Raw genomic sequence first — 71,678 nt, 5'->3', positions numbered from 1 at the left:
CCACCATCGTGGTGTGAGCTGGCCTGGCACTTCATTGAGGGCAGGGTTTCTTACAGCTGCAAGACGGTGTAGGAAAGCTTGTGTTGCCCTTTTTCTGTTGATAAAATGTAGGACTTCAGATCCAGGGTTATCAAACTAGAGTTTTTTATGGGCACCTAATTCACTTTATGAATTGCTGTAAATCTCTAAAATGTTAAGTCTCATTAGGGTGTAAATACCCCTCCTCCTCTCTCTCTCTCCTCCTTCCCTCCCCATCCTCCTATTCCCAAACCAAGTAGCAGGGCTGAATGCTGGGGAGGAATCTTAGTCCCAAGACATGGAACTTCTCCGAAGAGGTCTTAGCAGACACCCTCCAATGGAGGGAGGGTCCAATATCAGCACCCCTGTTCTTTCCCTGCACCCCACTAAAGCTGCATGCTAGGCCGGAAGTGTATATCCCCTTGCATGACCAGCCCTGATTCCATCCATTCCCCTTACACAGTAGAACAGCACTGTTTATGTTGTCCAGGACCCTCTGTACCCTCAAAGGCATGGAAGAGGCCTAGCTATACAAAGCTATGCTGTACCTAGATGTAGTTTCAGAAGTTAGCTTTGGCTCCCTGAGATAAAATATCCAAATAAAATACCCTGCAGCAATCGGGGCAAGTGATATAACTAGCTGCAATACTTGGAAAAGCAGCTTTGATCACCCATCCAAAAAAAACATATAGAAATGGTGACCTCTAGCAGCATGATCAACTCACAGTAGAAGTTATGAGGATTTTTCTTTTTGGTAAACTGTTATCTCCTAATACAGATGCAAGAGCATGTAGTGGATGAAATTGACTAGAGTGGTGATCTTTTGGTGACAGCTGATGGGAAGGTCAGATTTCAGATATTTTCTCTTTGTAGCATATAAACATGTAAGTATCAAATTTCATGATTCTAGCTCAACAGGAAAGTGTCACTGAGTCATCTGTTACAAGGGTGTGTATTTAATATGACCTGCACACTTCATTCCAGAGCCTTTCCAAAAATAATATATACACACAGTTAAACATTATTTTGGAAATGTTCTGAAAGAAATATACTTTGTAAAATATTCCTATTTAAGGCGGTGTTCTTGGCCAATTTACATCAGGGGACAAACTGCTGTTTTAGATAAGAAGAAGTCTTGAATGAGTTTAGTGGATTTAGCTTTTGGGTAATAAACTTGGATGTTTATATCAAATATAATGGAATTGAATTAACAAAGTACACACCAGGCTTAAGGCCAGAAGGGGCCAATGCTATTATCTAGGCCAACCTCCTGTATAACACAGGCTGTAGGATTTGATTTCACCCATCCCATTCCTTCATTTAACCCAGTAACATATGAAGGTTAGACAATTTTTCAACTTCTTCTGTTTTTGTGAAGTTTCAGTGACAATGGATCCTGGGAACAGAGGAAGAATTCACTCCGTGAGACTTATCTGCTCTCTGTTAATCATGGGAGTGTTTTGTGTGACTCCTTTCTTCTGCCACAGCCAAAATGATCCACTGGCCCTTGGCCGAGCTGATCCCCAGTGCTGGGAGTTCTCCACAGCTGCCTTGCTGGAGATGAGGAAGCCACGTATTTCTGACTCAGTCAGTGGCTTTTGGGACTTTATGATCTTCCTGAAGTCATCAGAGAACTTGAAGCATGGGGCTCTGTTCTGGGACCTGGCTCAGCTCTTCTGGGATATCTATGTAGACTGTGTGCTCTCCAGAACCCATGGCCTAGGGAGGAGGCAACTGGCGGAGGCTGAACAGAAAATCACAGCTCTGCATTCTCAGCTCACAGAGCAAAAGCAAGGTTATTACTTCTCCTCTATCCAATACATGTACACCTTGTGGTGGAGAAACAGCAGTAGTGTACATAAAAATCAGACACCAGTAGAGAAATAGAAACAGATGGATGCAAGTTTGAATTGGAGAATGAGAACCATGCAAGGGTTAGCATAAAAACAACTGAGTGCTTGGTGCTGTACAAGTCAAAGATTAATATGTTCATTAAAGAAGCTTAATCATGCTCAAAAACTTCTGAATGGGAGTTTTGCCTGAGAAACAACTGCAGATCAGGCCCAATATATGATTGACTTTTCCCACAGGGATCATAAGAAGAGGTAGAAGTGAACCACTTGAAACATGTATGGATACAGACAGGGAAGATAGATAAGTAACCAAACACATGAAGATATATTGCCCCATTAAGTTTTACTGGGTAACGCCTGGTCTAGGCCAGCCTTATTCACATTCAGTAGTATCCTATTCCTTGAGCAGTCCCACTGGAACCATTGTGGAGTATGATACTAAATATGAGCGCAATTAATTAATATACCGTGAGTAAAGTTTTTTGCCATTAGCTGTCTCCAAGTTCCAGCCAGGGCCTGATTACTGGTAGATCATGTAGACAAAGCTGGGAATCAGGCTGTGTAGAGGCTGTTAGTGTGCACAGGTTCTTTTTAAATACATACTTTCTGCTTAAGACTGATACCATACATCATGACACTAAGTAGGATGAAGAGATTTTTAGACACAGTCCAGTGCATGCACACTCTTAGAAAAGGAGGGATATTTTACTTCTGTTCTTACTCCTACTCTGTTTTGTGAGTTGTAATCTGATTTCTTAATGCTGTTGACTAACACCAGCTGGTAGTGGTCAGACTGCTACAGTGACAGCCTAATTTTTGTTGTAGAACTATCTAAGCTCTCATCCAAGGTCTTGTAGCGTCTTAAAACCACGTTGTTCATATCTGCCTTGCTTAGTCAGTGAAACCAAAAGTCAATTGCTAGAAGGAGATTGCTATCTGCAAATGTTATGAGGAATTGAATTTCCATTTCTTAAGCATAACAAATTGTGCAAGCTTGATTCTTTAGTTTGAGCTGAACTATTAGCAGTTGAATGATTTCATGGACCAATTCTGGGTCTAGATGGGAGAACCAAGGCAACTTTCAGTGGGTTTCTTTGAATATAAAACAATCTTCCAAGTTTCTCCCTTCATACTTCTATTGTATCTTTTCACACTCGGTTGCTACAAACTGAAACGATCCTTGTCTTACTTTTTGAAAATATTTAATGCTGGCTTACACTGTTTAAACCTAACAAACAATAATAGTGTAATATCTGAAGCTGCCTCAGAGCCTTAGTCACAGTAATATCTAGGATATCCCACTATAGTGGTATCAGTCAAACTAGGAAAAACCCTGAATCGATGTAGCTCAGCTCTCAGGCCCACTGGCTAGAGAAATGGGTGAGGAGTCAGGAGACCTGAGTTCTATTCCCAGGTCTGCCATGAATCTGCTGTGACCTTGGGTAAGTCACTTCACAGTGCCTCAATTTCCCCAGCTAGAAAATTGGACTAATGCTACTTCCTTAATAATGTGCCTTGAGGTGTAGGGATCAAGAGAGTTAGGTATTATCCGCGCATCTGATTTGGGTACCAAAAGGTAAGTCTCCTCAGTTTCGCTAATTATATCAATATATCTGTTTATCATTAGTAGCGAATAGATTCATAGACTTTAAGGTCAGAAGGGACCATTATGATCATCCAGTCTGACCTCCTGTACAACGCAGGCCACAGAATCTCACCCATCCACTCCTGTAACAAACCCCTAATCTATGTCTGAGTTATTCAAGTCCTCAAATCGTGTTTTAAAGACCTCAAGGTGCAGAGAATCCTCCAGCAAGTGACCCGTGCCCCATGCTGCAGAGGAAGGCGAAAAACTTCCAGGCCCTCTGCCAATCTGCCCTGGAGGAAAATTCCTTCCCGACCCCAAATATGGTGATCAGCTAAACCCTGAGCATGTGGGCAAGACTCACCAGCCAGCACCCAGGAAAGAATTCTCTGTAGTAACTCAGATCCCACCCCATCTAACATCCCATCACAACCATTGGGCCTATTTACCTGCTAATAATCAAAGATCAATTAATTGCCAAAATTAGGCTATCCCATCATACCATTCCCTCCATTAACTTATGAAGCTTAGTCTTGAAGCCAGATAGGTCTTTTGCCCCCACTACTCCCCTTGGAAGGCTGTTCCAGAACTTCACTCCTCTAATGGTTAGAAACCTTCATCTAATTTCAAGTCTAAACTTCCTAATGTCCAGTTTATATCCATTTGTTCTTGTGTCCACATTGGTACTAAGCTTAAATAATTCATCTCCTTCCCTGATATTTATCCCTCTGATATATTTATAAAGAGCAATCATATCTCCCCTCCGCCTTCTTTGGTTAGGCTAAACAAGCCAAGCTCTTTGAGTTTCCTTTCATAAGTCAGGTTTTCCATTCCTTGGATCATCCTAGTAGCCCCTCTCTGTACCTGTTCCAGTTTTAATTCATCCTTCTTAAACATGGACCAGAATTGCACACTGTATTCCAGATGAGGTCTCACCAGTGCCTTGTATAACGGTACTAACACCTCCTTATCTTTACTGGAAATACCTCACCTGATGCATCCCATTAGCCTTTTTAACAGCCATATCACATTGGCGGCTCGTAGTCATCCTGTGATCAACCAATACTCCGAGGTCCTTCTCCTCCTCTGTTACTTCCAACTGATATGTCTCCAATTTATAACCAAAATTCTTGTTATTAATCCCTAAATGCATGACCTTGCACTTTTCACTATTAAATTTCATCTTATTACTATTACTCCAGTTTACAAGGTCATCCAGATCTTCCTGTATGATATCCCGGTTCTTCTCTGTATTAGCAATACCTCCCAGCTGTGTGTCATCCACAAACTATATTAGCACATTCCCACTTTTTGTGCCAAGCTCAGTAATAAAAAGATTAAATAAGATTGGTTCCAAAACCGATCCCTGAGGAACTCCACTAGTAACTTCCTTCCAGCTTGACAGTTCACCTTTCAGTATGACCCATTGTAGTCTCCCCTTTAACCAGTTCTTTATCCACCTTTCAATACTAAATACTGGAGAGTGGGCTTTTATGCAATGAAGGACTAACTAAAGCTCTTGAAAGAGCTGTAAAAATGTATAGCCCCACTTAGCACTGTTCTCTTATACATCTCAAAGTGGAGAAAGGTTGAGTGTCTTGCCCAGGATCATGTCACAAGTCAAGCCTGGTCTACACTGGGGGGTGGGGTGGGGATCGATCTAAGATACGCAACTTCAGCTACGAGAATAGCGTAGCTGAAGTTGCCGTATCTTAGATCAACTTAGATTGACTTACTTCGCGTCCTCGTGGCGCGGGATCGACTCCGCTTCCGCCTCTTGCCCTGGTGGAGTTCCAGAGTCGACGGGGAGCGCGTTTGGGGATCAAGACGCGATACATTGATCCCCGATAGATGGATCACTACCCGCCAATCCGGCGGGTAGTGTAGACGTACCCGCAGTGACAGAACTAAGCATAATGCTCAGGTACCCGAATCACATTTCCATGGCCTGTTTGCTATGCCACAATACCTCCTGGTGGTTAATCCTCAGGGTAGAGTCAGTCTAAAAGGTGCTTTTTAATAAGCACCTTAACATTCAATATCATTCACAGAAAAAAAGCCATTACTTTCCGCATCAAATATACTAAGTGATATGATATGGGTCATTTGCTGGAAGATTCTCTGCATCTTGAAGTCTTTAAACCATGATTTGGTTTTTGGACTTCAATGGCTCAGACACAGGTTTGATACAGGAGTGGGTGGGTGAGATTCTGTGGCCTGCGTTATGTAGGAGGTCAGACGAGATGATCATAATGGTCCCTTCTGACCTTAAAGTCTATGATAAATAGTTCATACCCATTGAAGTACTAGTTGACCAAACTATAGCTTTAGCACATTGCTTGCCTATCAAGGAATCAGCCCCCAGGGTTCCCTTCAGGTTTTCACCTAGTTTGCCTCTGCTTTCACCAGTGACTATGTAAAAAGAATACTCTCAAATGAGGTGCTTATTCTGTCTCCAGGGCAAATATGCTCCATTCACAAATCCAGAGATGGCCTTTCATAGCCCTACACATTCAACATGCACTGGCTCTTTCTTTCTCACACTATTGTATGAGGTCAGATGCTGCCTCCACTATCACCTGTGCAACTCCCACAGTGGGTTTGTACAGGTAACTAATTGAACCTGTAATTAGATTTTTAGCATGCAATCCTGCTGACTGTGCACCAGAAGGAAAATAATCTAGCTTGTTCTCTTAGCTGTGTTGGTTCTGCAGGGCTAACAGGAGTGAAATGCAGTAAAAGCTTATGTATGTCCCTAAAATAAGCAGCTATGATTGTAATAAACATAGGGAGCAGGTCTGTTGCTATTTTTATTTTTTTAGAGAGACAAGGTAGGTGAGATAATATCTTTTATTGGAACAATTTCTTTTGGTCCAATTTCTTCTTCAAGTCTGGGATATGTACTCAGCGTCACACCTAAATACAAGTTACAACAGATTGTTTAGCATAGATAGTTAACACATATTCTAGGCGACCATTCAAGGTAAAGTGGTCCATTAATACCTCTACACTCATAGGACAAAAAAAGGGGGGAGTAGTGGGTTACAAATTGTTGCAAGTGTCTTTATTAAGACCATGACTTTTAGCATCTAGCAAAGTTATGAATTTAAGCTCCCAGGCTTGTTTTTTGAAGGTCTCGTGCAGGTTTTCTTTAGGATGAGGACTGAAAGGCCAGATATGGAGTGGTTGTTTTGTGAAAAGTGTTCGCCCAGGAGTGATAATGTTTTTGTCTTTTATTGTTTTTCTGTGTGCATTCAGTTGAGAGCATAGTGACTGTCTGGTTTCACCCGTGTTGTTCTTAGTGGGGCATTTAGTGCACTGGATGAGATACTTCACATTGTGATAGGCATGTGTAGGGCCTGTGGATCTTGAAAGCTGTGTTGTGCGGGGTATTGGCTGCAGGTTTTGAGTCTGTTATACCAGGGTCTGGTGCTGCTTTGACTTGGTGGGTCCCACTTTTCAGACTAGAACTACACTTAACAAAGCAACTTGCTGGCTTTTGGGCCTTATCCTGCACTCATTCAAATAAAGAGCAAGACTCCTAGTGAATGAAATGGTAAAGGATCACTATGGAGCTGGTCCGAAGCCTAGTGAAATTGAGAGTCCATTGACTTCAACAGGATTTGGATCAGGTTCTGATTGTGACTGACAGCAACAGACAATATGATGATTCTGCATTTCTTACCAGGAGAAAACCTATTATTGTCCTGTATGGCTCATGCTAAGGCTCCAGGATAGGGTCCATAATGGAAAAACACAGATTTCAAAGTAATTTACCAACTAGGGACACTTGCTTAGTTTTGCTCATTGTAAGACTGCATCTGATGCCAATGATTGGCTCTGATTAGTTGGCTACTTATCTTAAATATCAGACTGGCAAAACATGGAGGATGAAAGCTACATAGGCTGCCAGCTTTACATTGTTTGGAAGCTGACCCTGATTTCCTCAGACATGTTTTCATGTCCCTTCTTTTTTTTTTTTTTTTCTCCCTAATTTCTAGGGACATTTTCTCACAATCAGAGGACACGAGTGCTGAACAAGAAAGAGCTGATTGAAGACTTAAGCATCCATGTGCACAAGAGTGGATCTGCATTACTCCGAAGAGTTATTGGAGGGCTAGGGATAAAGAGGAAACAATGAGTCTAGTCTGAGGTTTATCTGTACAGTGGATATTTTTTAAACAATTTCCTTTTGGTTTTTGTTTTTAATCTTCATTGGAAAGCTGCTCTCGGTGGAGGGGGAGTGCCTGTAGCTATCAACATTGTACCTTTGGGTTAGCTTTGACTTTTTGGACTGTTGTGGCTCTTCTTTTTTTTTTAATGATGCCCATGAATTCAGTCTCTTTAACAAACGGCATGATTTATAAGCAGTTGGCCACCTTATTGTGTACATGAGCTACTGAAATTGTGTCTGGGGGGCTGCTGGAGAATAAGGCCCAGTCATGCAACTGGATGTGTACAGGCAGATCAGGGGACCAACACGGAGCTCTACTGAAATCCACAGTTTTGCCTGTATGGATTCAGTTACAGGATTGGAGCCAAGTAGCTGTACTTGCTCTGTTTTAACTATAGTTTTTTACATATAAGGCACAAACAGCAGCCAAAAGATCATCCTATTTAAAAATAAAGAGTTAAAAAAATCCAGAACCTCTGAACTTCAAGCTTCCAGTTTTTTCCCATAGGTTAATAAGACCCAAACATTCTCCACACCATAAGTGAACAGATGTTCGCAAAGTTAACATTCCAGGAAGAGCGTCCATAAACAACACCCACATGCATATTCATTTTCATGTACAATAGCAGCTATTTCCCTCAGGTAGCACCTGATCCTGCTCCACTGCAGTCAGTAGGCGTTTTGCCATTGATTTCACTGGGAGCAGGATCGGCCCTGGGAAACCAAAATGAAGTAAGTCAAAAGTAAGAAACAATTCTATTCTAAAGAAAGCACACACAAAAAAGCTTTCGGTGTCAGTTTCAGTCAGCACATGGTTACCTTTCAATTCCTAAGGGATGCTAGAATAAAGTTAAATGCTGTACTGTGACCCAGGCAGGCAAGCTGCTTCCTCTGTATAGAGTCCAGATGACTTTGCCCCTGCAGCACACAATGCAGATTGGTCCTCAGGTTCTTATCAGGAATGGAGAGCTCCTAGATACATCATAGGCAGAACAGGATGTGTAGCTTATTACTAGAGCTAGTTAGAAAATGGTAAATATTTTCTGCAAAAAGTTTAAAACAAAATTTTGTTTTCACAAATTTAATGGAAAGTTCCTAATTTTTCAGCAAAAATGTGAAAATAAAAAAAACAAAACCAAAATATATTACCAACTCCCCCTCCCCAAAAATTGTTTTGGTTTTCCATTGGAAAAAAATTGGAAAATTTAAACCAAGTAAATACTTCCTACATAGTCATCTTTTTTGAGGGGGGAAGGGGAAGGGAGTTATTACATAAAAAAATTATGTTGTTGATGGAAATGTTTCCATTAGCTATGTGTGACATAATTTGGATATTTGACAAATTTTGCTGCTTTTTCTGTTTGCAGATTGTCTGCAGATAAATCAGTTTCTTCAAACTAACATCCAGTTTAAAGAATTATTCAAAACTATTAGCATTGAAGGATAAATTAATTTGAGGAAACTGATTAAATGTGCCATTCATTGCAAGAATTTAGTATTCAAAATTGTGGCTTTTTTTAGTGGATGCCTAGGTCAGAGGGCATGTTTCTATTTCCTGGCTGAATGAATGTAACTATTAAGCTACGTCTACACTACAAGCTAGGAGTGCGATTCCCCTGTGTAGGTGTACTCATACTAGCTCTCAGCAAGCTAGCAGTAGTATAAATAGCAGCGCAGCCACAGTATCATGGATGTCCGCAGCGGAGGCACAGCTGAGCTGGGTCAGGTACATACCCACTGGTGTACTCCACTGCCACTACTCGTGCTACAGCAGCTAAGCAGCTATTTACACCCATGCCATCTCAATGAGAGCTAGGCCGAGGATGTGTAGGCGAGTAGGGTCATCACACCCTAGCTTGCAGAGCTGCCATAGCCTTAGAATCAGGTTTACAGAGCAAATACGTCCAAGTTACAAATTTAAAATGACTTTCCTTGAATATTCTGCAATATTTTCTATTCTGGCAAGTGTATCTGCCAGAAAACTCATTTACTGATGGACTCAATCCTGATAGGTGCTAGGCACTCTGCCCCAGTCCAGAAAAACAAATAAGCACATAGTTGACTTAAAGCATGCACGTACAGGGAAATTCTGGCCCTATTAAAGTCGATGACAAAACTCCCATTGATCTCAGTATGGCCAGGATTTCACCCATTTACTTCAATGGGACTACATATGTACTTAAAGTTAAGCTTGTGTTTAAGTGTCTAAAATATCTGTAGGAGACAACCCCAACAGGAGCATGAACACGGGGACAGAACCTTTGTTTTCAAATATTTAGCAACTTTCATCAGCCTTAACTGTCTTAGGCTGTGGCTATGGCCTACTAGTGTGTCCCCAGTACTTGCCTGGGAGTGGTGCCAGGACCATTCTTGCACTACGTTGCAGTACCAATTGGTATCAGCGCCTCATGGTGCTAGGTGTTGTACAAACACATACAAAGAAACAATTCCTGACCCAAAGAACTCACTGTCTATGAAGACAAGTGATAGCCAAAGATTATGGGGGAGAAGGATACAATTCAGCATACACATAGGTACACTTGCAATTGTTATTACTATGGATAGACAATCGACAGGTGGGGAGAGCTGGCACTATCTCCCAAGATTTCACTAGAAAAGTAGCAGCAGAGAGATTTTCAGACGACACTGCTTTCTGCCTCTGACACGCTTTAGGAGGGGCCTTCAGGAAGAGGCTACTACTATGGGCTTGTTTTCGCAATTGATGCAGCAGCATCGATTTAGCAGGTCTAGTGAAGACACGCTCAATTAATGGGAGAGCGCTCCCATTGATTTCTGTACTCCACCTCAACGAGAGGCAGAAGCAATGTCAGCGGGAGAGCATCTCCCATTGACATAGTATAGTGTGGACCCCACGGTAAGTAGATCTAAGCTATGTCAACTTGAGTTACGCTACTAATGTAACTCAAATTGTGTAGCTTAGATCGACCGGCAGTGGTGGTGTAGACCAGGCCTGTAATTTTATATACTTTCCCTCTCGAACAACAGGATCCTGCATCCTCCTTTCTCCCGTTGAATAGCAAGACTGTTGGTGAAAGGTAATTGCTGGCCAAGACAACATTCAGCTTTGGACCAATCCACCATACAGCTCTGCATCAGCTCTTTTCCTTCATTAAGAAACTATAGCAGCCATTTGACCTTTGAGGAAATGGGCAGGGAAAGGTGTGTGGGGGAGTGGGGTTGAAAGAATAGTGGTCTGGAGGCTGCTGCTGTAAGGGAAACAATTCATGGTATTAATTTTGCTGAAATAAAAGAGTGAGGCAATTAAATGTAAACTTGCAAGTAATGAAATTCCTGAAGGAACTGTTACCTCAGGCATTTTCTCCTGTCTGAAGACCTCAGAGCCTAATTCCATTTCATAGCATTGACCATGTTTGTTTTTGACTGGAGCTCAATTGCTTGGCATGAAAATGCAACCTGATGATATTGAAAAAAAGATGACCTTGATGTTTGCTATAGATTCACTGACTCTAAATTGGGGCCCTGTCACAGACTGGCTGGTGCTTTTAGGAGAGCTGGGCCAGGCCTTGCCTGTGAGGGTAGTAGCCATGCACCAGCTGATCCTGATGTAGTGATTTAATTACACCCAGTAGCCTGGGCTGTGAAAGGGTCAGGGTGGACTACAAAGAGAGCGAGAGCACGCTTGCACACACACACACACACACTCAGCTAGAGAAAGGAGCTCTGGAGTGGGCTGCTGAAGGGACTCATAGTGAGTAATATATGCCTGTCTATCAAGGGTGAGCCTAGGAAAAAGGACAAGGTCCAGAAAGGCAGTTCTGTGGGCTAGTGTTCTAGAGGAGGACCAAGGAGCTGGGCAGACCTAGGGAGAAGGCTGAGGGTATGTCTATATTGCAGCTGGAAGTGAGCCTCCTAGCCTCACACTAGCATACTAAAAATATCTGTGTGGGTGGTTTTGTGGTAATAGCAGAGGCTCAGGCTAGCCACCCAAGCTCAAGCCCAAGTTGGTCTGAGCCCACAGGATAGGCTGAGAAGTATCCCATGAGAGGCTGAAGGATCTCTTATTGGGACATGAACTTCTACCTGGACTTCTGTTACCCCAGAAAGGGCCTGGACTAGATGTGGCTTAGCCACAGGGCAAGTTTGGATGGAAACAGGTCACTGTGGGACCAAAGTGGCTGACAACTGGCATGCTAGATGCAAACACCTTCAGCATGATGCTCTAAAACTACATGATGCTAACACAACAGCAGTGAGTAGAACTGCTTACAGGCTCTCAAGGACACCTGTTAGGAAGAAAGTATGTACTCAATTATGAATTGCAAGTATGTGCATTCTCAGGGCTCCGCAATCTTAAAACTCAGTTCCTGGAATCAGGCTCATTGCTAATGGGAAGAAATGCAGCTGCCTCCCACCATTACCCCCTGCAGCCCTAGGAGTAGCTCTGATGTGAGCCCAGTGTACTGCTGCCCCTTCCTTACTATTCCTCAGCCTGAGCACCAGAACGGGAGTGTAACAGAACATAAGAACTGCCTAGAAGGAGGGACTGTGGCCTTTTAACCATTTTTTTAATTGACTAGAGGTAGCTGCCTCCTGTAGGTCCCCCATTCCACTACGTGTTCTATTTCTTCTTGTGTCATCACTGATTAGATACCACTGGTAGAGATGGCTGTGTAAGGGAATCCATCTCCTTTGGCAAGTGCCAACTATGAGCCACAGCTGCAACCCTGTATCTGGGCTACTATAAAGGGGCAGTCAGGGATCCCCCCGCTATAAGGGAATCCTTAGGTGGTACAAAGCTGGTATAGTCAGCTCTATTACTGTACTCCCCCACAGCCCCAACATCACAGAGGATGTCAGGGCAGTGTGGGAATTCACAGCACTCTGGCCGATCCTCAGCTGGTGTAGCAGTCCCCCGAGGCTGCTCTAGTCTAGGGGATGTTGGAGGATGTTTTGGCCCTTCCTGTTTACAAGAATGGCAGAATGGAAAGGTAAGTTTGAGCCACCTTTCTCCTCCCCTCAGCTGTGCTGAGGATTTAGCCCAATATCAGTAGTATTTAGATCAGCTGGTTCAATGGAAAATACTGTCATTTATTTATATTTAAATAATACAAATAAAGCCCAGGCAAGAAGCTCCGCATGCCCTAACAATTAGATTTATAATCTCAAATCATCAACATGCAGCAGAAAAATGTGCAAACAATGACTGAATTCAGCCAATCAGTGCAGGAAATCTGCACTTTTAGCACACCAGGAATATACCCCCAGCTTTTTCCCCACCCTCACCTCCAAAGCCTTATCAAATAATTTGAGTTTACACCATGCATGGAAGGGCATCAAGGTCAGGCTATTTTGGACCATATTTTTGTTAAAACGGAATTCTGTACCACCAATTTGCTGTGATCTCAGAGAGGATCATTATCGTCTTTTGGGGGTGAAGTATCAGTATGGTGCATGGGGATTCATCCATATGAAATCTGCTAGTGCAAACCTTGAAGTCCTCACTCAGATCTTTCTGGGGACAAGTCTCAGACTTCAGCGTGAGCTGTCCTGAGGCAAACCTGAGTAAAAACAGAGTTAAGGCTTCAGTCCCTTGTATTTATTGTGAAATGGGCAGCCAAATAGCTATGTACCATATGAAAATGTACTTCCTTATGTCACAATCTGGGGCCATCAAGCATAGAGTCCTAGGCAAATGGGACTATGTACTATACCGTTGCTACTGCCAAGGCTACTAAGTTCCCATCCAGATCTTATTCCCCCCTCCCCCCGCTTCTGTGTGTCTTTATGGGGATATAGCTGTACCTGCTTCCCAGTGGTCCCTATTACCCGGCCATTTGTTCCATTTCTTCTTGTATTATCACAAGCCAACTAGTATTTTACTTGCTTTAACGTCTGTTCATTTGTAGATAAAGTGCTTATTAACATCTAGAGCCTTCCCTTCATTTGTCATATGTATTCTTTGACGTTTGTGTTAAGCATGATTTGGGGCTTCTGTGACTAAAGTCTATATGAAGAATTAGGAATGTTTATTACCATGATCGCTACTTTAAAGGTCTCTTGAATGGGTGGCTGAGGTCTCGCCAAAGAAAAACTTTCTATTCATCTTGATTCGAGTCAGATAGCCCCCTTTATCTTGATGCCTTATAATCCCGTCAAGACTTCTAAAAAAACAGAACTTTTCTAGCAAAAAAGAAAGCTGTCCATTGAGACTGCCTCTCTTTGTTAAACTCCATGTTTCAATCTGCGTAAATGTTGCTGCATTATTGATGGAGCTCTGTTTCAGCATATGATCTCCTTCATTTTATCTTCATCCAACAGTGCATTAATTTCCCCCAAGTCGAGTTCTTTTTCTGGTCCTTAAAGCCACGAACAGTCTCTGGTTGTCCTTAGAAGTTTTATTTTTGGGCGCTAGATTCTCAGCTGGTGTCAGTTGGTGTAGCATCCTTAACTTCACCTGTAAGTGATCTAGTTGGTACATTATTTTTGGAATTATGTCTGCTCTCATGATTTATGTAAATCCATGTCTCTGTACTCTGTTCACTAGGTCTTCTGTGTAGTCTTGCAGAACATTGATAGCATGTTGAGGAATCTGTAATTCCACTGTCTGAAGAGATACTGAATCACTTTCATTTCTTATTCGTTAAAGTATATTTGTAACTTCAGAGTAATTGATTCCTCATTTGTGTCATCAACTGGAAACATACAGCTGCATTTGATGGAAATAACCAATCATATAATAATACATCACATAGCAAGAATGGGCTGACAAAGAGCAAAATTAGCAATAGTCAGCACTGGTGAAGAGCCAAGTCAGAAAACTTCAGTTCATCCTCTCATTTAACAAAGTATCTGCTTCTAATCCAGTGAGTCATTGTCACATTCTGGGGTGCAGCCCAGACCAGCAAGGGGGTTATGTCACTGCCTTCCCTGTAACCGTGGGTGCCTCACAATGCATCTCTGTTGTAGCTCCCAACCTGGACTGCTCACAGCCAGCCTACCAGCATGCAGGTTGCATCCTGAGTATGTGTGTGCTAGGCAATCCTGGTTCAGCAGCTCTGATCCCACCAGCCTGATCCCACAGCTCCACTCTGGTTTCCACCAGCCTCAGTTACTTCTTGCAGGGTGACCCCAACATGCTCCCAGTCCCAGATTTCCCCCCAAAATACGTGTTCTGCACTGTCCAGCTCTTTCCTGGAAAGTTCAGATATTAAGGTTCATTGCTCCTGTAAAGAGTTGATATTCAATCGTTTACTTCAACTGGACTTACCAAACAGTTCAGTTTAAATAAAGTACTGGATCAGTTTAGATTAAAAATAAAACAAGTTTATTAAGTATTAACAAAGAAGATAGGATTTTAAGTGAATGCAAGTATAAGAGAGAAAGTTAGAAATGGTTACCTGTAAATATCAGTGAAAAAATGCATCTAAAAGTCAAACTTATTCTAGCAAGTTTTGGCTCAATGCTTTGCTCGAGATGGCCTTTCTTATCCACAGTCTTCCAGCAAGATGGAGGTTGACAGTTTCCTTGGTCAGGATCTCTCCCAGAGGCCCAAAGGTGTTGGTGCCTTAGTCTTTTTAGAAGAAAGAGACAGAACTTGGGGTTCTCTGACCCTTTCTTTGGTGGATTCTTCAGAGGGTTACCCTTCAAAGCAGGGTGGGCAAACTTTTTGGCCCGAGGGCCACATCTGGGTATGGAAATTTTATGGCGGGCCATGAATGCTCATGAAATTGGGATTGGGGTGCAGGAGGGGGTCAGGGCTCTGGCTGGGGGTGCAGGCTCTGGGATGGGGCCAGAAATGAGAAATTGAGGGTTTGGGAGGGGGCTCCAGGCTGGGGCAGGAGGTTGGGGTGTGTGTGTGGGCGGGTGAGGGCTGCAGCTGGAAGTGTAGGCTCTGGGGTGGGGCTGAGGGATTTGGGATATAGGAAGGTACTTCAGGCTGGGCCCGAGCAGTTCAGAGGGTGGGAGGGGGATCAGGGCTGGAACAGGGGGTTGGAGCACGGGGGGGGGGGGGATTAGGGCTCTGGCTGGGGGTGCGGGCTCTGGGGTGGGGTCAGGGATCTGGGCTTTGGGGTGCAGGAGGGTGCTTCGGGCTGGGTTCAAGGGGTTTGGAGGGCAGGAGGGAGATCAGGGCTGGGCAGAGAGTTGGGGCACGGGAGGGGTTCAGGGAAGCAGTGATATGTCCCCCCTCCAGCTCCTACGTGGAGACATGGCCAGGTAGCTCTGCACGCTGCCCCATTGGCTGCAGTTCCCGGCCAGTGGGAGCTGCTGGGGCGGCACTTGGGGCGGGGGCAGTGCGTGGAGCCCCCTGGCTGCCCCTAAACATAGGAGCCAGAGTGGGGACATGCTGCTGCTTCCGGGAGCCGCAGCACATGTGTGTGGAGCGGCCCCCGACCCCGTTCCCCGGCTGGAGTATGGGAGCAGGGCAAGCCCCATACCCTGCTCCCCAGCAGGAGCTCAAGGGCCAGATTAAATCGGCTGCTGGGTTGGATGTGGCCCACGGGCCGCAGTTTGCCCACCCTTGCTTCAAAGTAAAGTTTATTCAAGCAGTAAAGAAGGCAACATGGAGTCTGGTGATGAAGGAGGCTCCATGCCCTTTTTTTCTCCCTTTGTCTTTGATGAAATCCAACTCGTTCTGTTTCTAGTCATCTCTTCCTCCTGCTATCTCAAGGACCCTATTTACTATTTATATGTACATTGAGGGGTAAACATACATGCCTTTATTTAGGATATGCCTGTTTAACAACTTTTGCCTAGACAGAGCTGTCTGGTTGTGAACATGTGTTAATATCACATAGAGTGAATTTGTAACGTCACATATAATACTGTCATACATTTCACCATATTATTGACCAGCAAGTTATTTATTATTTTCAAATGAAATCTTACAAGGCATATTTCATACAAAGATTACAACAGTGTGTAGAGTGTGAACACAGGGATGCTTTTGGTCACAGTTACCCACAAAAATATCAAAAAACCCCACCACAATTAATAGTCCAAACGACTGCCTAGCCTACTCACCATTGTCTCAATCTTCAGCATTGCTATTCCAGAGCAACACTGTCATGGGCGTGACTCTCTTCTGTTACCTCAATTTATGTCAATAGCACTCCATTGAAATCGGGGAGTTATATTGGTGTAAAACAGATGTAACCATGGAGAATCAGGCCCACGGCCAGGACATTAAAGAATAGCATGTAGTGCAAGTGGCTTTTCTTCTAAGTGTGAGCTCAGCCCTTTCCTTCCAGATCTCTCACCTACGCACCAGAAGGAGAGAAAGTGGAATGTGGCACATCTTATAGATGAATCATTGAGGAATAATATATTCACTTTTTGTCCACTATCTTACTCCCCTCCGAATCCCAGATTATCCCCCAAAGCATCCAAGGCTGAAAGTTTGCACTGCTGAGTCAATAGAAGCTTTGCCGTTGGCTTCAATGGGCACAGGATCTGGTGGTCAGCTAGCAACAACCTAAATAACCATCTAAACCCTTATAAGAATTCCAATATCTCTCAACGGCATGCAGACCTTCCAGATAGAAACACCATCCTTAAATATTTTCAATGCTGTGTTGGAAATGTTTTCATAATTTGTTTTCAGCTGACTCTGTGAATACCCTGTGCTAGCAACAAAAGAAAAACAAAAATTTCTTTTCTGATGTTGTAAGTCCTTCAAGTAATATTAAGCTCTTTAATAATTCCATATATATGGGGCTTCTAAAGCAATAAAATGCCTCTAATTGTTCACAGCTCTTCCGTCTCACCAATTTAGTTGCTAATTTAGTAAAATGACTGTCAGATGTTGGAGACAATGGACAACTTGGAGAAGACAACTAAAGATTTACTCCTTCTATTCATTGCTTCTTGAACTATGATACAATGTCAGACAACTTATCAATGAGATTGGTTAGCTAAAGCCATCTCCATGTGTGCGTGTGGGGAAAAAAATCCTCTTGTTTCCTGAAACACAAGCAATTATCAGGTACTATAGTAATGAGAGGATAGTATGGGCCAGATCATTAGCTGTGTATGTTAGCATAGGCTCACTGAAGTCAACAGAACTATATTGATATGCATTGGCCAAGATCTGGCCCTATATTTTCTTCAGGTTAGGAATAGGCTAGGAATACATGGTACTAATATAAGGGAGAATTCCTTCTCTAACACCACAGAAGACTCTGGTAAAGACCCCAGAGTCAGAACTTGATTATGTTAGATTATTACAGTTCAATATCTGACCAACTTTAGAGATGACACATGGCTGTAATTACCTGGGCAACAGTGGGATGAAGTAGTAAGGCTAATACCGGCATCCTATTTCTTCCAAGCAGGCAAAGTCACGTGGTTGATGAGGTCAGAGAAGGACCTGCAAACATGCTCAGCTGTGGAGACCAACTCCTGCTTTATAGCAGACTGCTGAGCTGGAAAGAAAAGAGATTATTTCACAGCACCTAAATGCAGTAAAATCCCTGTACGACTCTTTAAAAGACTCTAATTCAAGGTAATTCTATAGAAACAAAAGTTTTATCCGCTGGCTTTCCTTATTACATTCTTATCAATGAAAGTGAGGCATCCTGAGAGCTGAACAAAGCTATGCTGTAATAAGACCATTGATTACAAGAGGATTTTATGTGATTGGGAGGCTGGCTGTGGGGTCAAACAATTACACTGTCATAGAAATTGGAGACAGAAAAGACCACCAATGCAAGTTTGTTCCATATTGACTGCTGAGAGTGACTTCCTCTACAGTACTATGTCTTCTCCAGTTTTAAATGACTCAAGCAGTGAGGGGTTAAATGTTGAGCTCACATGAATGCAAATCTGGAGTAATTCTAGAGTGATTGCATGCTGAGAGAGGAAGGCTAGTGTTGTGGTGACAGCACTGCAGTGGAAATTAGAAGATCTGGGTTCAATGCTTGACTGCCACATGTTTAATATGGTATTTATAAACTATGAACGGAGTGTCAGATCATATCTCTACTCATGTTGAGTTAGTCTTTGCTCTGTGACTTATATGGATTACTTACAGTAAGAGACTGCTCTTTGGGTCCATTCCTAAGCACCTTGTATATAACAGCAGCATTGGTAGGACTGACTATTATTAAGGTTGCCCAAGAGTTCCCATTATAAGACCCTGTTTTCAGTTGCTTATAACTTTGCTAAACTTTAACCCTTTGGGCTGACATTTTCTGCACTGCACAGCTTCCCCAGGCTGAACTTGTTCCTCCTCCATAAGGCTACAAGGGCAAAGTCAAACTTTCCCTGTAGTGGCTGCTCTGGTCCAGGGCGGAACTGGCACTAGAACTTGAGAGCAATGAGCTTGTCTCTCCTGTGCGCTCAGTGATCCCCTACTGGCAGTCAGCTAGCACAGAGGAGAAAGCTGTCTCATTTGAATACAGTGGTAACAAAAACTGGACTGTGGAGGAGGGAAGAGTAGATTGGGACAAGGTGTCTGGTGAAACTGGAAGTGGAGCAGGGGTAAAAGAAACTGTGCCTGGAACCTGGGGTGAGGGGCAGAATTGGGACTGGCTAGGCAAAGAGGTGGGACTGGAAGTCAGGGAGGAGAATGGAGGCTAGAACTGGTTGCTGGGGGGTGGGAGGCAAGGGTCCTGTGGAAAAAATAGTATATGATCATGTATTTAAAGACTGACTTATAATGCAAATGCATAAAAGGGCTGAATTAAGGGTTCAGAAGCAACCTTAATTCTGGCATTTTCCAACTTTTTGCAATCTCAGTAATGTTATTTTCACATGGTTTTTTGTGTGTAATATATATTTATAGGGCCAGATGTAATGGACACAGAGTGCCTTGGGCCTTGCATGATAAGGCTTAATAGAATGTTATTAATTTCAGATTTTAAGCAGTTTTAAATTATTTTGTAAATCTTCCCAGCTCATTTTTACAGCGTTATTTTATCTTTTCTCATATTCAACTCCCCTACCTCCTTGAAAATCCATCCAGCATAACAGAGGTGACCTATGAATCTAGCCACTTCCTGTCAGTGAGAGACAAAAACCGGTTATCTGCCTTTCATAACTGTTGTTCTTCAAGATGTGTTGCTCATGTCCATTCCAAGTAGGTGTGTGCGTGTGCATGCATGATTGTTGGAAGGTTTTTCCCCTAGTAGTACCCTGTTGGCTGTGGAGCCCCCCGGAATGGTGCCCTTATGGCGGTGAATATAGGTCCTGCCGACCCGCTGCCTCTTCAGTTCCTTCTTGCCGGATACTCTGACAGAGGGGAGGTGGGTGGGTCTCGGAATGGACATGAACAACACATCTCGAAGAACAACAGGTACGAAAGGTCAGTAACCATTTTTTTTCTTCTTCAAGTGATTGCTCATGTCAATTCCAAGTAGGTGACTCCCAAGCAGTCCCCTGGAGGAGGGGTCGGAGTTCACTGAGCTGCCGACTGTAGCACGGCTCTACCAAACACGGCATTGTCTCTCGCCTGCTGAGTGATGGTGTAGTGTGACATAAAGGTGTGAATAGACGACCACGTCCCCGCCCGGCAGATGTCATGAATGGGGACCTGTGCCAGGACTGCTGCAGATGAAGCCTGCACTCTTGTGGAGTGCGTTGTCAACGCTGGGACCAGAATCTTTGCTAGATAACAGCATATTCTGATGCAGGCCGTGATCCAGAACAGATTCTCTGAGACGAAATAGGGAGATCTTTCATTCTTTCTGTAATAGCGATGAAGAACTGCATCAACTTCCTAAACGGCTTTGTTCACTTGATGTAAAAGGCTAATGCCCATCTGACATGCAGGGAATGGAGCATGCATTCCCTGTCATTGGCACGTGGCTTAGGACAGAACACTGGCAGAAAGATGTCCTGATTTGTGTGAAATTGCGAATCTACCTTCAGGAGAAAACCTGGGTGCGGTCACAATTGTACCTTGTCCTTATAAAACACAGTATAAGGGGGCTCCAACGTCAAAGCCTTGAGCTCAGACCCCCTTCTGGCTGATGTTATAGCCACTAGGAACGCCATTTTCCAAGACAGGTGGAACAGTGAACTCATTGCTAGGGGCTCAAAGGGGGGGCCCAGGAGCCTTGAGAGCACCAGGTTAAGCTCCCATGGAGGGATTAGTTGTTTTACTTGGGAGTACAGTTTGTCTGGCCCCTTGAGGAAATAGCCAACCACAGGGTTAGCAAACACTGAGCGTCCTGTTGAGCCAGTATGGAAAGCCGAAATTACTACCAGGTGCACCTTTACTGATGAAACTGCCAGCCCCGGTTGCTTCAGGTGAAGCAAATAGCCCAGGATAAAGGGAATCGAGGACTGCAACGGAGGGGTACCTTTCTGGAGGGACCAAATGGAAAATCTCTTCCACTTTGCCAGATAAGTGGCACGAGTGGAAGGCTTTCTGCTGCCGAGGAGAACCTCCCTAACCGAGTCTGAGAAGGTAAGTTCTAGAGGATTCAGCCATGGAGTTTCCATGCTATGAGATGGAGAGATTCTGGGTTAGGGTGCTGGAAGTGGCCATGGTCCTGTGTGATCAAGTCCAGAACCAAGGGCAAAGTAATGGGTGTATTCACTGACAGATCCCGCAACGTGGTGAACCAGTGCTGACATGGCCACGCTGGTGCTATTAAACTCAACGACGTTTTCTCTCACTGGACATTGAGGAGGACCTTGTGGGTGAGTGGGAAGGGTGGGAATGTATACAGCAGGCACCCTTTTCAGGACAGGAAGAGGGCATCCGTGAGCAAGCCTGGACTGTGGTTCAGGAAGGAGCAGAACTGTTGACACTTCCTGTTGCATCGTGTTGCAAACAAGCCTATCTGGGGAGATCCCCACTTTTGGAAGATGTTGATGGTGGCATCTGGGTGCAGGGATCAGTTGTGGCTGTAAAACGACCTGCTGAGGCGATCGGCCGGTTCATTCTGCGAACAGGGAAGGTACAAGGCCTCCAATTGTATCAAGTGGGTGATGCAGAAGTCCCACAGCTTGAGGGCTTCCTAGCACAGGGAGAGGAGTGAGCACCACCCTGTCTGTTTATATAAAACATTGCTGTGGTATTGTCTGTCAGTACTGATACACATCTTCCCTGTAGATGGGTTTGAAATGTCTGGCAAGCGAGACGAACCACCCACAGCTCCCTGACGTTGATGTGCAGCAAAAGTTCCACCTGGGATCAAGAGGCCTTGTGTCTTGAGTTCGCTCAGGTGCACCCCCCATTTCATCGCCGCCGCATCTGTGACTAGAGACAGCGACGGCTGAAGTATGGAGAAGGGCACTCCCACACATATTGCTTGTGGGTTGAGCCACCATCGGAGGGATTTGAGAACCTGAGGAGTAAGAGTGACCAGTCTGTCTATGCGATCTCTGTTTGGCCTGTAAACTTGGGCTAACCACGTCTGAAGCAGGTGTAGCTGCAACCTGGCATGGTGTACCACATACACATGCAGGCAGCCATATGCCGAAGCAACTTCAGACAAGTTTGCGCCATTGTAGTGGGGAATCTCTTGAGATCCTCTATGACGGCGCTTATGGTGAGGAAATGAGCTTCTAGGAGAAAAGTCCTGGCCTGGGTGGAGTCGAGGAGGGCCCGATGAACTCTATCCTCTGCATAGGGGTTATAGTTGACTTTTTTTTCTACATTTAGAATGAGACCGAGACTGAGGAATGTCATGTGCACCAGGCTCACATGGTCCTCCACTTGGGCCCAAGATTGACCCTTGATCAGCCAGTCGTCCAGATATGGGAACACTTGCACCTGCTGCTTTCACAGGAAGGCCGCCACAATCGCCATGCACTTTGTGAACACCCGAGGGGCTGCTGAGAGGCTGACGGGGAGGACCATGAACTGATAATGGGTGTTGTTGACAACAAATCAAAGGAAATGTCTGTGGGACTGGACTATGGACACATGGAAGTACGCGTCCTTCAGGTCGTGGGCGGCACACCAGTCTCCTGCATCCAGAGAGGGAATGATGGAAGGCAATGAGACCGTGCAGAACTTCAGCTTCTTCATGAATCTGTTGAGGTTTTGCAGGTCCCCTTGGCCTTGGGGATTAGGAAATAACGGGAATAGAATCCCCTGCCCCTGAACTCCATAGGTACCTCTTCTACTGCCCCAAGTTGTAGGAGCATTTGCACTCCTGCACTAGAAGTTGCTCATGAGAAGGGACCCTGAAGTGGGACAGGGAAGGTGGGTGGGAAGATATAGAATTGGAGAGAATATCCCAATTCTACCATGCTCAAGACCCAGCTATCTGATGTTGTTTGAGCCCAAGCATGGTATAAATGGGATAGATGGTTCACAAAAGAAGGAGGATCCGGGATATGGACTGACGCGTCAGCCCTGGGTGCACCTTCGAAAGCTTTTCTTGGGAGCCAGTGACTGTCTCGCCAAGTCTTGGCCCTGGGTAGAGGAGGACTGCAGAGGCCTTCTCCTATTACTCCTATCCCATCTCCTGTTTATAGTCTTGCTGCAGCTGAGAGGGGTAGAAGTGAGGCGGGGGCTGAGGCTTAAAATGCTTTCTTTGTGGGGCCAGCGTATGAAGCCCCAAAAGACTTTAAGGTTGCTCTAGAGTCTTTGAGATTATGGAGTCTAGAGTCCATCTGCTCAGCGAAGAGACCTGCACCATTGAAGGACAGGTCCTGTATAGTCTGTTGGACCTCTGGGGAGGGCTGAGACTTATAGCCACGAACTAGTCACATGACAATGGCAGTAGACACTGTACAGGTGGCTGAGTCCACTGAGTCTAATGCAGCCTTCAAGGAAGTCCTTGCAATGGTCTTGCCTACCTCCAGGGCAGCCCCAAAGTCAGAGCGGGAGTCAGACATAAGTAGCTCCTTAAACTTGGACAGGGAGTTCCAAGAGTTAAATCTGTAGCGGCTAAGAACTGCCTGCTGATTGACAATTCGAAGCTGGAGCCCCCTAGTGGAATAGACCTTATGGCTGAAGAGGTCCAGCTTCTTTGCCTCTTTAGACTTTGGAGTGGGGCACTGGTGACCTGCCTTTCCTTGGCCTTGGCCACATCCACTGCCAGCATGCCCAGCTGGGAGTGGGTGAAAAGGTATTTGTACCCCTTAAAACAGTGGTCCCCAACCTTTTCTGTGGGGCAGGCACCGGACGACTAGTCGCCGAAGACTGTGGCTGCCGGACAAGCAGCCGCCGAAATGCCGCCGTGAAGCGGCAACATTAAGAGGCATCGCCGCCGAAATGCTGCCGTGAAGCAGCAGCATCAAGAGGCGTCGCCGCCGAAATGCCACCAAAATTCGGCGGCATTTCGGCGGTAGCGCTTCTTGACATTGCCACTTCTCGGCGGCATTTCGGCGGCTGCTTTTCCGGTGGCCAGTAGGTGGGCGCACATGGATACCCTGGCTCGCACCATGGCACCCACGGGCACTGCGTTGGGGACCCCTGCTTTAGAGGGTACAAAGTACTTCCTCTTCACCCCTTTAGCCATTGGAGGAATGGAAGCAGGAGTGTGCCAGAAGGTCTTGGTAGTATTGTGGATGGACTTGACCAATTGCGAGGCCACCCTGGAAGCACCTTCTGGTGTCAAAATGTCCACCATAGGGTCCATTTCTGCTGACACCTCCTCTGCTTGCAGGCCAAGATTTCGGGCTACTCTTCTGAGCAGCTCCTGATGGGCTCTATTGTCCAAAGCCGGTAATGAGGCAGACAAGCCCGCTACTGCTTCGTCCAGGGAGGAAGATGAAGAAGCCCTCATAGGCATGGGCTCCTCCTGACCTTCCAACTCACAGAAGTCCTCCCGAGCAGGTGCTTCCTGCACAGTGGCAGATGCGTTGCCAGATGCAAACTCGGTGCCAGGTTCGGTGCCGGCTCAGGCACTGGGCTCCGAACCCCTTGGAGGTTCCCTTACCATGGAGGCAGACTGAGGTCCCCGTCTGTCCGAGGTGACCGAAAGGGACCTGGAGCTTGGCTCCTGGGCTTGATGATACGCCCATGGGGACCAGAACGGCCACTGAGTAGGTGCCTGCCACTGCGGTGGCCAGGGCATCATCGGAAGTTGTTGCATCTTGTTATGCCTGGACTGAAGAGACTGGTGCCAGCTGCATTTGGAGACGTATGATTCTGGTTCTGACTCCGAGAACGAGTCTGATCTCGGGCTCCATGGCAATGCCACGTGGGCCGGTGCTGGTGATCAGTGCTGAGGTGAGGACGACCAGTGCCGCAGCGTGGCTGGTTTGCCCTTGGACAGTCCAGCCCCCCTGCATGGTGCTGGTGCTGGAGCTGCTGGTGCCAGCGCTGTTGGCTCTGCCGGTGCCAGGGAGTGCTGGATTGCCATCTCTATGAAGTCCCTGGCAGCCTCAAACGTGTCAGGAGTGGACGGCATGTCCAACTCCCCAATTTGGCTCTCCCATCCCGGAGAGTCCAACAGAACCGGACTCAACGGTTTTGCCTGGGCCGCCGGAATCAACAGTACCAGCTGTCCCTGAGCGGGAGCTGAATGTCCTGATGTGGGACACACTCCACTGGCACCATCGTGCTCCACTGCTCGGACTTTTGGTGAGTTCTTTTGGCTCTTCTCAGCTTCTTATGCAGCACCGGTGAGTGAGATCAGTGCCGAGAAATCGCCGAACTTGTCTTTGGTGCCGAAGAGTGGCGGTGCCACGGGTCTCTGGGCCCCAAATCCTTCTCCAGCACCACATCCTCCCTTACTGAGGCTGGTGCACTCAGCACCAAAGTGCTGGGCTTGGATCTTGACGTGGTCTGAGCCAGCTGGGGATGGAGAGCTGACTCCATAAGGAAAAGCTTAAGTCCAAAGTCTCTCTCCTTCGGTCCTTGGGTGGAAACTCCTGCAGATCTTGCATTTGTTGGTCTGGTGGGCTTCCCCCAAGCACTTTATGCAGGAGTCATGAGGGTCTCCCCTGGGCATAGGCTTCTGGCAAGACCCGCAAGTTCTGAAGCCTGGAGACCGAAGCATGCCCTGGTCCCTGGAGGGGAGTAGGAAAACTCCTAGTAGGAAAAAGTGGGGGGTAATTCCCAACAGAAACTTATCTACAAACTAACTTAATTAAAATACTAGAACACCTATACTACGTAGAACTATATACAATACAAGAATAACTATTCGCTAGGAGAAGAGCTTATCCAAGGCAAGAGAACAAAGTAGCTTCAAAGACTGTCACTGGTGGTAAGAAGGAACTGAAGAGGCAGCAGGTCAGCAGGGACCTATATTCACCACCATAGGGCGCCACTCCAGGGGGCTCCACAGCCAGGGCTGGCTCCAGCTTTCCTGCCGCCCCAAGCGGCCAAAAATAAATAAATAAATTAAAAAAGATGAGCGGTGGCACTTCGGCGGCAGCTCAATCGCACCGCTTCTTCAGCGGCAATTTGGTGGCGGGTCCTCCCTCTCTTCCTCTTTGGCGGCAATTCGGCGGCAACTCAAAGAGGAAGAGAGGGAATGCGGGACCCGCTGCTGAATTCCCGCCGAAGACCGCCCTGACACTGAACGGAGTGCCGCCCCTTTGAATTGGCCGCCCCAAGCACCAGCTTCCTACACTGGTGCCTGGAGCCGGCCCTGTCCACAGCCGACTCGACGGGTACCACTAGGGGAAAAACCTTTCGACAATTGTGCACGCAGCATGCACACACCTACTTGGCACTGACATGAGCAATCACTGAAAGAACACAGGTTCCTCAGAATGCCATGTCACTCCCTCCTTAGTAATTTACAGTGCCAGGAAGCACATCTAACACAAATATCCTGAGACCTATTGCCTCCCGTGCATTTCAGATTTCCATGTAAAAGCTTTCTGCTAATGTCAAGGGATGCAGTGAGGTTTAGTTACTGCACATCTAGAAATAAAAAAAAAATGTATGTAACACAAGTTATCTAGTTAATAATATACTGTCTAACCAAATTATATTCAAATTGATGAAAAACAGCAGGTGCCATCATTACATACTCTAGGACTTTTGTGAAGAGGGGATATGAAGGACACCTCCCCTGTGTTTAAAGAATGGATGTGAACTCTGTGGGCATCCTTTTTAGAGTAATTTTAAACCAGTGAAAGAAATTCAAATGAGACCTCAAATTCATAGAGAAGGCAAGAAAATGAGCACCCTCTTGTTGGGAACATAACCTGCTGAACCTTTAAAGCATTTCCAAAGGTGAAATATAATTTCACAGAAAGACTGAACAATATTTGCTGAGTACGGGCTTGAGTAGTATTTAATGAGCATCTCACACGTTGCAACTTTTATATTCTGGGTAATTCCTAGAGTTGCTCAGGATGCAGATAAGTGCAGCACCTGACTGACCCAAAGTGTAAATATAAAGGCACCTCATGCTAGACTCAATGGACTAAATTCTCTGTTGGTGTCAAAGGGTGACACTTTATTAAGTCAGTGATGCTTCACCCATTTACACCAGAATAGAGAGTTTGGTCCATCAGGTCTAATTCTCCACTCACGTATATATGTCCGGAGTAGCTCCAATGAAGTCTATAGAACTATGCTGGGGTAAACCGGATGTAGGTCCGAAGACAATCAGGCCCAATATCTGTGATGTTAGAACTCTTACCTGGTTGCAGTTGGAGAGATAATGCATCCTCCAGCTTCAGCACTAGCTGCTGCAGTTCCTTCTCTTCATTCACCTCCTTCTCATTAAATGGCACTTCTGCAGCAGTGGGACTAGAAGCTGTGGTCATAATTCCCTGGGGAAGGTTCCCGGTCCTTTCAGGTTGTGATATCCCCTCCTGGTCTGTCTGAGGAATTCCCTTCTCTTTTGATTTTTCATGCTGTCTCATTAGGGGGTTGCCATTCTGCAGGAATATCGACCCTAAAGTGGTACCTGATGATCTCAGGTTCATTGCAACTGGATCAGTCTGAGTCTGTAATAGCTGCCTTTTTTCTGCAGCTGAGGAGGGATTCAGGGATTTCCACTCAGTATAGCTAGTGGGGATGGGTTTTGCCAGAGCTGAATCTGATCCATTGTGAAGCTTTCTTTCCTCCCAGGGGTCTTCACTTTTTGGCATCGTATTTTGACACAATACAAATGAAGGATAGTTTGGTGGTTGTAACATTGCCTGAAATAAACACAACACAGGAAACCTGTTGCTTATAAAGCTTGATACAAAGCCAATGGAAGCCTGTTAAAGAGGTAGGATGGTTTTGTGGTTAAAGAACTGAAATGAGACTTGAGAGATCTGGTTTCAGTTCCCTCCCATCCCTGCCACAGAAACCATATATGACCTTGGGCAAATCAGTGAATCTCCATGACTCAGTTTCCCCACCTGTAAAAAGGGGATAGTAATGCTTCCCTTGTCAGTCTTGTCTAATTAGTTTATAGCTTTTCAGGACAGGGACTTTCTCTTCATATGCTTGTACAGCACTTAGCACAATGGAGTCCTGATCGTGGCTGGGGATTTTCGACACTACTGCAATATAACAACAAATCAATAGGAATTATTCCATTGACTTCAGTGGAATTTGGATCAGGCCCATAAAAACTTTGGTGTCTAACCAGAAACACCTTGTCTCTGCCTTTTTCTTCTTCTAGTTATCCCCTGCCTGATTTTAAGTGTATTGGGTCTAATTATATTGTACACAGGTTTCATTCCACAATTTTCAATGTCTCAATTTATTGTAATTTCAGTCTCAAGATATTATACCTTATTGTGCCAGTAAAAAGGGGACGTCATAGTAGCTCAAGATTTAATTTGCTGGAAAATTATTCTAAAATAATTTAACTAAGGGGGAAAATATATATATATACACACACCCACACACATCCATGCAATGTGTGCATGCATATTTCGGTGTGTGTATATGTGTCTTTGTACGTATGACTCATACAAACAAATTGCATGTATATCCAGTTGTAAGATGCCATGTATTTGCATAGCATATGGACTAATATTTTAGAGTGAAAACATCATTTAAACTTTAGAAACCAAAGGTTACTTTAAATGAATCAGAATTAAAATATTTCAAAAGAAAAAGGCAAAATAAGATATTGATCCGCAGCAAGGAAAGACTTTCCTTTAATTATCAGACTAGATCTCTAATTCTTATCACCTGACAAGATAAGATTGTTCTTTAGACTGCACTGTCTAGTGATGTGTCCAGTCTTGATTAAGATGCATTGAGCAATTCTCTTTGGAGACTTTTTTTTTATGGTTGGAATTTCTCTAAGGGTGTTTTCACTCTTACGCATTATTTATTATTCATTATATTTGTTTATTTGTAATGTGGTAATGCCTACGAGCCCCATTGTGGATCAGAGCCCCATTGTGCTAGGTGCTGTATAAACAGAACAAAAAGAGTCCCCGCTTACTGTCTGTCTGTCTGTCTATGTCGATAGATAGATAGATACAAGAGACAACAGGGGAAGCACAAAGTAACAACGAGACAATGCTGGTGCGCAGTGCTCAGAGCATGCCAATAGCCAAATCGTTGTCAAGATTCTTGGCACATTGTTCTCTGTACCTTTATTTCCTGCATCATTTGCTGCAGCTCCGCCTGCACACACTCATGGTTTGCTATCAGGGCTTGGAGCTTTGCTTCTAGTCTGCAGCTTTTGTCTTCCTGGGAGTTGTGGAGGAGCAGCACTTTGTCTTTCCATTTGTTTAACTGCTTTCTCAGGTACCTGCCAGGCAACAGAGAGCGACAGGGGAGTTACTGGACTAAATTACCTTCCATGCACACTCCTTAGTGCAGAGCACGAGAGAGAACAAATATTGCAGCTGGGCTGGTGCAAAGGGGCCATAGCACAGGTAAAAGAACCTTCCCACCAGGGTGCAGGGGGCCAGTACTCCAGGAGCTGAAGTGCCTCCACAGCAGCCTATGCACAGGGGCATTGCAGGAAGCCCAGGACATGGCGGGCAGGATGGAGAAGGTGTGCCCAGGATGGTCCTGGGCTCTGGTGATTCAACATTCCTGGAATGGCCCATGGGACTGTCACAACAGAGACAAGAGACAGGGCAGCCCACAAGGCTGCCCTTCCCTGTGCCTGGGGTAAAGCCAGCTCCTGCCAGCTCTCAAAGTGAGGAAGTGCAAGCTGTCTGTCCTGGCCCCAGCACACGGATGAATCTGCCCCATTGTTCCCTGATGATGATCCTTCTCGCTAAGGACCTTCTGTATGGCCTCCATTGATTGCACAGAAAGTTTCGACAGAAGCCACTGTCCTTGGAAATATGAGGTTATTGCAATCAAAAGTGCTACCCACACACATACTAGAGACGATGCACCTAATATCTACTCAGGGCAGACAATACATAATACTACCCATTTCTCTAATCTAGAGGCAGACTCCTACGGAGACGTGCTGCCCACAGGATAGCAATACAGCTCTGTCTTGCCCACTGCTGAGGCGGAAAGGGAGATATAAAAGCTGGTTAGCACTGGCGAAATAAGACAGCTGCTGTATATTGCTCAACTGAAATAGTTCTCCCCACTCTTCTATTACATCCAAGAGTTCTAGTTTATTAACTTTCTATTGGATAATGTGTTGGTTCATATAAGCAAGAAGTAACGGTGTTATAAATCTGTCTTTTACTAAACGGTTTCTTCCAGCTCTATTTTTGAAAGAAGAAATACATCAGTCAGTACGCACTCAGAAAAACCCACTTTCGCTAGGGATAAAGGCAGAACTCATCTGCTCACTTTCCTCATGTGAGTAGCCCTACTGACCCCTTCAATGAGATTATACATATCAGCTGAGCAAGACTTGGCCAGAAGGCTTGTAAAAAGCCTAGACATGCAAAGTTAACACTAGTATTTAGATCTGGGTTTAGAATAGGTTTTCCTGTCCTGCAAGAGTTTTTCAGATTTTTGAAATTTTTTCCCACCCTGAGATGGGACAAAAAGTCAATCTCAAATTTTTTTTGTGAACCAATGAAATTTTTTTGGTTCGGATCAATTGAAACATCTCGTTTTGATACCTACCTTTTAATTTTTTTAAAAACTTATTTTAATACAAATTAAAATGTCTAAGCAAAAAGTTATTTTGAATCAGAAAATGAACAGATCATTTCCTGATGAAAAATGTTTCATTGGAAAATTCTTGACCAGCTCTACTAGTCCTTTTAATAGTCCTTATATTTCAGCATTTAATGGCCCTGTCCTGTGCGATTCTGAGAATCTTTAGCTATTTCTGTGCCCATTTCTGTCAGCAAACATGCACCTGAGAAACTTAACCTGTGCAAGTATTTCCACTGACTAGGAATGAAGGGGACTACTCCCGTGAGCAAAGTTACTCATTTTCCTGTTTACAGGATTGGGTTGCCAACTTTGGTTGGATGTATTCTTGGAGGTTTCATCACATGACATAATCTTTAAAGATTCATTTTTAATTCCTGGAGACTCCAGGACAATCCTGGAGGATTGGCAACCCTAGTCTTGAGTCAGGACAGAGTACATTTCTGAAGGAGCAGGCTTCACACGCACCATCTCCGCTACCATTAACTTCAGTGGGAGTTGAAGATATTCAGCATCTCACAGGACTGGCCCCTATGGGTATGTCTGCACTGCAGTGTAAGCCTGTGCTTGAGCTTGGGCTCAAGCCTAACACCTTTTGCATCTACACTGCAATTGCTCTAACCCAGGACTCAGTCCCAGGACCCTGCAGGGTCCAAGCACAAGTCGAGCTGGGACCCAGGATTTCACCCCTATTACTTTGCAGTGCAGATGCAGTCCACTCGATACATGTCCCAGTAGTCTGCCAGAAGTATCCCACAATTCCATGGGACAACTTCCTTAGTCCTCTCTATCCCAACAATCTCCAATCCACTCTATTGAAAACAGAAGCCAACCCCCCCTTTGGCAAATGGCAGCAGCTCATGCCAGCATTAACCCATTCTCTTCTGATCACTGATCTGCAAGCACACTATCGGAGAACCTCTGGGTTTGCAATGGAGAGCAAAACAATCAAGCCTTTTGCAAAGTGAGCTGCTTCATGGCCACAGGAGCACAGCCAAATTTTGGTGAATCTCTGATGCGAGGCTAGTAAAACACCAGGAACAATTATGCATACCAGCAAATAGATAAAAACCTAGCAGCTCTACAGATTTTCTGGACAAGTGGTCATATTAAGAGGCTAAAGAGTGAATACAGGAAGACCAGGAACAAGAACCGCACCTCAGGCAGCTTGCTAATGACATGACCATTTTATGATGACTTTGACCGGGTTCTGGGCACTGTGCCCAGCACGGAGCCAACCGTGCTTCATGACGACCTGGTCTGTCATGATGTTGCCCTTTAAAAAAGGGAAGAAGGAGAATCCGGGGAACTACAGACTGGTCAGCCTCACCTCAGTCCCCAGAAAAATCATGGAGCATGTCCTCAAGGAATCCATTTTGAAGCACTTGGAGGAGAGGAAGGTGATCAGGAACAATCAACATGGATTCACCAAGGGCAAGTCATGCCTGACCAACCTGATTGCCTTCTATGCAGTGATGAGCTGCCAAAATATTAACAACCGGTTCCCTTCTCCTGACCCCACGAGGGAGTTGTGCCCCCCCCCAGGACTCCTGCACCATCCAACCACCCCTTCTCTCTATCCCCTGACTGCCCCTGGAACTCCTGCCCCTGACTGCCCCCCACCGCCCCATCCAACCCCTGCTCCTTCCTGACGGCTCCCCCCAGACCCCTTGCCCCCATTCAATCCCCCTGTTCCCTGCCCTCTGACCGCCCCGACCCTAATCCACCCCTCCAACACCCCCACCCTCTATCCAACACCCCCTCCCTGTTCCCTGCCCCCTTACCGCACTGCCTGGAGGTGGGAGCTGGGGTAGGGGCCGGGCCTGGGCCCGGGGGCCACGAAGGCCGGCCGGGGCCAGAGCCGTGCGGCACCTGGAGCCCTCCTCGCGCACCCGCCCCAGCTCACCTGCGGGAAGCCGCTGCTTCCTTCTCAGCCCTCCCAGGCTTCCCACACAAACAGCTGATTCGCAGGAAGCCGGGGAGGGGGAGGAGAAGCCAGGGGAGCATTCAGGGGAGGAGGCGGAGCGAGGTGAGCTGGATTCGCAGGAAGCCGGGGAGGGGGAGGAGAAGCCAGGGGAGCATTCAGGAGAGGAGGCGGAGCGAGGTGAGCTGGGGCCAGGGGAAGGGCAGGGAGCTGCTGGAGCTTTTGTTAAATTTAAAAGCCTTTTTAGAACCAGTTGTCCCGTGCGGGACAACCGGTTCTAAAAGGGCTTCTAAATTTAACAGGTTCCCACGAACTGGTGGGAATTGGCTCCAGCTCACCTCTGCTTCTATGATCAGATAACTGGTTCTGTGGATATAGGGAAAGTGGTGGACGTGATATACCTTGACTTTAGGAAAGCTTTTGATACGGTCTCCCACAGTATTCTTGCCAGCAAGTTAAAAAAGTATGGATTGGATGAATGGACTATAAGGTGGATACAAAGTTGGCTAGATCGTCTGGCTCAATGGGTAGCGATCAATGGCTCGATGTCTAGTTGGTAGCCGGTATCAAGCAGAGTGTCCCAGGGGTTGGTCCTGGGGCTGGTTTTGTTCAACATCTTCATTAATGATCTGGATGAAGGAATGGATTGCACCCTAGCAAGTTCACAGATGACACTAAGATGAGGGGAGAGGTAGATATGCTGGAGGTTAGGGATAGGTTCCAGAGTGACCTAGACAAATTGGAGGATTTGGCCAAAAGAAATCTGATGAGGTTCAACAATGATAAGTGCAGAGTCTTGCGCTTAGGATGGACTAAGCAGCAGTTCTGCAGAAAAGGACCTGGGGATTACAGTGGACGAGAAGCTGGATATGAGTCAGCAGTGTGCCCTTGTTGCCAAGAAGGCTAATGGCATATTGGGCTGCATTCGTAGGAGCATTGGCAGCAGATCGAGGGAAGTGATTATTCCCCTCTATTTGGCACACATCTGGTGAGGCCACATCTGGAGTATTGCATCCAGTTTTGGGCCCCCCACTACAGAAAGGATGTGGACAAATTGGAGACAGTCCAGCGGAGGGCAACAGAAATGATTAGGGGGCTGGGGCACATGACTTATGAGGAGAGGCTGAGGGAACTCTGCTTATTTAGTCTTCAGAAAAGAAGAGTGAGGGGGATTTGATAGCAGCCTTCAACTACCCGAAGGGTGGTTCCAAAGAAGATAGAGCTAGGCTGTTCTCAGTGGTGGCAGATGACAGAACAAGGAGAAATGGTCTCAAGTGACAGTGGGGGAGGTCTAGGTTGGATATTAGGAAAAACTATTTCACTAGGAGAGTGGTGAAGCACTAGAATAGGTTACCTAGGGAGGCGGTGGAATCTCCAGCCTTAGAGGTTTTTAAGGCCTGGCTTGACAAAGCCCTGGCTGGGATGATTTAGTTGGGGATTGGTCCTGCTTTGAGCAGGGGGTCAGACTAGATGACCTCCTGAGGTCTCTTCCAACCCTGATATTCTGTGATTCTATGTTAGCCCCTGAATCCCCCATGAGGACTGAAGGCAGTCAGCAGCAGGCTCCAAGTGAGGAGCATGAAGTGACTCTCTTAATGAAACCAGTTCCAGAGCAAGCCGTGGATCAGGATCAACAGCGAGTTCTTGGTCCCTACTTGGAAGAGCTGTTTGATCGCCCTGCCCGAGGAACAGCCCACTGCCAAGTCTGCTGCAAACACGGTGGAGTCTGAAGTGGCCCCAGAGCCTGGTAAGTGTATGATTCAAATTTACAGTTTATTATTCCAGTAATGGGAGGGATTTCTGCTCTAAGAAGCAATGTAAAAGTAACTCCCAGCTATCAGCATGTGGCCAATAATGGTGGATTGTAGCACAGCACCATGTTGTTCGCCTTCCCTTCCCCCACCTGTTTAGTTCAAAATGGCAACTTGAAATTTCAAAGATTAATAAACAGCTGTAAAGGTTATTGTAACTGTTAAGTCACAGATGTTTGCTAGAGTCATTCATGATTTCCTTTCAGCAATAAGAAATACGCCACTTTGTAATCACTCCTCCTGGGTCTATGCAGCTGCCTGTAAACAGCGAACTGAGTGTGTGTGTATTTGGGAAAAAGTCTTCTATTTCCAAATCTAGTCCATTTCTGTTAGAGGTAATCCATGCAGTCTGCGGGTCACAAATTCATTTCTCCGAAGTACGAATGGGGCGTCAGTTTTTTCCCCAGAACTGTGCCGGGTGCAGAAAAGCTGCAGATTTTAGCATATTTGCATGTGGCAGTAACAGGGTAGGCCAAAGATGCTGTGTCAGCTCATAAGATTAATTCCTTCACGGATTCTGGCCCAATTCTGGCTGCTGATAGCTGCATGCTTTTCCTGAAGCAGGAGCTCCACATAGATTGCAGGGAAGGGCATATTTTCCAGACCCCCCGTTTAGCTGACTAATCCACCCAACTTTCAAATATGCTGTTTGGTCACTATATGTTTGAATATTTCAGCTGCACAGAGTGCATGTTTCTCTCCAGCAGCTTGGAATAACATGTCTCTCTGCCAATAGGGCACCACAAGAACACTTATGTCATCTTCCAAAATATGAAAGACCTGAAATGACAGAAAAAGCCTTTTGCAGCAAGGGCATTATACACATCTCTCCTCCTCCCCCGCATGACAATTAGTTATGAAATTTTTATGAAACAGAAAAGATTATAATTTTTAACTTACCCTTGTCTCCATACTTCTGTTACAGTGACTAACAAGGCTGTGTTCAGAGACAGCATGAGGATTAAAGCAGCCCCTTCACAATATTTGTTCACTTTAGAAATGTTACATATTATGTTCTTGAGATTCCACCATAATTAATTCTGTGATACTAATCTACTTTAGACAATAATCCTTTTTTCTTGTCCTATTTCAGGACCCTCAACCTCTACTGCCTGCTGTTCTTCAGGAACTTGATTCCTGGCCCAAGGTACTTTCACGGACCATTCCAAAAGGAAGAGTTTCCATGACAAAGTTATGGTCGATGATCTTAAGAGGGCAGACCAGCGGGTCCGGTACCAGAAGAAGAGGGATGAAAGACTGGAACAACAGCATACTGACAGGCAAGAGGAAAGGCTGGGGCATGCCACCCAGGTAGAGAACAGGGTTTCCGCGATGGGGCTGGCACTTGGAAAGCAGTTCCTGGAACAGGAATGGTGGCTTAGGGAGGGAGACAGAGCTCAACAGAGAACTGTTTCAGCGACTCCCATCCATAATGGCTGCCAGAGTACCATCTCCTGCTGCCTCCCCCACACCATGGCAGGATAACCCTGCAACATACCTCAGTCCTGCAGTAGCTTGGGCAACCCCATATCAGGGTGATCGATGCATTCAGGACTCAAAAGCAGTGGGGCAGGACAACTAAACTCCATGCAGCCTTCCTTCTTCAACTCTTCTCTAGTGGAAACCTCCATCTGCCTACCCCTCTGCCAAGTGAAGGGAAAATGTGTAAAGGGAAAGGAGAACATGGGGCCAGAGGACATGTAGCGGCATGGGGATTCTGTCAGGTATTAAATATTTCCTGCCTTTTTTTTTTTTTTTTTTTGTGCATTTGTGTATGGTTTTGTTAAGGCAGCTGGTCTGCCCAACAGTGTGTGAGTGTTTTGCTATTTTAAGACATGTTTACAAATAAAACATATGTTTTCAAGAAAGTTTATTGCTATCAATGCATCACTTCGTGCAATCATGATTTGAGCTAATAAAGCTAAAAACATATTCAGGAGCAATTAAACATTAGTAAGCAAATAGTATTCCTCGATTTAGCTAGGTATGGCCATTCACATTTCAATAAATTCCATCTGGGCACCCATTCTACCACCTCCAATTCATTATTCTTTATGTCATTCAGACTTACAGTGCATGGCAATCAACCCCACACTCCTCCCAAGCACTGCTCTCTGCTCCCCTCAAAAATAATGAGCCACTTTTCCCCCACAAGCACATTCCTACAGGTACTATTCCCCCTCTTCCATTGGGCCATTGCAAGTCCATAATGTGAGAGCACAAAGCATCCCTCACTTTTGGTGCCCAGGTGCAACCAGCTCCCATAGGGGTAGCTGCACTTTCTGGCTGAGAGTACCAATCCAGCATCCCCTTGCTATCATAGGTCCATTCTCGGGGAAATGGCTTCACAAAAGTTATGAAGAGTGCAGCAAGTCACAGTAATGCGGACAGTATTGATGACACTGGCATCCAAATGGGTCTGTAGACACCTCCAATCAGGGCCGGCTCCAGGTTTTCTGCAGCCCCAAGCAGCAAAGAAAAAAAAAGCTGCGGCAGCGCGATCGCGCCGCTCCACTCTTCTGCGGCAATTTGGTGGCAGGTCCTTCGCTCTGAGAGGGACTGAGGGACCTGCCGCCGAAGACCCGGACGTGCCGCCCCAATAGTGGCTGGAGTGCCGCTCCTTGGTATTGGCCACCCCAAGCACCTGCTTCTTTAGCTGGTGCCTGGAGCCGGCCCTGCCTCCAATATGATTTTAATCTGCCAAAAAGTACATTCAACAACCATTCTACACCTGCTGAGAGTGTAATTTAACCTTCTTTTGCCAGGGCCTCTGAATTCATGGTATGGTTTCATAAGCCACGGCAAAAGGGGGTATGTGGAGTCCCCCAGAATAACAGTAACACTGTTTATGTCATGTCATTTGTGGGAATAATGTCCCAGCCTGTCCATGAATGTAGACTCCTGAGCGGGGGAAAAACTGGCACCATGCTCTTTTCCAGTACAGTCCATGATGATTTTGTTCATAAATCTGCCTCTGTGGTCCATTAGTGTCTGTATAACAGTAGAGTAGTATCCTTTGTAGTTTATGTACTCATGCTCTTTGAGGAGGGCAAACTATGGGCAAATGAGTCTCATTCATGGCCCCAGCACTGGTAGGAAACCATTCTCTCAAAGTCAGCAGTTACCTCCAGAATATCTTTAATGCCTGCCACCTTGGGGCAAACCACATGCCTGACTGCCTCAGTTAGCTCTGCCACCATGTTACCAACTCTTGACTTTCCAACCCCAAACTGGTTGGCAATGGACCTGTAGCAGTTTGGGGTATCCAGCTTCCAGACGGTTATAGCAACCCGCTTCTGGGCCGGCAAGAGTTACCTTAGTTGTCTCTTTACGGTGGAGGGTGGGGGCAAGCTACTCAAAAAGCTCCAGAAATGTGGATTTCTTCATGCGAGAGGTCTAGACCCACTGCTGGTCATCCCAGTTCTGCATGACTATGTGGTTCCACCAGTCTGAATGTGGTCCTGCACCAGAAGCGATGGTCTACATAGGGGACATCAGTGGCTTTGCCAATTATACTGAGCAGTCTCTGCCAATGCGAGTCTGCAATGCCAGGGTACTCCTCCTGCCAATCCATCAGGAAATCTGTCAAGTACCTTTGGTGGGACAGAAAATGCCACTGAAATGTCTACCCGTGCCTTGCCAGTTTCTTGATACAAGAGTGAAAGCACAAGCAAGAGAAGTTCATCAAACAGCGCCTTCTCCATGTTACTGGCTTCGGTAGCTGGGATTGCACAGACCAAAATGACTGCTTGGCAAGCTGCATTGGTGGGCTGTTCAAACTTCCTGTAATGTGCAGGGCAGGCAGTAAAGTTTTCCCACAATGAACCACAGGCCATAGAACGCCAACCAATAATTTCAGCATCAAGCCCATAACTTCTGCTTGAGCTAAAGCATATATTTTCCAATGACATCCAATCTTGATTTAAAGACTTCAAGTGATGGAGAATCTACCACGTCCCTAAATAAATATATTCCAGGGGTTACTTATCCTCATTTTTTTAAAATTGCACTTTATTGCTGCTCTAGTTGGACCTAGCAGAGATGGAGACTCAGACACAGAGGAGCTTATGGAAGCAGAGTTAGCTGCTGTGGAAATTGTTATTGTTCTGGCTGCAAACTGAAACTAACACCAAAGTAAGGCTTTGCACAGGGTGGGGGGAGTGCTCAAACATTTAAAGGGACAGGACATCACAACTTCTAGATTGAATATTAGTATTTATAGACAGGGTGAGACTCAAAAGGGTGCTGTGTTGACCTAATTCTATTCCCAGTAAAGTAAATGATAAAACTCCCATTGACTTCAGGGGGAGCAGTTAGGCCATCCATGAGCACTTTTAAAAATCCCATCCAAAATGTCTAGTTGTTATACAGCAGAGTTCATTTTCTAACCAGTATTTTAGTAAAGCGAAGACTGGCTAATAATCACTTGCACTGGGTTTTGATATGTCCATGAGTCCCCCACAATATTGATGCCACACCGGGAGTAGGAATCCGATTTACAATCCAACTGTTAATTTTTCTAAAGACATTTCTGTTGGTTGATGCTGGTGTGAAGCTTTTCTTTTCTTACCATGGGTATATTCAAACTGTTCTGCTGAACAACATGGGTGCAGATTCAAATCTGCATTCTAGGGGTTATTTCCAACTTGTGTTCTGGAAAAGGCAGAAGATTTTTGCTTGTATTAGTAGTAAATTAAATAATATTATAGTAATCTAAAGAAGGACTTGGAAAATTGCTATTCGTATTTTTTTTTGTGTGTTCTTTTGCAGGGACGATAGGAGCTGGACTATCTTGCTCGTGTTCATAAGGAGCCAATACAAACAGCTTAATTATTGTAACAATATTTAAAGAGAAATTAATAAGTGACAACAATATTAGTGAGGTTCTCTGGCATGGCTCTTGAGAACATGAAAAGAGAATAAGAGGCCACAATTAACATACACTGCACTTAATGGTCTATATTGTGTATATATTACTGACCCATGTATAAGCCCAAATTCTTCCCTGGTGTAAACTGGCACAGTTTCTTTGACTTAACTGGAACCATGCCAATTGACACCAGCAGAAAATTTGGATCATTAAATTGATGCCCACACGGCAGAATTAAAATCTCTTAACACTTGCAAGCTATCTCATTGAATAATGCACATGAGACCTGTATCCCAGCATTTGACAGCTAGAAAAAATCTGATGGACACACACACACTGTGCACAAGGATAAAAACCTTTCTCTTGCTCTCTTGCTTTGGTCCAGTTTAGTGTTGGAAATGAAGGGTTGGGACTAGAAGGAAAGAAGTAGTAATGTTTATTCAAGTTGTCTGGTTTTAATATGAAAACGCTTATCTCCATTAGGCTCCAGCTTTGGTGTTAACACACCTACCTACCTCTTCTCCCTGTGAAGGGCTTTGATGGATTCATGAACTTTTAATAATTCTGCCTTAACAGAGGCTATTGCCTATGGAAGAAAGAGAGAAGATTCTGTTTTGAATTTTACTAGTGTGCTGCTTGTAATCATATTTGCTGTGTAAACCTTGCTATAAGCAGTAATATCACATTTAGGATATGTCTACATTATAGTTTTTGCCTTGAGTTAATTGACTGCCATTAACTTGAGGTATTAGCACATTTCTAACACTCTGGATATTTCTCTGTGGGTCATACTTTCCCACTGTGCCTGGAAGCAGATCCTCAGGAACTGCTAAGCATCTTAATTTAGAACATGTCCGGTACAAGTTCTGGTACATCCTATATCTACTTTCTGACAAAACAGGACTCTAGGACTTTCAATCTGTGTCTTTTAAAGCAACACTGAAAAACCTGCATGATGTCCGTGTAGAACACGAAAGGAGGATAAAACTCCTCAGAAAGAATTCTCAGCCCATGGAGAAACTAAACAAGTCAACAGCCAGCATGCAAAACCCCAGGTTACCTCACCAGATGGAAAATGAACACAGTGCAGGAACTGGGGGGGGATAGTTCAGTGGTTTGAGCATTGGCCTCCTAAACCCAGGGTTGTGAGTTCAATCTTTGAGGGGGCCACTTAGGGATCTGGAGCAAAATCAGTACTTGGTCCTCCTAGTGAAGGCAGGGGCTGGACTCAATGACCTTTCAGGGTCCCTTTCCAGTTCCATGAGATAGGTATATCTCCATATATAACCCAAAGGTGGCAGTCCTATCTACCTCTCTTCTGAAATGAGTGCATGCCTGGCAATGAGGTGAAGTGCTCTTGACTTGAACAGCTGCAGATGCTCACAGCTGATACATGCTGGCTGACACTGTCTCATGTTCTCCATGGAAGTACAGCTCCTGAAGAGAGGTCTTTAGAGGTAGAGCGCAGATGTGATGCCAAAATGGATGAGCTGATATAGGGGGACTGATTCTCAGTCACTCCATTCTGAAGCTGAGGGAGGGGAGGCAAAATTGGCCTTGAGACACCTTTTGTGCTCCCCATAGTTTAGGGCTATGCAGGGGCTGCCTAACTTACACTCTGCTTCCCATGGCCCCTGGAAAATAAAGAAATACTGTTGTCAGTGCATTCACCTACACCCTCCACTCACTCCCTGCATGCCCCTAACATGGGTGCTGGGCAGGGGCAGGGTTGGTTTAGAGCCTTTATGCCAATTTTACATTGGCTGGAGAGAATCACTACTCCGGGCATATCTTCAGGGGGACCATTTCTGCTGCCTTTATGCTGTCACAATGGCAGAGAATGGCCCGAGCCTAACTGAGAATCAGGCCTGTGATGTCTTCCCTTGAACTATTGCTTTCAGAAGGGAGGGGTGACGGTATTTTGATCACAAGCTCAGCTCGGGCCTCTAATGTGCTACTGTAATGCAAATAAAAAATAACAACAGAACAAATAACCCTGCAGTGCAAATAACTGAGTGCGCTGCCACAGTCAGGCAGTGAGGTCTGGATTCACAAAGGGACATAGGAGTTGTGGTGCTCAGTGTTACAATGCCTTTCTTTTAGGCACAAAAGAAATCACAGGAACAACACTGTGATCCACAGATCGTGAGTTGGGGGCTAGGCTCCCTTCGCAGTGATTGGAGCTAGACTGTGATTCACAAAGCCAGCAACTAAGTGGGGAGCTGCCTAAGCTAGCCAATGGGAGATGCTGACCAGGGGGGTATGTGCTAGCACCTATCTCTGCTAGTGATTCTCAGCTGTGAACCCTTTTCTGGAGTTAGGGGCCCAAAGTTGTTTTTGCGAATTGCTGGGGAGAGCAGGGTACTCTGCTGGGATGTCAGAGATCCCTAGTTCAACTGCCCCCTCCACCTGATGAAGAGAAGGGACTTGACTGGGAATCTGCTACCTTCCAGGTGAGCACCCTAATCATTGGGCAATAGGAAATTCTGACATGGGGCTCCCTCAATCTCAGCTGTTCTACTGTGTATAAATAAAAAGTAATTGGAACAGGGGGACTGGACCCTGGACTTCCACATCCCAGGTGATGGCCCTAACCACTCAGCTAAAAGTTATGTAGGGCCTTTATAAGCTGGAAAGAAGCACTGCCTTAGGACATCCCTGTTGTAAAGGTGCAGGAGGCTAGAGCCCAGGTTCATGGAGCTTGGGACACCTGAAGTTCCCACATCACCACTATGCTACAAGTTATGAGGGAGCAGATCCTCCTCCTCCTCCTCCTCCTTCTCACCCCAGCCATTTTGTGTGAGCTTGCCTGTGGGACCCAATCTGGAAGGTGTGCTCTGAGTATGCTGAGTGGATAGGGCTCTGCAGGTGAGTTAAGCAGAGAAATGTCTATATTCACCTGGTTCTTGAAGATAAGTGTTCAGGTCCCTAGTGTGGTGCAGCAGTGCACATGCCCAGAGGCAGAAACTTAGGTACCTAAGGAAATTTTATTCTTGAAAAGTTTAGTGCTAAATAAGTGTAGGTGCCTACCAGGGTCAGTGGGGGTCTTGTGAATTGCAGTGGTGACTAAAAGCTGGGATGTAGGTACCTAAATCTGGGCTTTAGGCATGTAACTCCCTTTATGAATCTGGGCCTAGTCACTATGATTGGGTGTATACATCCCAGACTTGGTAACCAGGAGTCAATGGAGTCTGAGCCCAATTAAGCCTCTGGGTGTCAGGCAGAACTGATGATCATACCCAGCTGGGAGGAGCTGGGCCTTTATAAAGGAAGGACTAAGGAGCATTGAGCAATAGGAAGGCAGGTAGAAGACCTAAGTGAGAGACCGTTAGAAAGCTTATCTGAACTAAAGGCAAAGAGAAGCTAGGGCCTAAGGTGCATTTGGACTGAAGTTTGAGGGGATACAGCTGAAGAGGCTACAGAGAACAAGTGGATCCTGTGGGAGACCCTGAGTCAGAGTCCGCAAGAAGCAGGGAGAGGTTGGAGGAGCTGAATAGGGCCTGGAGAGTAGATCACTGCAGAAGCCCTAACATAATGGTTGTAGTTAGTAGGAAGAGGTCCAGAGATGTAGCAGCAAGGAGTCTCACAGAGCAGACTACTGCTGCTTGTTACATGATACCTGCTCTGGAACCTAGTGGGGTGGGAGGACCTGGGTTTCCTTACCAGCCACAGGAAAGGTGGCATGAAGCTCCCTAAGAGGGGAATAAGGATGATTGGAAACCCTGAGAGAAGGAGTGTGAAGACCTTTTGTAAGGACATTGGGACCGTTATTTGTTAGACTCTCTGACTCAAAGAGGGGAGGGGGGACTAAAATGTAATGGGGCCAGAGGGCTGAGTTGCAAGACCAGACAAATCATTGCAGGGCTAGAGAAACTGTTGACAGCGTTAAGCAAAAAAGAGCTGCTATCCCCAGCTCTGCCATCAGGGGACCTGCCAATGGTGAGTCAACTCTTCTGCAGTCACCAATACTGAAATGTGGCCAAGTTCTTTAAGGGATGACTCTACAAAGTTTCCAGGTTCTTGATTTGTTTCCCTCTACTTTCTCCTGCCCTCTTCCATCCCTCCAACATGAGACATTAACAGGGTTGAAGTTAACCAAGGGAACATCTTAGGATCAGTATTTAATAGGCAGTCTGAAAGCTGATCGAGAATTGGTCAGGGTCTCTCTGCACCGCTTCAATATTCACCCTGATTTGTTCAGTGTGGCTATATCTTGGTTTTGCTCACCTGTGCTGATGTCTTGTCTTGTGCTGGTGCCCTGTTGTCATTCTCAATCTGCTGTACTGGAGACCCCTTTTCAGCTAAGTGCTTGGATAATGCTGGGGCCAGTCTGTATGCTGGGGAGGATAGGTAACTATGGGCAGGCTGTGTGGACGTGCTGAGCTCTATAGAGGGCCTGTACCAGAAAGAAAGCAAAAATAGAGAGAGGATGAAATGAGAAGCTCAACAGGAGAACTCTTAGGTTCCTTTCCCTGGAATCTAGAATCATCATAAATAAAACTTTTGTTTTCAACAGAGTAATAACTGTCATGCCTGAGTAAGAATTATGGGTTAGTTATGACCGCTGTTAGCTAGCACTATATTTGGCTGGAAAAAATGGATAACGTATAGTGGATGTCCTTTTGTTTATTGAATGGAGACCATAAAGTCCCTAGCACAGAATTCTAGTTCCCTTTCATTTAGCAACAGTACAGCTGCTCTCTCTTTTCAACTTCCCCTGTTTCTTAGCCACTGGCAGTAGAGGGCCAACTAAACTAGGCAATTCAATTAAGGAAAGTTTTAGAAAGCCAGAAATCCTGCGGTCCAATCTAGGTTCAGTGCTAGGCTGAAGTACCAAATGAGCCTTTTAATGACACCTGGAAAAGCAACTCCAAATTCTGCTCTCACTGACGGCACATCCTGATGCAAGCAAAAACCCATCAAGTTATCAAATGACCTTGTGGACTCAGAGAAAGATTACGGTAAAGTTCATGTAAAGAAGGGAGCTTTTGTTGCTAACTGAAAGTAAGGAAATATCAGTCATGAAAGAATTAATGGGCAACTTGCATTCAATCACATTCCATGCTAAGGCACAAACACTCAAGTAACATCTCAGTGATCAAATAGCTTGCTGACACTGTTTATATTCCATCAAACTATTCATACTGTAGCTGTGGTTCTTGATTAGTCTGAATGTATTTAAAATTGGTTTCTAATAGAAATAACGCCACCCAGTGTTTTTGCACTGTAACGTTTAGTAAATATATTTTCCATTTCTTTCCTGTTGGGAAGGATGAAATTCACCCCTGTTCAAAAGGGTGAATGCCATTACTTAATTCTACTTCAGCCCTGTTTGGCAGATATTTAAGTCTACAAACTGAACAGACCAATTAGGCAAGACAAATACTCAGAACTTGTGCCAAGGACCAGCACCTGGTTAAGAGACCTCTTCAGTCTCCTTCATGTCCTCCATAGACAAAGTGCAAAAATGGATCAAATGAAGGACAAGCATAACAAGATGCCAAAACAACTCCCAGACATAGAGTATTGCCGTGAACTCTGAGGTGCTTAAGAGGAGCCTTTTCTCACACCTGGATGACATAAAGGGCCATGGATCATTCAGGAATGGAGGTAACAGATTTAAGTCAGTTACCTGAGTCTAAAGGGCACAGAGCAGTCCCATTGACATCAGTGAGGTTATCCACAGTGGGAGGCACTGTCTGGTAGTAAGTATTGTGAAGCTGGGCCCGAGATTAGGAGTGACAAAACATGGCACAAAGAGCTGATGTTAAGAAGAGAAAACAAAATAAATGTGTGCTTGTTTGTGAATGGGGCTCATAATTCTAATTCCATCTTTGTTGTTTTATTTAGATAGTTACTAGTATGGCCCCCAGCACCATAATATTCAAACCCCTGTAGAAGGTTGGTGTAAGAAGTCACATGCCTTTAAATTCATTGTTCACCTACTCTGCTGCCAAGCAACCTAAAGAGTTGATGGACTACAACACCCATGACGCCCCCTAAAGGAGCGTATGTGTTATAGAATAACTGACTCATCCAAAGCTGCTTGCTTATTTGTATTATGGTAATACCTAGTGAATCCACCTGAGATCAGGACCCTATTGTGTTAGGTCTGTACAAATACCTAGAAAAACATGGTACCTGTCCTAAAGCATTTACATTCTAAATAGACAAAGGAAGCATTGTTGTCCCCACCTTCAGATGGGAAACTGAGGTTCAGAGAAAGTAAATGACTTGCCCAAGGTGTCACATCAGTAGCAGAGCTGGGAACTAAACCCAGAGCTTCTGAATCCCAACCCAAGGCCATAACCACAAGACCAACCTTCCTTTCTACTTGTCAGCAAGGCTGAGTTCTGCAGTTACTGTACAGGACCAAAGCCTGATAGTGTTTTACAATTTCTTTTATGGAAGTGTATTAGATTTGACAAAATGCCTTGTTGATAGGTCTCTGCGTGCGAGCCATTGCGACCACCTTCACATTCTCTAGAGTGAGAGGAGCAGGAATCTGCAAAACGTTCTGCCATAATATGAAGTCACGGCATGAAAAAGGTTATTTCACTGACCCCATAGACTGTAATGGCTCCTTTGTGGGCACAGTATCAATATATCATGCAAATACTTATTCAGATGACTGATATTTTTAAAAAAGCCTGGAAAGAAACTGATTTTACTGTACAGTTTCAATCCTTCCATTTTGTAATTTTAATTTCAGTTTTATGAACTGATCACTGACCACATTTCATCTGTCAAATCAAAGTCATTTACTGTATGGGCACAGTCAAGTAGATAATGTTCAAAATTGTTTCTATATTAGCACTGTTAGATGCAGGTGATGAATGTGCTGCAGCTTGGAAGTATCTGGTCTCTTCAAATTCACCACTCCAGTGGTATAAATACACTGGGACTGACACTCACGGTGCTTGCTCATGTTCTGGGAAGTCCCCTCCCTCCATCATTTCCAGTGTCTGCCTTCTCCGAGCCTCCTTTCTTCTGCAGCGCTCTTGAAGCAGGTTGTTTCTGACAGTGCGAAAAAAGATCTTTGCATTCTCCTTTGCTGACATCTGCTGGAACGACACGCAACAGAGAAAGGAGTGGATTTAAAACAAGCACTGCTCTGAAGCAGCAAGCAGTCAGTCAACACAATCCCAGATAAAGCTGAGTGATGCTATCTTCTCCCCTCCACCCACAAGAAAGCAAATGTTACTCCAGACTTTTGTGGATGCTGGCTAAGAGACTGCAGAGCTAGAATTGATATGCAAACTAGACACAATCAACTCCGGTTTGAATAAGGACTGGGAATGGCTGAGCCATTACAAACGTTGACTATCTCCCCTTGTAAGTACTCTCACACTTCTTATCACACTGTCTGTACTCGGCTAGCTTGATTATCACTTCAAAAGTTTTTTTTCTTTTTCTCTTAATTAATTGGCCTCTCAGAGTTAGTAAGACAACTCCCACCTGTTTATGCTCTCTGTATGTGTGTATATATATCTCCTCATTATATGTTCCATTCTATATGCATCCGAAGAAGTGGGCTGTAGTCCACGAAAGCTTATGCTCTAATAAATTTGTTAGTCTCTAAGGTGCCACAAGTACTCCTGTTCTTCTTTTGGCTAACTTTAGTTGCTCTTCCCTAGTTGATGCTCATTATGCACCTAGTGCATCTACATGGGGAATTGTGAAAGAGGAAACAGGAAAAAATAATGTAACCACTGTACCTTCTACTCATTTCTTACACTGATGATAAACTACCACAAGGTGTCACTGTGGTAAAGAAAAACAGCATTGACATTGTAAACATTATCTTTCTATACGCCCCAGGCCAATGTAAAGCAGGGGTTCTCAACCTTTTTCTTTCTGAGTCCCTCCCCTGCAACATGCTATAAAAACTCCATGGCCCACCTGTGCCGCAACAACTTGTTTTCTGCATAGAAAAGCCTGGGCCTGTATTAGGGGATAGCAAGCAGGGCAATTGCCTGGGGCCTCATGCCACAGGGGCCCCTGCAAAGCTAAATTGCTCAGGCTGCGCCTTCAGCCCCAAGTGGCAGGGCTCAGAGACCCGGGCTTCAGCCCCATGCAGTGGGGCTTCAGCTTTCTGCCCTGAGCCCCAGTGAGTCTAACAGTGGCCCTGCTTGGCGGACCACCTGAAACCTGCTCATGGCCCCCCAGGGGGCCCTGGACCTCCTGTAACTGAGGGTTGATCTCAGTTGGTGTCTGTGCCTCCACACTGCTAGGTGAAGCCATGATAAAAAAGGAATTCTCCTTTCAAGCACACTGCCCCTGGGGCCTCCTCACAAAGCTTGGTAAACCAACTAGAAGAAGCTTTACAGAGGATTTCACACAGCTTTACACTGAATTAGCTCCTGAATGGACACAGGGTGGGGTGGAAGGGAGGGGGAATATTGCATGTCTCCTCCAGCCATATGCCAAGCTCCCTTCCTTCCTACCACCTCCCCAGCCAGTCTGCACACACACAACTCTGGTGCCATGGAGGGCCCCTTCCACAGATCCAAAAATGGGATGTCAGATGTCTGGGGGTGGTGACCTGACATACCACACACACAGGAGGGAGCAGGATTTACTCCTCACTGTCCCATGTGACTAGAATGTGTCTTTATCTCAAAGCAGAGTGAAAATTCTAAACTTAAAACCCCACTTTCTTCTTTTGCTCACCTAACATTGCTTGGCAACGGGTGCAGATATATTTTATGGGGGTGATCTCTCTCACACACACACACACACACGTGCGCGCTCGCTCTCTCTCTCTCTCTCTTTCTAATCATCATAGCCAAGAGCCTACCTATCCACACCAATAGGCCAAGCAAGCAGATGAGTCAGTAAAATGGGATGGTACCTTCACACAGTACTCCATCACAGGATGTGACCTCTTGTGTGGTTTGCTCTGACGCTCAGTGAAGAAGCAGACTTGGCAAAGATCAAAATTCAGGCACTTCAGACAGCGATACCTGTCAGGGAAAACAGAAAGGATAAGATTAACCTCCAAGGACTGGCAACTTCATACAAGTGAATTGGGATCTTGGAAATCAGCACCCATGAATGTTTGATGATATAGACAGAGGTGGGCAGGCAACAGTTTTCCTGGTCCAAGAAAATTTGAGATATTGAAAATCTTTCTGTCCTAAATAAGGATGAATAGTCAAAATCTTGAATGTTCACAAACTGAAAATTTAAAAAATATTTTGGTTTGGGTCAAGTGAAACATTTCATTTTGATAATTTTGAAATGTTTTGGTTTTTTTTATTTGTGACCTTTTTTTATTTTCGGTTGGGTTTTTTTGACCTTTTAGACTAAATTTACTGAAACTTTGAAACAAAAAAGTTGTTTTGACTCAAAACTGAAACTTTCTGGTTTTAAAATGTCAGTTTTCTTTTCCAAAAATGTTTTGAAGTTGGACACTTTGTTGAAATCAACCCTGGTCATCAAATTTGGCATTTTTCATTGAAAAATTGGTTAATCAAAAAACCTAGCTTTTCTGATGACACTATCAATGTAGTAATGATTCCCCCAGCTAGGGGACAGCCAAGGAGTTCATCATCAAAATGAGTAATTGTTCAGCTGACAATGTTCTAATACTTAGAACAGCTTTATTTTTATAGCTAATAACTGATGCACTGAATTTCGTATAGTGGAGCAATAGTTGCCAATGATGCCATTTTTGGTACTGTTGCTGTATCCTCGTATTTCACATGCTTCAGTTTATCTCTATATTCAGTCCATTGTGGGCTGTAACATCCCAGCATGCTGAATTCTGGGGCATCAGAGCAAAGTGGGACCTATGACATTGAAAAAACTTAAAAGTCAATAATGCAAGTTAAGATTGCCACAAAAGTGTAATAGTAAAACTCCCTGTCCTGGGTTCATCACTGTCATCTCGCCTAGTCCTGCCTTCTCTCAGACATCCCCCCTTCACCCTTCCCACAGCACCTGTCCAAGAGGTGGGGAAAGATAAGCTGGAGTTAACTCCTGGTTTGCTGGAGACCAGGCAATAGAGCAGGGTAAAGCTTTTCAGCTGAAACTTTTTTCAATTAAAAATGCAGACTTGAGTCAACTGAAACTTTTTGAGATTAGGGTCCAATTGTTTCATTAAAAAAATCAGAATCTGAAACACTTATTTCAAGATTTTTGAAATGTTATGATTTTTCAACTCAAAAAGCCTTTGTTTCAAATTTTACAGCAATTTTATTTTAAAAAAGGTGACCCCACCCCCCCCCCCCCCCAAAAAAAAAAAAAAACCTAAAGGAAATGTTTCATTTAACCCAAAATGTAAAAGTTTAATTTTTTTGTTTTGGTTTGCTGAAAATTGTTTTTGAATGGAGTCAACTCAAAACAATTTTCCCCACCATGATTTAGTTCAGCCACTGAACTGAAAAAGCAGTTATTCACACAGTTTAACAAGGCAGTACTCTGAGCCCTGTTCCACTATTATTAAACCAGGTGTGAGATACCGAACTCAAAACTAGAGGCCTTGATTACAGCTAGACGAGGATGGAGAACGGAGTGCTCCCTGTGTAGCCCTCACTGGACTTTGAATACTTGTAAAGCTCTTGAGACTAGAGGAGCTTTGTAAAATGGATCTAGGCAAACACTGCCGGAGGATATTCAAAACCAGATCATGATCTAGTTTCATGAAAACATTTATATTAATATTAAGCTTTTGATATTTGCTTTTTATTTTGGGCCCTAGCTACCTGGTAGCATTCTTATAATACTCTGAGGTATTTTTTTAGTTGCATGGATGTAAAGCAGAGGTTCTCAAACTTCATGGCACTGCAATCCCCTTCTGACAACAAAAATTACTACACGACCCCAGGAGGAGGGACTGAAACCTGAGCCCTGCCACCCAGGGCTGAATCCTTCAGGCTTTGGCTTGGGCCCCGAGCCCCAGCAAGTGTAAAAAGAACAGGAGTACTTGTGGCACCTTAGAGACTAACAAATTTATTAGAGCATAAGCTTTCGTGGACTACAGCCCACTTCTTCGGATGCATAGTGTAAGCAGTCCTGACCCACAGTTTGAGAACCGCTGATGTAACGGATATTGTAGCTAACCAACTGGAGAAGGCAAAACAAGATTTAATAACAAAAAGACACCATGGCTACAATGTATGCAGTGTAGTTGTAGCCGGGTCAGTCCCAGGATATTACAGAGACCACGTGGGTGAGGTAACTGTTGTATGCAATGTTCTGAGGGTTACAGATGGTGAGACCTCTGGGGATAATGATTTGTTTCTTGCATTTGCTCAGGAAGTAGATGTTGTTGTTAAGTTTTGCTACAAGGCAGCATTGCATAATGGCCAGGGTAGTGGCCCAAGGCTCAGGAAACCTGAGTTCTATACCCAGCTCTGCTACTGGCCTGCTGGTGATCTCAGGCATGTCACTTTCCCTCTCTGTGCCTCTATTTCCCCATCTGTCTTATCCAATTATACTGTAAGCTCTTTGAGGCTGCAACTATCTCTCACTACGTCCATGTAAAATGCCTAGCACAATGGGGTGCTGATCTGTACACACTACAAATAATACTTTATAGTAAGTATGCTGTACCTTAGTCCAGTAATGGGGAAATTCTTACAGATGCTACATCTAACGTGATGCATAACCATTTCAGTGGCTGATAATCTATAACAGGTAGGAAGCCACAGGAGAAGGCCAGGTTCAGATTGTAGCCAAGATAGGAATTTCTCTTCACCGATTGCTGAGTTCAGAACCTGGAAAAGAATATCAATCTCAGGTTCAATCACTTACTTAAATAGAACTATTGCCTCTGTCACACCTCATAATATAAGCCCTGATCCTAGACAGGATATGCTAGCACAGACTCCTCCACACATGTAGAAGACCACTGGCTTCAAAGGGTCTCCACATGAGTACAGGGGTCCATGCTAGTACCTTACTGAGTATTCTTCTTTATTGGTGTCAGATGTTTACCATGTGGAACTAGGAAGCAAGCTTGTCCCTTAAAATGAGGTAACTTTAATTGCTGTAATGTGATACACTGGCAATTTCAATCAGTCAGCAACATTCATGGTCACTTCCCAAGGTCATCTGAATTCTACTCACCCCATGGAAGCAGCTTCGAATAGCAATTTCCACACAAGAAGGAGCACAGCTTTCTCCCACAATGGCTGGGATCTACATCAGGAAGACAGACAGCTGTTCAGAACCACCATGATAAGACAGCTATCACCACCAGGCTATACCAATGTAGTGACAGCACAGATGGTGAAGTGTCAAAGGAAAAGCCATTTACTTCTTATGGTGGGGAAAAGACTGTTTAAATTTACACACATGACACCAGTGTAATTCCAAACCTGACTATGTGTCAGAATGATGTCTCTGGCCCAGTAATTAGATATGAATCAACAGATTGTGCTGTCGGGCTAAAGCACTGAACCCAGTAGTGGGACAGACTTTTTTTTCCCCCAGCATAGACTTATTCCATGTTTTCCTAAACACAGTGAAGTGAGAAAACTCCCACCTTAACCTCCACACCTCATAGCGTCTCCTGGCTGAGAGCTTCTTGAAGGCCATTCTCAGAGCCATGCCAATGAGTAATGCCTGTCTGCTGCTGCTGTTTATTATTTGTATTATCATAGCCCCATAGGAGCCCCAGTCATGGACCAAGACCCCATTATGCTAGGCCCTGGACAAACACAACAAAAAGAAGGTCCCCTAAACATAAGAATGGCCATACTGGCACAGGACACCATTCCTGTCCATCCTGGCTAATAGCTATTGATGGACCTATTCTCCATGAACTTATCTAGTTCATGTTTGAACCCTGTTATAGTCTTGGCCTTCACAATATCCTCTGGCAAGGAGTTCCATAGGTTGACTGTGCATTGTGTGGGGAAAAAATACTTCCTTTTGTTTGTTTTAAACCTGCTGCCTATTAATTTCATTGGGTGACCCCTAGTTCTTGTGTTATGAGAAGGAGTAAATAACACTTCCTTATTTACTTTCTCCACACCAGTCATGATTTTATAGACCTCTATCATACCCCGTCCCCCATTAGTCGTCTCTTTTTCAAGGTGAAAAGTCCCAGTCTTATTAATCTCTCCTCATATGGCAGCTGTTCCATTCCCCTAATCATTTTTGTTGCCCTTTTCTGAACATTTTTCAATTCCACTATATCTTTTTTGAGATGGGGCAACCACATCTGCATGCAGAATTCAAGATGTGGGCGTACCATGGATTTATATAGAGGCAATATGATATTTTCTGCCTTATTATCTATCCCTTTCTTACTGATTCCCAACAATGTTTGCTTTTTTGCTGCTGCACATTGAGTGGATGTTCTCAGAGATCTTTCTTGAGTGGTAGCAGCCAATGTAGAACCCATCATTTTATATGTATAGTTGGGATTATGTTTTCCAATGTGCATTACTTTGCATTTATCAACATTGAATTTCATCTGCCATTTTGTTGCCCAGTCACCCAGTTTTGAGAGATTCTTTTGTAGCTCTTCGCAGTTGGCCTGGGACTCAACTATCTTCAGCAATTTTGTATCATCTGCAAATTTTGCCACCTCATTATTTACCTCTTTTTCCAGATCATTTATGAATATACTGAATAGGACTGGGCCCAGTACAGAGCCGTGGGGGACACCACTATTTACCTCTCTCCGTTTTGAAAACTGACCATTTATTCCTACCCTTTGTTTCCTATCTTTTAACCAGTTACTGATCCACGAGAGGACCTTCCCTCTTATCCAATGACAGCGTACTTTGCTTCAGAGCCTTTAGTGAGGGACCTTGTCAAAGGCTTTCTGAAAATCTAAATACACTATATCCCCAACAAATCTCTTCCCCAACAAATTATGTTAATCTATGTGTTTGACAATTTTGTTCTTTACTATAGTTTCAACCAGTTTGCCCGGTACTGAAGTCAGTTAGTAGTTCTGCAATTTCACATTTGCATTCCTTCAGAACTCTTGGGTGAACACCATCTGGTCCTGGTGACTTATTACTGTTTAGTTTATCAATTTGTCCCAAAACCTCCTCCTCCCTTCCCCCAAGGAGCTTACAATCTAAGTAGCTATGGCCTGGACCCAGCAAGCAGCTGGAGCCCCTTTTGACAACAACAGGATTCTGCATAGGTGCAATTCCATGCTCTTGGAACTACTTACAGGATCTGGCTACCATAAAGTTAGCCAAAACTCAAGCTGCAGAGGCACTGATATCAATGGGAATTTTGACTGAGTGAAGACAACAGGATTTGACACTGAAGCCCTGGTCCAACAACTGGTCTACATGGCAGATCCCTGTGCTTACATGGAGCCCCAATGACTTCAGTTTTGTAAAGGGACTGCTCAGTTCAACAAAACAAACTCTCTACTCACAGTGCTGCAGGCTGGGAACTTGCTGCTTTATTCACCTGTAGCACAACAGAGTGAGGGAAAGCCTCCCACCTTACAAAAGAGGAAGTAAGGGAAGGGTGGAGCAAGGCTCCATCCCATAATATTTGGGGTAACCTAGTTAGCCCTTTTACAACCACTTTACTACACTTAGCCATTCCATGTGTAGAGTAGCAGTGATATCACCTGATGTAAGTCTGTCAGCAGACTCCTCACGGCACTCCGAGTGATCAGAGTCCCCCTCCCATTGGGGTCAGCATAGAGTTGAAACAAAGCTGCAAAGGACCAGAGAAGACAGCTTTACAATCCTGGCAGAGCCTGAAGATTCTCAATGTAACTTCTTTCCAACCAGAGCTGCCATGGCAACACTTGGATGTCTCATCAATACACCACTACCAAGAAAGCAATTACCACTATCATATTGTCTGTGACTTGTTCTGAGATGCTTACACAAAGGGTGGTTGGATATTACTCTTCTTCATCAACCTTTTTCCTACAATAAAGCCACAGATTTTGGTCCCATGTACTTACATTTGTGCACACTTGGACCCTGTTTTCTTTTTATGTAGAAATAAAATAGATTGGAGATTTGGTCAACACTCAGTACATAGTACCTTAAGTAGTGTGTACAGGTCTGTTTTTCCCACCTTTGTATTTAGTAAGCAGACTGTCTCCTGAGAGAGCAATTAGGGCAGCTGCGGCCGATCTGGCTTTGATAAAACCTGTTCCAGTCCTAGAAAAAGATTAAAAAATAAAGCTAGGAATGTGAAAGCTAAAGCTACTCGTGCAAAAACCATTGTTATATTGGAAGACAACCTCATATAAAAGGACCTGGATTCTTATGTACATGCTTTGATATACCATATTATTTATATCAAAAATGTGCCACTGTGCCAGGCTCTGTACAAACACAAAACAAAAAGATTACAATCTAAGTAGATTTTAGCGTTGGATTTTACACTGTGATATCACAAACTGTAACAAGATTATGTCCCATCTGAAACCCTGTGTTAAAATGTGATTCTGTTCTGAAAGGTACCCTATAAAATGGCATTTTTTTTACTCAATAGACCTGCTTCATGTCACTGAACTCCCTCCCTAAGTTTTTACTATCTCTGACTCCTGTGGAGCCAGTACAGCTGTGGGAGAGAAAGCTGGGTTCTACTATGTTTTATGTATCATCAAAAGAATTAACTTGGTCCCCAGCCCAGTAGTGGGCTCTGTGTGGGCAGATCCCAGTGACTGAGCAGATCCTCACTGACTTCATTGGGACGCTTGATAGGTTTACGGATAGGCAGGATCAGGGCATAAGCTCTAACTGTTGAAGTGCAGGCCAGAAAGGACCCAGCTTAATTTTTAGCTCAACTGCAGTTTGCAAGGTGGACAGTTAATATAGATATATTTTTTTAAAACCTGAAAACAGGGAAGAGCAAGCTCCTACTGTTCACAGAAAAGCCTTTGTGATGTTCTCAGCAGGCGTACAAATAAACTAACACATGGCTACACAAGAGGGACATACCAGAACCTTTTAGGAAAAAATGTTTTAGCTTCAGATAGTGGAAAAAACTATAGATGGAAGTAAAACAATCACTGGAAGAAAACAAAATGACACGTGAAGCTTTTCCTACAGTGAAAGTCACTGGCAAAATCAGATATCCAGCAAGACGACAATGATGCCCGGCCTTGGGAAGTCAGAAAATGGCTTGAAAAAAGGGACCAAGTCAGTCCTATAATGGAGATTCTTCTATTCAATTTCCCTTGGGTTGTACGTACTTAGAGTATGAAGCATAGAAAATACTCCTGATATTTCTCGTTTTGTTCCAAAATACTCTAGTTTATATTTAACCTTCAAGTGATTTCTGTAAGCTGTTCATCACATGGAATTGCAAACAGAAGATCAACTTATTCATTACGGGAAAGTCAAGGGGGATAGTAAAAGTACAATGAATGACTTAAGTTCTGCTTTGGAGGGCTTAAGTGGTACATAGGTTTTGTTCTTGCTCTTTGTGCGGGGTAAGTTCCATCCGTTGTGAATAAATTAAACAATGAATTTAACTTTTTTCTTTTGTTCCTGATTGATTCTGCTTATGAATGGATGACAGACTTTTTAAACTGGAGAATGATGGATAGTAACGCAGGGGCTAGCAAAGGGTGAAACTGAACGACTGAGTAGGTTCAAATGAATTTTGGCAAAACTGTCTGATAAGCCTTGTGTTCACTAGTGAAATTTTGCAAAAATTTCCCACCATGATTAAAACTAGTTCATCTTTGTGGCTTCCTTGTTAGTAAAAACCCAGCTGTCAGCACCACCCTTTCACTGCCTAATGAGCCGCTGCTGTCAGCACGCACTCTCTCTGCTTGTCTCCCTAGTTTGGGCATTTCTTTTCAGTTCAGTGAAGGGGTTTATCCACTGCATTGTTCAACAGCAAATCAGGTTCATACACCTTTCCAATTCATCATCTCTTGGTTTCTCAGGTCAGAGCTACACAGAGCATTCACAGTTCATGCCGTGTAACCTAGCACTACATTTTTTTTCAGGGCATGGGAAGCCACCATAGATTCAACCCTTGTTGTACATAATTACTGTTCTTTTGTAGCATGAGTGAGGTTGTTCACACAACAACAAAGTTTCTCCAAGTCTTGTTCTTACCAACAAAACCCACTTGTACATTTCCCATTTTTGTTGTTGTTTGTGAACTTAGTGCTCATTATATTTGATAACTGGGATTGGTGGGTGAAGCTCACCAGATCTGGAGACTGAATTACTCTATCAGACTGAATAGCTGTAGAATGGGATGCCATCATGCAAGCTTCCCTGCACTGCTCTGCCAACATGCCTCAACCCTCACCTGGAAGCACTGCTTCTAAGGTTGAAGAGGTCATTCACCTTCCCCGCACTTTCAGTCCCTAGCCCCTTGGCTGAGATTGCCATCAAGGGGGTTGATTCAAAATGGCATAAATTTTGCAAAAGCAGCATAGTTCGTGAGATTTCCACCAAGTTGGCCTGAAAGCTCATGAGAACAAGTCTGCAAGATTTTGGTGCTATCTGACCTGAACCTTAGCCCTGATTTGAGCTTTGACCTGAGCCTCAAACTTTAGCCTAAACTTAATCCAGATCTGAAGATGAACCCCTCTGACTATGTGTAATTTAAATAACACATGCCTTCTGAGCGGCGGGGGGGGCACTTACTGAAATGGCATGTAAAAGCAGGAGGGGATGGAAATGGGTGTTACTATAGTGATGATGAAGTCACTGGTGCACTTGCTCTCACCTGTCATACATGGCAGTTAGCAGGTTCTGGGTGAGCTCAGGGGCTTGTGGATCTACCTGGCCTGGTTTATCTAATCTGGCATTCTGGAATAGCGCCTTCAGCAACTGTGATAGCTGCTGTGTTGTCAGGGAGCTCTGCTTCTCCCTCTGACACTGGTGGCTCGGCAGGATGTGCTGAATCAGGGAGACATCAGTCAAACCCACTGTGGGAAAACAATGGGAGAAATTAGTCAATCCCTATATCTTTATCGTAAATGGAAGCAGAACATTTCTTAATTGAAAATGCATAACTAAAACCTGTCTGGAAAGCAAAGACTCTTACAATACTTGGTATAAAACTGAATGGGGAAATACCCTGCAAGGGCTCTTGTGCTGGGTTTTCATATTCAGCTAATATTCTGAGAGTCCAAAGAAGGAAAAGATCAATTGAGGTTTCATGGGCCTGGTTTTTAAATGGTGATACAGGAAAAGTGCAGGATGCAATTAATCATCCAAACTGCACATGTAACTTTTGTATGTGGGATGCAACACCCCTGGGCAGAGGGATAACACGAAGCCTATGCACCACTTACAACCTCAAAATAAGGCTTAAGTGGGACTTCAGGCTTCCTTGCCCTTCACTGTAGGTTTCCGTACAATGTCCGCTAGAATAAAAGAGCATGGGAAATGGTTTGGCCAAGAACACCGGGGTAACTGCCCTATTATAAAAAAGTGCCATGGGATAGTTAATGTCCACAGAGTGCAGACAGAACTCTGATCTTTTTAAGATCACATCCAAAAGACCATAAGCCAAAGTAAACAGCATAGAACTAACTGTATCCAAGTAGAGGAAAAAGTGCATGGAAAGTGACTGGAAAGGGAGAAGAGATGAACAAAACCAACGTGAACAGCAGGAGTATATCCTTGGCGTTCACTCAACAACTGAGACCGTTAATATGAGCATGCCCTGCACATACATCGATCAGAGAATAGATTCCAAAATGGGAACATCCACTGAACCAACTGGACATATGATCTGAAAATCATCTAGAAAGTCATATTTTGTCAATGATTTTGTGACAACTCTGACATATCGGAAAATATTTTTTTCATAGATTACAAGGCCCAAAGGGACCCCTGTGATGGTCTAGTCTGTCCCCTATAATGATATTTATGGGATATTTTACTTTACTAAATCCAAGCCTTAATTTGGTTTTGATTATTATTTATTATTACAGTAGATGCAATGGGCTCGAGCTGAGATCAGGGCCCCATAGTGCCAGATATAGTACATGCATACAGTGAGACAGTCCTTGCCGCTAAGAGTTCACACTCTATATGGATCAGGGATGGGAGGAAAAAAGTATTAAAACCCCTTCTTAGGAAAAGGCAACTAAGGCACAGAGAGATTAAGGGTGGGATTTTGAAAACACCTAAGTGATTTAGGAACAGAGGGTCTATCGACTTTCAAATGACTTCAGTATTTTGAAATTCCCAGCCAACATGACTTGCCAACACACAGAAAGTCTGTGAGAGAACTGGGAACGGAACCCAGATTTCTAGTGCCGTAACACCAAGCTAATCTTCCTTGCCATACTGCCTTTTGCCTTAAAGGTAATGACTGCTATTTTTGTACCTTCTCAGGAACAGACTGTTTCAGGTGAGGATGCTGGGGCATTCACCTTGCTGAAAGTGACACAAAGACAACCAATTCCATATGCTTCCACTCTGTGTTAAGCTTGCATTCAGAATTAGAGAGCAAGAAACCCAGAACTCTACTCAGTAACACCTTACTAAGACAAAAGTCCCACTGACTTCAGTGAGAATTTTGCCTGGAGAAGCAGTGCTGAATAGATCCTTTATAGTCTTATTTATTTTGTGGTTGTTAATGATAATAGTATTAATAATACTGTTTGCAAATCACCCATGCATTTTTGATGATTTATGTCTATTTCCAATAAATCAATTCCTAAGCAACACATCAGATTTTGATATTTAACAAGAACATATACGGAGTTCCATAATCGTTGGCAACTTTTACACTATGTTAGCAATGTAATATATTGTAATAATAATGCAAAGATTCCTTATCTTGCAAAACTTTTTTAAAAGCTCTACTGTCTGTCTGGCCAGCCCTCTAAGGTGACCAATCTAGCCTATGACTTAGCAGTTAACAACCCCAAGCTGATAGTGATCTGGACTCCATTACACTTAGTGATCCCAGCTGTGGAAGGGCCAGGGAGACTACCTGAAGAAGGGAGAGAACAGACACAGGAGGAGGTCCAGGAGAAAGGGGAGTTCTTGTTCTCTGGGAAGGGCCTGGTGAAGACAGACTGAGCAGGGCCCTGGAGACAGAACTAGTCCTTGTGGTGGAGCTGGAAAAGGAGAAAGGTCTAGGGAGGCAGCCTTGTGGGTTGGTGTTCCAGGGTAGGAACAAAGAACTAGGAGTACCTTGGGAGAAGCTTTAGAGCCAGAGGAGAGGCTGTATTATCCATAAGCTATTAGGACGTGGAGGTAAGAAGTGGCCCAGGGAAACAGATCTAAAGGAAAGAACCTAGTTGCTCAACAAAAGGCCACTGGGCTGGAAACCACAGTGGAGGAGTGGGAAGAAATTGGGGTTCCCCTACGAGCTGGGGAAAGGATGTAAAAACTCCATCACAAGGACTATTGAGTCCAGAGTGGGGCTCAGGATTGAGCCCAGATGATGGATTTAGGAGTAGCCCTAGTGGGTTGAAAGGATCTCTTGTTGGGATGTGTGAACTTCTAGCTGGTCTTCTGTTACTCCAGAAGATATCTGGACTAAATGTGACTTAGAGGGCAAGTTGTGGACCAAAATGGTGGTCAACCGGGGCTGTTAGAGGCAAAGATTCCTGTGGTGGCATGCTAAGGCAGTGAGTAGAACTGTTTACAAAGATCTATTAAAGGGAGAGTTCTTTTGAATTTCACGGATGCAGTGAACTATCTACTACTGCCATTATAGCATATCTGCTTTTTCTGTAATAGCATTGACTGTGCTCCTCAACCTTCACCACTCTTTCCATTAGAGAGCTGAGATGGTTATGACGCTCTGTGCTAAGTAGCTACTGAGTGACCAGCCCCTTACCCCCTTTTCACAAATAGTATTTGCCAGTGTATTTGGGGTTATGTTACCATCTGGTTTAGCATAGGGGTTGAATGTCTGACTTTGACATTTTACATTGTAGTTTGCAATGTTGGAGCTGAGAGAGACCAGGTCGGAGAGGTAATATCTTTCCTTGGATGAATTTCTGTTGGTGAAAGAGACAAGCTTTTAAGCTACACAGAACTCTCCTTCAGGTCTGGGAAAGGTATTCTGAGAATATGTCTATACTGCAATGTAAACCCAGGATTAGTAGAACTTGAGTTAGCAGTCTTTGGGTTTGTTAAATGTAGATGTTCAGTCCTTAGGTTATCTGTAACCCCAGGTTAGGAATTGTTGAACCCCGAGTCCCAAACTGGGCCTCGCTACACTGTATTATGCAGGCCCAAATCCAGCCACACACATCCCAGACTTCCTAGTGCCCTCCCAAAATATGGCCACTTTACCTTTGTTCATGATGCAGTGTGGGAAAGCTTGACTGTCCAGAGGACAAAGTTGGTTTGTGAGATTGTGGAATACTTTTGGCAGATTCCCAGAATCTGAGTCTAGAGGGGCTGTGTCCATGCTGCAAAGCAATAGGCCTTGAATCCTGGGTCCCAGTTTGACTCAGGTTCTGACCCTCCTCTCCCTTGGGGTCATAAGACCTTGAATCCTAGCCCTGGGTTAGCACAATTTGTGTGTAGACAGAAGGCAGCTTAAGCTTGAGGCGGCGTTCAAACCCTGGGTTTACAATGCAGTGTAGAATAGACATACCCAGAGTGTCACAGCTTAAAACAAGGTGCAACAGATTGTTTAGCGTATGTAGTTAACACATGTTCTAAGGGACCACTCAAGGTGAAGTGGTCCTTTAACACCTCTTCACTCATAGGAGAAAAGAAAGGGGGGAGGTTAGTGGGTTATAGATTATTGTAATAAACCAGGGATAAGCAACCTATGGCATGCGTGCCAAAGGCGGCACACGAGCTGATTTTCAGTAGCACTCACACTGCCCGGGCCTTGGCCACCGGTCCAGGGGGCTCTGCATTTTAATTTAATTTTAAATGAAGCTTCTTAAACATTTTAAAAACCTTACTTACTTTACATACAAGAGTTTAGTTATATATTATAGACTTATAGAAATAGACCTTCTAAAAACGTTAAAATGTATTACTGGCACACGAAACCTTACATTAGAGTGAATAAATGAAGACTCGGCACATCACTTCTGAAAGGTTGCCGACCCCTGTAATAAACCATAAATCCAGTGCCTTTATTAAGACCATGATTTTTAGTGTCTAGCAGAGTTATAGAATCATAGAATATCAGGGTTGGAAAGGACCTCAGGAGGTCATCTAGTCCAACCCCCTGCTCAAAGTAGGACCAATCCCCAGACGTAAGCTCCCAGGCTTATCTTCTAAAGGTCTTGTGCAGGTTTCCTTTGAGGACAAGGAGTGAGAGGTCAGCTACAGAGTGATCATTTTGTGAAAAGTGTTCGCCCAAGGGTGATATGGTGTTTCTTCTCTCCCCACTCTTTTCCCCCCCCTCCCATGTGAGTTCATTCAAGAGTTGTCATGAACACACAGCTAAGGGTAGCATAAAATCCCTCCTTTACCTGTAGAGGGTTAAGAAGTTCAAATAAACTGGTTGACACCTGACCAAAAGGACCAATAAGGGGAGAAGATACTTTCAAATCTGAGGGGGAAGGTTTTTGTTTTGGCTCTCTTTGTTGTTCTCTCTGGGACGGAGAGGGACCAGGACAGGAAAAATACATCTCCTAAAGCCATATCTGAAATAAGATTACAAATTGTAAGTAATAGCAATGAAATGCGTTAGGTTATCTTTTGTTCTAGCTTGTGGATTTTCCCTATGCTAAGAGGGAGGTTTATTCCTGTTTTTTGTAACTTTAAAGTTTTGCCTAGAGGGGAAATCTTTGTGTTTTAACTCTTACTACCCTGTAAAATTATCTTCCATCCTGATTTTACAGAGGTGCTTCTTTTACTTTTTCTTTATAATAAAGTTCTGTTTTTAAGAACCTGATGGGTTTTTAGTGTCCTAAAAACCCAAAGGTCTGGTCTGTGCTCACCTTGTTTACCTATTTGGGTGGTATATTATTCTCCAGCCTCCCCAGGAAAGGGGTTGAGGGGACTTGTGGGGGGGGGATACTTTGGGGAAAACAGGAACTCAAAGTGGTTCTTTTCCTGAATCTTTGTCTAACTCACTTGGTGGCGGCAGCATACCGTCCAAGGACAAGGAATAATTCGTGCCTTGGGGAAGTTTTTAACCTAAGCTGGTAGAAATAAGCTTGGGGGGTCTTTCATGCAGGTCCCCACATCTGTACCCTGGAGTTCAGAGTGGGGAGGGAACCCTGACTCGAGTGTAGTGAGGTTGGGACATTGGTGCACAGGATGAGGTATACCATATGTTGTGATGGGCATGTGGAGGACCGGCGGATCTTGAAAGGTGTGTTTGGTGGGGGTGGGGGGGCGTGGTATTGGTCATCGTAGCAGTGGAGATATGTCTGCTGGTTTTGCATCTATTCTGTCAGGGTCTGGGGTGCCCAGGTCTGTGGGAAGCTTGCTTCTGATGATGAGGTTGGAGGGAGTTATTTGAAGGACACAAGAGGGGGTCCAGGAAAGATTTCTTTCAGGATGTAGTTCCCATTGAGTATGGATTGTAATTGTGTAATGATACCCTGTATGGGTTCCAGTGTGGGGATGTAGGTGACAACTAGGTGTGGATGGTCAGAGGGTGTTTTTTCCTGTATTGAATTAGGTTTCCTTGGGGTACTTGGATGTCTCATTTCATGATGCAATCTACTTTGGTGGAGAGTTTTTGTTTGCCAAAAGTGGTTTTAAGTGTGTTGTGTTGTTGTGTGTATCCCAGACTTTCTCCTCAGAGCATATTCTGCGGTATCTGATGAGTGCCTGGCTGTAGATAAGTTTTGGGTAGTTACTGGATCTGTGAAGGTAACTGTGGTAATCTGTGAGTTTCTTGTACATAGTTGTCTGCAGGGTTCCATAGCTGAAGCTGATTGTGGTGTCCAATTACTCAATAGTAAGTGTGGGCAGGGCAAAGCTGATCTCCAAGGCAAATGGAGAACATCTGCTTCTCTTTCTGGGGTGAGTCTGCCATCCTACAGGGTACAATCTCTTTGTAAGAATACTGTTACTGTTTGTCTGGTCACTGGGATTCTCCCACACCCAGGGCTGGTGCAACCATTTAGGCGACCTAGGCGGTTGTCTAGGGCACCAGGATTTGGGGGGGCGCCATTTTCTTCGACAGCGACCACGGCGGCCAGATCTTTGGCTGCCCTGGTCACCGCTAGTATTTAGGCAGAGGGAGCTGGGGCAGTGGAGCGCGGGCAGGGCCGCCTGCAGCAACGGGGATGGGGTGGCACCTTTTTTATTATACAGTGAAAACAAATTAAATACTTATTTTTAGCTTTTCCAGTGGAGAAGGAAAAAAGTGAGGGAAAAATGGGTATTTTCCTGATATTTTAAAAGAAATTTTAAAAGAAATTTTCAATCTTCTCATTCCTTTTGAAATTTTTTCAAACAAAATGTTTAATCAAATCAAAATTTTCTACAGAAAATCTTTTCAAGTGAAACCCCACTTTTATTTTTTATTTTATTTTTTTTGCTGCTGAAAATACTTTGAGCCGTTCTAGATGTACTTATTTGATAACACAAATGGAGATAATGATACTTATCCATGTCACATCTGTGTTGTGAGGCTTTGGGAAATCATTTAGTTGTTAGAAAAGGTAGAATCTGAGCTCTGCTCCTAACGAATTGATTACGCTGTCATTTTGGGCAAGACATTTAACCCCTTTGAGCTTCCATTTCTCAATCAGTAAAATGGGAATAATGAGATTTAGTGTCTTTCAACTGAGAATCTCAAAGGAAGCTAATACACGTATGAAGTATTATTTATTAGTTCATTAATGTTGATGATAATCTTTGAGATCATCAGATGGAAAGCATTAGAGAAGAGCAAGTAGTATTATTTATGATTGCAACTCAGAGCCAGCACTCTTCCAGATTCTCCTCCCACAGGACTCCTTTGAGCTACTTACACTGGCACAAGGTTTGCACTGAGCGTAGTTTCAGGGCTGTTCTATAGACAGAATTCTGAATGTCATTTAGAGCTTCTGTAAAGGAAAACAAATATATATTAACTAGCACAAGAGAATCTATGGTATGAAGGGAAGGGATGGTGAAACGCTTAAGAGAACATGAAAGGAGTTTTCAAAGACCTGACCTCTGAGACCAGGGTTTCTCAAACTGTCCAGCTCTCACCTGATCCCAGTTTGGACTCAATTACAATTAGTGAGTAAAAACTGACTAAGGACACAGGATTTATCCCAAGAACTTCAGTGAGATAGTCAAGGGGAAGCATTAAAGCTGAAAAATTGTTTGATTCTAAGCGGGCCACAGATGTTTGTCTTAACATAAAATTTGCCCAGTGCAAGGAACACAATAGCCCTGCTAGGTGTGAGGGTAACTGAACAGGCTCTTATAGAAACAGCATCTCTGCACTGATAAAGAAAGGGCACTGTTTTTAGAAATATTGTTTCATTATTAACTTGGCAAAAGGTATGCCCAGTGCTCATCCTCACTCTGCACCATAAACAGAGCCAATGCCCAGAGGAGTTAATAGGTTTCTGTTCCAGAACTGTAGGACCCAAGTGTTGTTTTTACAGTATAGCGTACACATGGTACAGAAAAACAGTGCTCTCCTGATGTGAATCTTTCAAAGAGAGACTAGCCTACTAGTTTGATCACTATTTTAGACTCTCTCCATAAATAATGCTAGAGGGACTAGCCTGTCATCACTGGAGTCACAAGACAGGAGGATCCCATTTTGGGGAGGTACTACAGACTGACAGAGCTCATGCTATACTATAGCTGGTCAAAAATGTCCACTGAAATAGTTTTTTTGATAGAAAATAGCTTTACAACAAAATGGAAAAATTTGCAGACTTTAAAAAAAAAAAAAAAAAAAAACCCAACAACTTGGCTTCAACAAAAATCTAAAACTTTGAAGGAAAATGGATGAAAACCAAAACAATTTCATTTTTGTAGTCTTTTGCAGGGAAAAACAATTTCTCAACCAGTTGTACTTTATACTGTGAAAACAATGCTTGGGTCTTACATCTGTGGCTCTGTTAGAACCAAACAATTTGTCAGCAATCTCACTGAAGTTCTTGGGTTAAATCCTGTGTCGTTACTACTTCTACTCACTCCGTTCAAGTCAATGGGCATTTGAGTAGGAACTGAGTAAGGGGCTTCATGACTTGAGCTGTTGTTTATACAGTGCCAAAAATATTCCTGGTGCTTTACAGACATACACGTAAACTCTGTATTTAAAAAAAAATGCTTATATACAGTATCTTTAGATTTCAGAGTAGCAGCCGTGTTAGTCTGTATCCGCAAAAAGAAGAACAGGAGTACTTGTGGCACCTTAGAGACTAACAAATTTATTAGAGCATAAGCTTTCGTGGACTACAGCCACTGTAGTCCACGAAAGCTTATGCTCTAATAAATTTGTTAGTCTCTAAGGTGCCACAAGTACTCCTAGTATCTTTAGAAGCTATCAAAGGACTTATTAGCTTGTTCCTTTCTCCCGGTAAGCCATATATATCCCTGCAGTTCAAATAGGAAGCAAATACTTACAGATGATGAAGGGTGTAGATAAACTGCAAACATGCATAACTGAGTAGAAATAGGTCACAAAACTCTCCACTTGTTTCCTGTGGAAATGGACCAATTTGTGGTTCCTCACATACATGCCAGTCTAATGCTAATAGTCAGCACATTATGGACTCTGCTGGTTCTCAGTTGCTTCCTATGGTATAGAAGTAAACCTGTTTCTGCTATGCCATCTGTCCAGTCTTGTTTTGTCAGGTTATGTTGCTGCCTGCTGTTTGGAGAAGTTATGCAGCATAATGCACCACATCAAGTAATGCAATATGGAAAAAGAGTTTGGTTTTGCTGGCTTGTAGTACTAGTGATTTTTTTTTTCTTCAAGGGCCTGATTCAAAGCACATTAAAGCCAACTGAAAGATTCCCACTGATTTTAATAGGCTTTGGATCAGGTCCCAAGTCTGATTTACAGAAGGAGAACAAGAAGCATCCTGAGATGAGGGAATTTCATGCTATCATCTGACATTCTCAGGCTCACTTGCAGTGGGCACTGGTAGCCGTCTGCTTTGGAAACATTTCACCATATTTTTTACTTTTATGTCAATCCTTAACAAACATTAGGTTACTGATTGCTCATATTTGTAGGTTCGTCTGTACCAATCAACTAACATTTCCAAAACTAATCTGCAAGGTGTCCAAGTAAAGAAGATATTAGCCCAAGTTACATATCAATCAGAGTTACTATTGATGAGAAGACATTTTACAAGATATAAATTAAATATCTAATTGGGGTGAAATTCACCTGTGCAGAGAACCAGCAGGAGGCCTATGCACCACTGAATCCCACATTTGCCCTATATGGACTTCTTTCATGGGACTTAACTGGGGCATAGGCCTTGTGAAGGTCCGGGGCTTAAATGGTCCTTATGTGGTGCTAGACCTTGTGCTGACTCTCTGCACAGGGTGAATTGTACCCAAGACCACTAGGTTTTTAAAAAAACACAACTCGGGAGTCATTAATTTATAGTTGGGAGGGTTTTAGAGCCTGAGAATCAAAACCAACAAGAGGAAAAATAGCACGCAGAGCACCAATATTACAGTAGACTTTCTCTCCATGTTACCTGGCAGTAAATAAATTATTACTGAACAAAAGGGTTTATTAATACATTGTATTCAGTTTGGGGCTACACCAGACAGCAGAAGCTGGGCTGAGGACCTCCTGAACTTCAATTAGACTAGGTTGGCCAAGATGCTGCTGCTAGCCCTCAATTTTAAAACTCACGAAAATGGCATAGGCCAAGTAATTGATGGTCCTTGATGTAAAACTCTTGCTTTTATAATAGTTTGCTGATTAACTTGCATTAATGAGAGGGGACATAACAGTTTTCAAGTATATATGTTTGTTACAAAGGGAAGGGAGAAACGTTGTTCTTCTTAAACTCTGAGAATAGGACAAGAAGCAATGGGCTTAAATTGCAGCAAGGGCAGTTTAGGCTGGACACTGAGAAAAACTTCCTGACTGTCAGGGTGGTTAAGCACTGGACTAAATTGCCTAGGGAGGTTGTGGAATCTCCATCATTGGAGATTTTTAAGAGCAGGTTAGACAAACACCTGTCAGGAATGGAATAGATAATACTTAGTCCTGCCATGAGTGCAGGGACTGGACTAGATGACCTCTCGAGATCCGTTACAGTCCTATGATTACATTGGTTTGTTACATATTTTTGTCCTCCTTGTTTCCTTACACCTCACATCTAATTATCCAGCAGTTTTGCATCTTATTGACTTGAATGGCAGATGAGATAGGAGAACAGATACTATTTTATATATAATACAGGGAATACTGTAAGAACAACACAACCAGGAAATCCTTTTTCCAGGCTGTATGATGTAAAGCAACAGGCTGATCTGCCATAACATTCAATCTTGTCTCCTGCATTATAACAAAAAGATTCTGAAGATGAAACAACTCCAGTTAAGTTCACTAGTTTGGACACTGGGAAATCTCTTGTGAAATGTGGGAAGCACTTGACAACAATACTTGCCTTGCTGGTCTGGATCCATAACAGAGAGGCTTATAATAGGCAGATGCCACTGGACTTCCTGTAACCAAACAAACCATGGTATTAAATCCCAGCTCCCAGCCAGGATATGTACAAGCTCTTTAAACTGGACATCATTTAATCTGCATCATTTACTGGGTATATTTACAAGATGAAATTAAATAAAAATTACATAAAACAAGTTTTTACTTTAAAATGGACTCCCTCATGGTGCAGTTCCATGTGCATAACTTCCATTAAATGGAGGACAATGGGCCTGACTTCCCTCTCCCAATCAGTGTGAAACAGGAGTAATTGTAAATTGGTGTGAGAGAAGAATCAGGACCAATGGGAATTTAAATGCAGGTATATGGGATCCTTTGCTATTCAGTGATCCAATGTGCATGTACAACATTACCACCCACTCAAGATTAAATAATACCAGAGAAGAAAGCATGTTTTGAAGTCTGCTAGCCACTTAGTAAGTGCACTTGCTTTAATAATTCAACTTTTTACATTGTTCCAAGTGGACTAAGATTCTTCAACTAAGGTGCTATTATTTCTTTTCAGAGGTGAATATGGAAAGGTAGAATGGAAAACATACATACACCTAACCTCTGTAACTCACCCCTGCTCTGGAAAATAGTTTTTGGAGAAAGTATTCTCCATTGAGATTAGTGGAGACTTCAAGCCCTGCTCTCAACTTACATGTCAGAAATACAATAAATTAAATTCTGTTATTAGCTGCTGTCAAAATTCCTGTGAAGTTTATCTTCTAGCTATGCACTCACCTTTAGCAACACAGGGCACAATGGAACAGTTATGAGGTTCCAAAAGCATTATGTATGGCTCAGTGAAAAATCTTCATGTTCAATTGAACATGAAATGAGTAACCTAGACAGAGTTGGAAATGGTCTGAAACATTAATAGTAAATATGACATTAAAGCTAAACTTACCCAAACTTGCATCATATTGTATTTTTCCACTCATAGCCATTGACCACTACTTATCAAATAAACATGATAGTACATATGCCAATTCCACAGCATAGAAATTCAATGACCTATAGTTATTAGTGAGTCTGAAAAATGATGTCTATTATAGATGTATTGATTCCCATTTTATTGTGTGAAAGCTGTGACTCTGGGTCCCAATCTTACTCCCATATTAATATTTTAAATAGAGGAACCTACAGTTACTTTTGTTTCTTCATTTATAGACTCTTTCAAAACTCTTGCTTTGAAAGGAATATCACTTTTTAAAAATTCTCCTTATTCCATGACTTTCTTCCTTATTACAGTTTATCGGCCTGATTCTCCATTAGCTCTGATAGCCCCAATTCTCAAAGTATTTAAGCAGGTGTATAACTTTGCTTACTAAAGTCCTCCCAGGATTGGGGCAGAGGTGTATACTGATGTATTAGTGCAGTCCCAGGGAAATCAGTGGGACCCCAGAACAGCGGGGTTCCATGCTAGTGCATCAGGGAATACATTATTAAAGGTGTAGTTACCTAAAGGCTGCCTCACTTTTCTTATAAGACGTAGACTTATATAGACGCAGCCCGCTTCATGAAATATCTCTTACCTTGTTTTCCCGACAAAGATATACAAAATAAAGCAAGAGGTGACATTGTGTATAAAGGTACATGGGGCAAACTCGGTGTTAACAAAAATGGTAACAGTTCCACTGACTTCAATGAAGTTATGCAGTGAGTGCAAATCTGTTAAGTCTTGATCCTGCAAAATGTTGCACATTTTAGCCTGATCCACCAAAACATTTATGCACCAAAACACTTAACCCTAAAAGTTAAGTATAGATGTAGTACTGTTGAAGTAAATGGGACTATATAGGTGCTTATAGTGAAACACGTGCTCATGTGTTTTGCTGAGTTGGGCTAGAGTGCTCAGCATCTTGCAGGATTGAGCCCTCCGATATCAAAGGAGTTGCATTCACGTGCATCAGCAATGCATTTGGCTCAAAGCGTTTTAAAGGCATTATTACACCCACACACATTATGAATGTATAAACTTTGGTGTGTTAAAGAGGGAGGTAACTAAATCGTGATTGCCTTTAATGGGGACTACTCGTGAGGTGAACAGGATTTGGCCCAAGGTTAATATCTGTTCTATACATAAAGTAAGCAAGATTAAACAGGTAAAAGTAATATTTATCCAGGTAGCAACTAATTGTTGCATTGACACCTCTTAGCAATTTCAGTAGGATCTGATGTACTATACTTAATGCACAGTATAGCAGGTCAGTAACAAGTCTAAATGCTTTATTTAATAATTAAATAGGCCTTAACCGAACGTAGTAATAGTAGTATAAGATAAATCATGAATATGCAGGACATAACTCCTACAACCTGAGGGACTAATCCTGCAAACACAAGTAACAATAGAAGTGCAAGGTATAAGTAACATTACTCACATAAGTAGTTCCATTGAAGCTAGCAGGAATAGTCACATGCATTAAAGTTACTCATTTGTAAGAGTGTTTGCAGAATCGGGTCTTGCATCATTTTTTTAAAAAAATAGGCTAACTAAGATTCTAGAAGGCAAAGATATCTACAGTAGATCAATAGCCCCAATCCTGCAGTCTTTAGTGAGGCAAAACTGAGTCAGGTGAGATATTCAGGGTGCTCTGTACTTAAATACCCTGAAGAAGCCATAGCAATATAAAACATTTTCTTATATATTTTTTGGGGGGGAGAAGGGAATTATTTTCATGCTGTAATTGTAAATACAATCTCTTCTCAAATACAGTAATGGTTCTTACCTTTCTCTATTACCTACCAAAGGCCTGGAAGTCGCAAGGTATTGTGGAAGCAGTTCAGTAGTTTTACAGTAGTTAAAAGATGATTTCAAGACACAACTATTTTGCTTTTAAATGAATGCTGTTCACGGTAATACACAGGAAAGGCTCAGCTCAAGACATCGTACATTGTCTCAGCAGTCAAAACACAGAAGAGTAATTAATAAATATTCTGAATGATTAAATACAGAACTTCCTTGTTCGTTGTTTCAAAGGGCCATTTTTCTTATACTGCGAGGTAATAGTTCTAGAAGGGGGGAACACAAACAAGCCTCTCCGGGTTGCTGAGAAACATGACGTTACTATGGACACTGGAGGAAGTCATTCTCTCTCAGGCAGGAAGCAGTGTCCTGTGACAATCAACTAGTCTGACAATTCAAACAGGGACAGTAATAAGTCAAACTGGTAATGTAACCCCCTAGGTAAAGCAGTGTTAGTGTAACCAGAAAGCTTACATGTTTTACAGTACAACCAAATGGTACAATATGTGCAATGCATGTGCTAAAATTGGCAAGATAAATTCATTTATTTAAAGAAGTTTTAAAATTAAGCTTTTCCAGTTATTCTGACAGGCAGTATATCAGAACTCACATGCTCTACACATTCCCTGCGTAAAGTATGTACTGGAAATTATTTATGGCTTAAAAGATACTAAATCTGAGAATATATGAACAAATATCTTACAATGAGGCTGTTACAATATCAGATTTTAACTACCCTCTAATTTAGGCTTAGAAAATTGGTCTGGTCTAAAAATTGGTAGAAATACTCTGAAGGCCAAGAAGAACATAATTACAAAGTTTGAAGAAAATGTGACAAACTGGTTTTCAGTAGAGCTACATGTATTCCCTTAAACCTGTGCCCCCAATGACGCACCCTTGCCCCATGAATCATCTGACTCCTACATGATTTCCCTAAGACACCCAGCAGACTCTTGATTCCAGTATGAACTCTGCCAGTGAGACACTTGCCCCCATCAGAAACTTAGGGGTCCCTCACTTGCTGCCTCCATGACACTATTCCCATTTGTGCTGTTCCTTCCGTAAAACACTCAACTCCCATGTCCAAATCCTACCCAACACCCAATCTCCCACCTTTCTTTGGGCCACCTGAGCACTCTTCTCATAAGCTCACTTTCCTTTGACCCACAAGACTCCCTCTCCCCATTTAGTCCATCTCAGCGGGCAGAGAACCAGAACTAAGAACTCCACTTAGTTTCCTCCCCTGTCAAATGGAGCCTCCATTGGAACAGAAATGAGTTTATTCAAACACTATTTATTTGTTGCAGATAACAGCAAAAATGTTTATCCTGTTTCCAAGCTTTGCAGCAAAAGG

General features: G+C 43.9%; 2 protein-coding genes across 4 annotated transcripts; one reads left to right on the top strand and one right to left on the bottom strand.

Annotated features, from left to right (window-relative positions):
* Positions 1-1,407: 1,407 nt before the first annotated feature.
* Positions 1,408-7,597, top strand: FAM237A (family with sequence similarity 237 member A). Its single transcript, XM_054043238.1, has 2 exons — positions 1,408-1,813; positions 7,458-7,597. Exons 1-2 carry the CDS (start codon positions 1,408-1,410, stop codon positions 7,595-7,597), a joined length of 546 nt encoding a protein of 181 aa, XP_053899213.1.
* Positions 7,598-15,651: 8,054 nt separating this feature from the next.
* On the bottom strand, positions 15,652-70,546 carry DYTN (dystrotelin). Of its 3 annotated transcripts, XM_054044863.1 has the most exons (16): positions 69,960-70,040; positions 67,532-67,589; positions 63,917-63,991; positions 56,767-56,968; positions 54,142-54,227; positions 53,681-53,769; positions 51,199-51,270; positions 50,683-50,846; positions 47,978-48,089; positions 46,039-46,187; positions 43,351-43,519; positions 39,639-39,709; positions 29,028-29,187; positions 27,121-27,625; positions 17,884-18,033; positions 15,652-16,869 (listed from the first exon to the last, which is right to left on the bottom strand). In XM_054044863.1, exons 1-15 carry the CDS (start codon positions 69,999-70,001, stop codon positions 17,927-17,929), a joined length of 2,061 nt encoding a protein of 686 aa, XP_053900838.1. In that variant the 5' UTR covers positions 70,002-70,040; the 3' UTR covers positions 15,652-16,869; positions 17,884-17,926. The 3 variants fall into 3 exon arrangements, with proteins under 3 accessions (XP_053900838.1, XP_053900840.1, XP_053900839.1); XM_054044865.1 differs by lacking the exon at positions 69,960-70,040 and adding an exon at positions 70,308-70,546 and having other exon boundaries at positions 15,652-18,033; XM_054044864.1 differs by lacking the exon at positions 69,960-70,040 and adding an exon at positions 70,325-70,546 and having other exon boundaries at positions 15,652-18,033.
* Between the last annotated feature and the right edge of the window lie 1,132 nt (positions 70,547-71,678).

Source organism: Malaclemys terrapin, chromosome 11 (genome assembly GCF_027887155.1).
Source record: "Malaclemys terrapin pileata isolate rMalTer1 chromosome 11, rMalTer1.hap1, whole genome shotgun sequence".
Classification (NCBI taxonomy): domain Eukaryota; kingdom Metazoa; phylum Chordata; order Testudines; family Emydidae; genus Malaclemys; species Malaclemys terrapin.
This window is presented reverse-complemented; position numbering and strand designations above follow the sequence as displayed.

Excerpts from the sequence above, each read along its gene's own strand:
- FAM237A (XM_054043238.1), top strand. The coding sequence starts at position 1,408 with ATGGATCCTGGGAACAGAGGAAGAATTCACTCCGTGAGACTTATCTGC. Across the intron at positions 1,814-7,457 it reads GCTCACAGAGCAAAAGCAAG|GGACATTTTCTCACAATCAG; the intron begins GTTATTACTTCT and ends CCTAATTTCTAG.
- DYTN (XM_054044863.1), bottom strand. The coding sequence starts at position 70,001 with ATGCATGTGACTATTCCTGCTAGCTTCAATGGAACTACTTAT. Across the intron at positions 56,969-63,916 it reads AGTGCAAACCTTGTGCCAGT|TGGGTTTGACTGATGTCTCC; the intron begins GTAAGTAGCTCA and ends GTTTTCCCACAG. Across the intron at positions 53,770-54,141 it reads TCTGCTTACTAAATACAAAG|CTTTGTTTCAACTCTATGCT; the intron begins GTGGGAAAAACA and ends GGTCCTTTGCAG.